The sequence below is a fragment of the Protopterus annectens genome, chromosome 3.part0 (assembly GCF_019279795.1).
Source record: "Protopterus annectens isolate FY-2018-M chromosome 3.part0, PAN1.0, whole genome shotgun sequence".
Lineage (NCBI taxonomy): Eukaryota > Metazoa > Chordata > Ceratodontiformes > Protopteridae > Protopterus > Protopterus annectens.
Window position 1 is genome coordinate 1978330292 of NC_056731.1, and position 72089 is coordinate 1978402380.

Below are 72089 nucleotides of genomic sequence, written 5' to 3' on the forward strand. Positions count from 1 at the left end.
GGTAGATCACTACGGTAGGTGTGGGTATAGCTAGCCATAGGCATACTGTTACCACCTGTCCCACATTAGGAGGGACAGCCCCTCCCTGGGCAGGTGTGTCCTGACATAAAACATTACAAAGGGCAACTGTCCGAGATTGTAGGACATTATTATGTCCCATATATTATGTAATAGTTGCATGAAATAGTTATGCCTGTATGTAAGAAATGTAAATGTTACATGCAATATGATAAGTAGCCAAAGTCCCACAACAATAGGTATGTATTGAGGATAAAAGTATATGCTATCTTGTGTACTGACCCTGGCTATGTGTCAGCCTGTAAACACCGCTGTGTGTCCCGCAAGTGTCCAACAATGGCCATATGAAAAGGTGGCAACCCATGGCAAAGAGGTTCTGTCATCAACACAACGGCAATGACTGCAAATATCTGGGACAGAAATACATAGGACAGCTGTCATTTAGAAATATCCCTTTACATATCACTGCAATTCCAGAGGTATTGAAGCATCAACCTCACCTGCATACAATATAGAAACCAATTAACAATGGCCCAATGTAAAATCCCATAACATAAGTCTACTAACTGATAGCTCTTTAATTAGGGAAGGAGCCCACACACACATATATATGGAATACGTATAAATGCAAGCCCTGCAAACCTGTATATGCTATGTACACCCACCGACATTCCCCACACTAGAAACTATAGCAATACAGACTGTAATTACAGCACAAACATCCAGTCAGTCAATTACATCTGCAGAACCATTAACATACCTTGTGAGAAACACAATTAAAGGCGCCATGCAAAATTGTAGCCATTGTATAATGGAACAAATGGCGATGTTACAGGTTTTGTTTGCAATAGTCTGTTATCAGAAGGTTGGGATGACAGGTACACCCACATGTTGAACCACATACTCTAGCCATCACACGCAATCCACGGGGGACATGAATCCAAACTATACTTGTCTCTACACATAGCAGTTGCAATTACACACAACAAAACATAATACAGGCCGTCTCCCCGAAGGTAGGGCAAATGGGCAATGCCCAAGTGGAGAATTCAATTATACCCCACTGTTGCTGCGTAATTGGCAAATGGAGTAGCTGCACAGCGGATGTGCAAGTAATTAGTCACTCAGGAACACCAATTGGAAGCAGGAAACCACATGTTACAGCTATCGACGTATATAAGGATGACTTGCCAGACATTTAAACCGTATGCTCATACCATAGAACTACTTAAACAGTGTAAGAGAGACGAAAGTCCAGAACGATAACAAGGTATGTAGAACACTCGATATGTACGTTTATGTATAGCATGTTTTGTATTAATTATGTTAGTGTATGTATAGCCTGGTTTGCATTAATTAAAAGTGTCCACAATGCATAAAGTGGGAAAAGGTATTTATGTAGTGATGTCTTGCTGAGCATACTAACGCTTGTAGAAATTGTGCGTCCAGCAGTGGGCCACAAGGTAAACATCACAGACATCACAAGGGATGCTACTTGAGGGCTTTAAACAGAACAATTCCATACCACCCGCCGTCAGTGGTAGGGTATGTCCAACAAGTACGTGCCATAGCAGAGGATAGTATATGTTGATATACTGTCACAGTAGGCATGTGTATGGGCATATAATGACAATGACATGTCTAAGGTGGTCCTGCTGTGCAAGTATGCTTTGCATTATGGGATACTATGTAAAATATGTGTAATGTAATAGTATTTTAGGTAGATATGTCAGATATGCTACACAGCATAACAGGCATATCATGCATACCAAAGGTATCATCTATTGGCATGTACAATAACAGGATACATATGGCTTGTAGTCACGGGACATTGTAATAGCATGATAGCTAATCTAAATGGAAGGGCTACCAAGTAACCATGCACAAAGGACATGTAATAGCTTCACAGGTTCATTGTGGGGTACTATCAGTCTGGCAAGTCTATGTGTAAGCACAACTATAGTGTTCACACCAGTGGCACCTCTCTAGGGTAGTGTCCTGTGAACAGCAAAGCCATGTGTTACCTGCACCTCTGCACAGTACAGCCACTGCAGTGATCCCTGGTGTACATGTGTCTCCCATCCACCAAGTGAGGTATCACATGAACAGTGCTACTGAGTGTCCCTGCGTGATTACATAGGAATCATGTTCCAAAGCATGGTGAGGTCCGGTTTGGGAATGTAACCCTCAAGCACATCCCACTCATCATTGCGTGTGTGCACATATCCATGAGCATGTTGCTCACAGTGGCTTTTGCTTATGTCGCGTATGTGGAGTATATCCATTAATATTGTTGTGGACATGGGCCCTGTCTGTTCAGCAGAGGTCACCCCTGAGTATTTAGTATGCAAATGTGTACAGACATGGTGTCCATAGTTCAGCTGCATACTTTAACTGTCGGAGCTCAATAAACGTCATGGTGTGTTAATGTTGTGGTATGTAAAGCTGTAGCTGTTGTGTAAGGTACACCCTAAATGGGGTGGTGTACCCTTGAATGTGTGTAGAAGTCTTGAGTTCAGAGATACAATGGATGCCTATGTACCAGCTACACACCCAGTACAGATAAGTGTGGCCACGTAGAAGGATATCCATGCCACAGTGGCAATATGGTAATCACAGGAGTGGGTGCGACATATGTGTGTACTACGAACATGTACAATGTGACATGTATGTAGGAGACTACCACTTATGTGATAGTCAGTGGGTGAATGGTGTAATGCAAAGGTGATGTTCATGCACCTTGTGTCATGCAGCTTGAGGCCAATATATTCATATCAGGTATCCATCACAGTGACACCCATATGGATGGAGTTAGTATCAGCTGGTGGATCAATCATGGCGCTTCGTATGCAGTGGTTTGTAAAGCTATGCAGGGAAAGTCCCTCTGTGCTAGCCTGTACCTCAGGGAAGCATATACCAAACATGAGGGGCCCTATGTCTGAGGACTGTGGTATGCTAAGTGTAGCTGAAATGCAGTAGGTACTATGGTATGCTACCCTCATTGTGTGGGTCCTGTCCATGAGCCACATTGCATAACATCCTGAGACATAGGGTATGATGTGCAGGTGGATGTGTATATTGTCAATACCGGAATGGAGAACGGTGCTGAAAGGCAATGAGATGACAATATAGGCTGTGTGGACCCCCGTACCATACTCAACTACCCTGGTAACTGTATGAAAGGAGTCCACCAGGTGTAGGAGCCATGCTCTGGCCCTAACAAGTCCAACCCGGGTGGCATCAAAGGACCGGAGCCCAACAATGTCTCTGTGAATGACGTCCATGATGATGTACCCCATAGCCATGCAGAACAGTCCAGTCAGGTGTGTAGGGCAATAGTCCCACTCGTGCATTGTGGCACCACCTGTGTGGAGTGTGATAACTGTTGCTGTGTGCCATTCAGGGGCCACAATGTCTGATACAAGGCTATTACTGAATATGGTGGCCTAGTGGGGAGACATGTCATTCAAAGGTTTGTGGACATCACAGCCTGGGATTTTGGAAGGTGATATGGGCCCAGTGTCCCAGGACATATCGAGTGCAGGTCAGTACTGTGTAGGTGTGACCGCAGGGACACAGCAATGTTCCTGCATGGATTGTGGCCCTGTAGTGAGTGAGAGGGTGTAATGTTAGCATTGAATCCATTTGCCAGCATGTTGTCAACATCACCTGGTTCTGTAATGTTCCTGAGTGACTGTTGTATGTGAGAGCAGATGTGGGTATTGCCATTGACTACTGACATACCACCATGATGCCTTGTGGTACACCCCGGAATGTGTCGCAGTAATGTTTATGCAGCTAGTTTTGGAGTATGTTATGAGGGATCCCATGGCCCTATCGAGGCTGACCAGTGAGCTACCCCACCCATGGGATTGTACACCACTGTGCAACAGCCTCCACCTGTTGTTGTAAATTATGTCCATGGAACTTGACACCCAGAGTGGCATCTGTTATCTGGTGGGTGCCATCATGGCTCTGTGTGGAATAGCATGATCCATGCAGTCATGTACATGCTAATGAAGTGCACTGGGGTATGTTTCAGCATTTGTATGTGCATTGTCCATCTGCACGGGTGTCATGACGTTAACTACCACTGTCATAAGATGTCTGTAGTAGGTGTTGTAGTACTCATGTACTGTGTATGCCATGAAGGGTGTGGTGCCGGGATGTGGCTAACAAGGGTGATTAGCATATGTTCGGAATCCACCAATGAGGAGATAACCCCAGGTGTGGAACACCAGTCACATGTTGGTAGTGTTCATGTCAAGGATAATATTGGTCTTGGAGGTGGTGTGTATGGGTTGATCCAGCCGAGTGGACGTTATGACTCACGGACAGCATTGGCCTAATGTGTCGGTACATGAGTGACTATCCCAGTTAAGTGTGGGGTAGTGTCAGTCTCACAACAGTAGTAGCTGTCTGAGCCCTACTGTCCAGTACACCAACAAATGAGGTCTGGTAACCGTGGGGTATGTTGTTGAATCCGTAGCTTGTTACAATGTGTATAGTGGTTCTGGACACAGTTAGTTGCACGTGGAGCACCTCTGCTGCATTGTGCTAAGTAACTAGCCAGGATGTGTGTACAACATAGTGGAATATGGGAACACCTCAGCCGTGGGTGTGCCGGTCCAGGTACGTGCCTGAAAGGTATGGTCTGTCTATAACCTGTCATTGCAGGTGTGCTCTGCAGAGCCTAGAGGCAGGTCCCAGTCACTGCAGAGATATTGAAGTGGTGCATTATAAGATGTGCCTTGCCTGCGTGCATCACAGAGGAAGATGTCAAGCATTGCGTCACATGACCCCATGGTTTGCTAGCCAGTTCCCGTTCTGGTGGTGACTATTATTGGAAACTGTGCAAGACAGGCAATATAGAAGCAGCAAGAACCTTACATGTGATCTGTACTCCCAGGGCTGACAGGTGCGGGTCATCTGTGCCAAAGCATCGTGTTGTTTGACCAGGTCAGTCAAAGCGGACAGATACCAGATGCCTGTGGAATGACAGCAGAAGCATAGGCAACTGTTGATGTGACACAGTCAGCCATTGTACAGTGGTATCAGGTCCGGATGAATGCATAATGCTCCCCAGGGCTTGGCCCACACCTTCAGGTCTACAAGACTGGTGAGCTATTTCATGTTTCTGCACACGTAGTCTGTGAAATTACATCTCAGGGCAGTCACACTAACATGGAAAATGACAGTCACATCGTACCTGGTGAGGTGTGGCATGGGTGCATAGGTTATGTTGCAGAACCAGTTACCAGACACCAAGATGTAAGTGACTATCGCCTTGTGTAGCCTGCTGAGTGGAACAGCAGTGTGACCGCCTACAGAGTCACCTATGACTGGTGTGTTGTGTATGTAATAGCACCCTATTGGCTGTATGTGATGGGCACACATGAGTCTGTGGGCTATAAGTTGGTGTTGTTGTGTTTGGTGATGGGGGCTGCCTTTGGTGCCTACACAGAGTATGGAGAGGTACTGCACAAGTTGTCCTCATATCTGTGGCCTGTGGTGGAGATCAGGTGAGACTATGTGATGAGTGGGGTGTGTTGCGAATGTTACACATCTCCACATGACTGTCAGGTGCAGTCAGGGTCGGTGACAGTATTACCCCCAGCAGGGCTGCATATGTGCATCCCCCACAGGCTGCAGTGTCGTATGTTGGGAGGTGAGCATTGACTGTGTACATGAGACAATTGCTCTATTGCCACATGTATGACATATCCATCATATAGACAGGCAATAGCACTGGTACGTGACAGTTGGACATGCCTGTATATACAACCACGTCTCACAGGATATGTGCGTTACGTGTGCACAACAGCTGTTGTACCATAAGCAAGCTGGAAATTTTAGGACAGCCAGTGTACCTGTGGGAAATGGTGTGGAATGGGTGCTATATTAATCAGTAGCTCATGACATGCTCACAAGTTCTGAACAAGTGCTGAGCATGAACATACAATACAGATAGGGTGTTGAATAATAACAACCCACAAGTGGTGACAACAGTCATAATTGGTGGCACTGCACTATAACCCTGCTGAGTATGGTCTGCATGTCCATGAACCATTATCAATGTAGATGTTAGCAGTACAGATGTACAAGACAGTATGGATGCTTGATTACAAATACCTTTGTATGTCACAGGAGTGTTCTACCAGTGGCCCGTTGACAGACTCACAACTACAAAAGGTGCCAGAGTGACATGTGCATATCACACCAGTGCCAGCTACAGTAAAACAGGGTTAATGTGTTGTACTCCACCCTCATTGTAGCCCATACCACACAGACAAATGTCAGGCATCTGTGTATGTATGGATGTGAATGGCCATGACCTATGAGCAATGGCTGTCTCAGTGTTGTGAACAACATACAGAATGGGCTGTGTGGGTGAGGTGTGTGACATGTGTGCACATTCTGATGGATGATACCAGCATTGTCACCACTAGGTGAACATCCCTGTACCCATTAACTACCACCTAGACTGTGGTCAACATTATGGACACTGTGTAAGGGATGGTGCTGTGAAGTACACCTCCTTGACTTGGTGACGTCTCCAGGCCCCTTAGGTAGTCATACGAGGTACCCATGTCATTACAGGGTGCCATCCATGAGCACAGAGATCATTGGACAGGCATACACAGCACTTGGGTGACCAATAGTGGATCACATATCACCTTTAAGGGGTAATGGTCATGTGTGGATGGGTGATACCAGCCTTCACAATCCTCACCTCCACTATGCAGCATGCTGTTTACCTTGCATAAAGACATTTGCTACACTATGATGTTGGACATGCTACATGTCCATATCCTGATCTGAAAGACATACGTCATGGACAGCCACCATCCTACTACTAGGATCGCCACATGCTGGACAGATCCCTGTGCCATACATTTGACATACTCCCGCCACACCATGCAACCCTGTCCATCAAAGCTGCACATGTCATCTCTGTCATACATGGTGTGATGGCCGCATGGTAGATGTAATATCACCTGTCTGGATCAGTAATGTGGCACTGATGCACCTCGCGGTGGCATAATGGCTGTCGGATGCAGCTAGGAAACCTTGCCCGTACATGCTATAGTTGATAACCATCCCTGCGAATGACGTCTGACTATTGTCCCATGTCTATCACATGTGCAACACAGGCGATCCATGGCAGGATGTTGAACAGCTGTACAGTGCTGCGTAGATGTATATGGCAAAACACATGCATGTACAGGTTTCCATGTGTATGTGTGCATTGTCACTGCTCAAGTCCATTAAGGCTGTGTCTGTGTTGATATGTGACATATACACAGCATCAAGGTCAACAGCATTACCGTGGACACATCCAGGCATGTGCAGATAGGTAAGAACACCAGTGCAGGCAAACAGATATGCCCACATCAAGACAGCATTCACATGGGGTATGAACACTGTAATGAGGTGACACAAATATATGGTGATGATATCCAATGCATAACGGGTGTTACATGTGTGTGACACAAACATGTCAGTCATGTCAGTGTATAGATGATTTGCAAAGATAACCGTGCAGATGTACTAGATGTCATAGGAATGTATGTGCAGCAGTATCTCTGTACATCTCTGAAACTGTGACCTGTCACCATCATTATGTCTTACAGATAATGCCTCGTACACGCCTTCCAGCGTACAGCCGCCAGGAGGATGATGTCCTCATCCCGTACCTCCATGAGAACTATGAGTGGTTGTTAAGCCATGTGCCACAGCATGCCCAGCAGCGGGACGACCTGTGGCAGGATCTTTGCAGGAGGGTGAACAATGTGGGTGGCCATGACCGCACCTACCAGCAGGTGCGCAGACACTGCACGGACTTGATACGACATGCAACACAGCGTGCCACTGCAATCGCCAGGGAACAAGGTGGAACAGGTGGTGGGCCACCAACCCAGCCCTCACTCACACACACTGAGGAGCTACTGGCCAGTCTGGGGGCACCCTCAGAACAGCATCCACAAACACTAGCTGCCATTGTGGAGGTGTGTGTCTGCCAACCAATGAGCCTGGAGTTTCCTGGTAAGTCAGTACTGCACATATGGCTACTAAATCCCATTTACGTGCATGTGTCACTGTACATTATGTAATGTAACAACATATGCATGGTATGTGGACACACATGCTGCATACTACAGTATACTACCCTGTGTATGCACACATGTGCATACTATATGCTATTGTACAGGTGAATGGGTTAACATGCACAGTGCACACTGTGGCTGTCATACAGTCATGGATAATGTTCATACTGCTGTGTCATCCCTATACAGGTACCTCTGGCGTGCCGCTCAGACATGAGTCCGTTGCAGATGAGACTGTCATCAGTATCAGGCATGTTAAAGCATAGATCTATTCAGCATGTGGCCAGTTAACACTTGTACACCTGATGTTCGTTCCATTCATGATATTCAGGTCGCATCAACCATCATTCACACAGGCCACCCATGTGCAATATATACAAACGAAATTATACACCGACATGAAACCACAGTATTTGTCATTGCTACATGTGTGGTCAGCTGTGCGTACAATGGTAGAGGTGTTCTACAATGGAGGCTTATGTACTATACATTGGAACAACACGTGTGGTACACAAATAGTACCACACAGTGAGCTGTGATATGGGCAGCCCACAGGAGTCACCACTGTGTTATATGCCCCTACAATGGGTGCACACATTGTGATGTGCCATCTGACATGTCCCAGACACTTAGTGTATTGGCTGCAATAATGTCACACTATCCCATAACCCATACCCCATATACCACACATACAACCTGTTGTCTGCATAGCCCTGTGGATGGTGAAATATCTGACATCTATGGGTGTATGTCATATGGGACAACACAGACATGTGTGATAGACAGCCATCACACACATTTGTCCAACACATGTGCACACACGGCCATGGGGGATGGCCAGAGATAAGTAGCCACACAGTAGATGTGATGTGTATACACCCTGTTTCACATTGTCCACACATGGTCCAATTATAGCCTTAGTTGACCAATTATACAGTTGATGTGGTACACTGGACATCCTAAAAGCCTGTGCACAGCTAGTGGAGGTGTCACTGACGTCTACCATATAAGATGTGTTGAACATCACGCCTGTGTCATAGCATGCCAGTAGTCACCTCTACAGCTTCCACAGACTTGACAACACATCAGGCCACAGATACAGTACATTTCCCTTGCTGCTGTAGGACATCACCGTTAGCTGTGCACCTTGTGTGTGTGGTACATCAATGTCATGTGGGACATGGTGAATTGACAAGTCCGCTATGTGTGGACATGGTTGCCAGGCAGCTAAGACTCTGTAGTTTTTGAGCATGGGTGTCATCTGTAGGTCCTCCAGTGACCTGTCATATGGCACAACATGGTTTGGTGTGTATACACCTCAGCATCGTGGGTCACAATCCACAGTTATGTCATGGGTATGCATGCAGTTATGGCTATGCAATGTGTACATATTATGTACTGTATAGCAATATAGATGCATCATGATGCCATGCGATGGCACAGTGTCTGTACTTCACACTGTAAAGCAATGTAGATGGCTCACACTACCCTTCCATGCACATGCGCATTTGCTAAACATGCATTCTATCTGTAGGGCATGCAGACAACACTGCAATGTGATGCCCATTACAATGCTGTACATGTGTCAGGACACCATTGTGTCAGACATGTATGCATGTTAATGCACACATCAGCAGATTACATGTCAAGGTCACGTCAGCCTTGTGTACTGTTATCCTGTTCTGGTCCACATGGTGTATCATGGGGATGCATGCATACTACCATGATTGTGTGAACTGCATGGCTACTGATATGACACCTGCTTGCTGTAGTGTGCACCCCAGTGGGTATGCTTACTAATACTATTAATGTCTGAGCTGCATGCCGTCTGCTGTATCACAGGCATGCTGCATGTCGTCTGTCAAATCACATGCATGGTGTGTGTCTGTGTGTGTGTCTATGTGTGTGTCTGTGTGTGTGTGTGTGTGTGTGTGTGTGTGCATGTCTGTGTGTGTGTGTGTGTGTGTGTGTGTGTGTGTGTGTGTGTATATGTGTGTGTGTGTGTGTGTGTGTGTGTCTGTGTGTGTGCGTGTGTGTGTGTGTGTGTTTGTGTCTATTGTAATTTAGAGTCTTTCTTTACATTCACAGGTGATGTAGGTGCGTTACCCTCCTGCAGTCCATCTGATGTTAGTGTCTCCACAGATACTAGCAGTGATGAACATATGCATGAGGTACAGGCAGGGTAGTCAGGGGCTGAAGCTGTGCCAATGGTTGCCATCCCAGCTATGTCCCCCTCTTCCCTGCACACAGTTCTGCTGCCAACACATACCGCATCACCAGTGGCCATAGAGGAAGGACAGTCAGCATCTGTTAGCGTGGAACAGGAACGTGTGGTGGCTACAGAAGGTGTGTCTCCACACCATGGTGTCAGTGTAATGTCTGCAGATGTGCCGCACAGGCATGTGGCCTGTCCTGCTCGTAGGAGGACCTCTGGCAGACATGCACCTGCAGGACAGAGCGCAGCAGCTGGTATCACCGGACGCATGTTCCAGACTGTATTGCCAGTACAGGCACGTGCTGAATGGCAGAACAGAGAAGGGCAGAGGCTGCAGAGGGCTGCTATCCGTACCCTAAATGACAACATCCAGGCATTGGCAAATGCTCAACAGCAGATTGCTGATGTTCTGGACAGGCGATTGGGTGACATGGTCAGAATCCTTGACTGTGGCATGACAATCCGCAAGCGTGAGCTGTCTGTGCTGGAACATCTGGTAGGAGTGAGGCATAGGCCATGTGGACGTAGGCCAGCTACACAACCTAGTGCAGGTCAATGTGAGCGTGCCACCTCACATGCCCACTCCCATAGTGCCGGTAGCAGTAGCAGTGCAGCTGGTGCTGCGCTGTCCACACTAGGACACAGCAGGCCACATGGACGTGGCCCTGGACATTCCCAGTGGGGACACGGTTCCAGTGGACATGTGCCATCAGACAGTAGCCAATCTGTACCTCCGCCTGGTAGTGCCCGTGCAACCCCTGGCAGGCACAGGTCACGTGGCCGGACACAGTGAGATGTACAACCTGGTCTGTATAATCTGGAGCTGTCAATAATACCCCTGTGTAGGCCTCAGAAAAGGCAGAACTCTGTGCACACATACACGCACACAGCAAACACATTTGTAGGGCACCACAACACCCACATGCATACTGAGCAGACATGTCCAATCATATCACCGGCCCTTACCCACACACATTAAGTCACCCATTGTTGCAGCCTATGCCCCTGGCAAACATTATCACCCTGTGCATATGATGAAGCCTGAGCAGCATCCCTGTCATCCACACCATTGGTGCAGGGACATGCTCAAATGGTCTGATGCACAGGGTAAACAGAATAGTGAGAAGTTTATATTACATTAGTTGTGTACGACTAGTGAGGGAAGTGTATATTACATTAGTTGTGTAAGAATAGTGAGAGACGTGTATATTACATTAGTTGTGTACTGTTGACACGCACCAAACATACCATTTAGTACAGGTGTAGCATGCATTGTTATATGTTCACAGTATGTGTCTCAGTAACAACAGTAACAGCATGTTTGTAATGATGTCCTGGTTCCATCCTTATGGTCTACTTGCATGTGTCTACGGGTAGCAGTGTTTGCAGTCTCCCATGTGCAACTGTGGAGTACTCACAGGCATGTATGGCAATATCAGCATGCTATATGTAGCCTCACCCGGAGTGCTGGAAAGTCTAACATACCACAGATGTCCACACATATACTGATCCAGCAGCATGTGTGCAGTTTAATAGGCTACAGTGGCTAGAGACGTGACATCCATACCAGGTCACATTACAAGTATGTTGACATGGTGCAGGGGTTGTACACAGTGGTCTGGCCAATGATAATGTTAGAGGCCACTTGATATCATGAGGCCTCACTGTGTAGCAGTAATACCCTGTCACATTACAGGTACATGCCCACACTCATGGGGTCAACAACACTATAATGCACACCCCATAGTGTTGAGGTGAGGACACTTGCCTATGTGGTCATCACCCTCACACTACTGTGCACCCACACGATGCGGCATAGAGAAAGGACATGTACAGGTAGCCAGTACTGCTGAGACTGATGGCATCAACAGGGTAGTAGACTGCATCACCATGAGGGGTTAGGTATCCTGTGTGTTCTGTATGGTAGCATACACCCTCACTCCATGCACCAGACATCCATACATACATACACACACACACACACACACACACACACACACACACTGTGGAGACCACAAATGTCATACACATACGGATAGCTGATGTGTGTGATACACACACCACACCTGCCTATGTCATGCTTTCCACACTGCAGTATGTACAGATGTCTACAACAGTGTACAGGGGTGTGTAACAATTGGGATGTATTCCCCACCATATGTGGCATATATGGTCACACATGCAAACACACATGGCAGTACTGTGAATGATACACCTGCTATATGATGATACGTCTGACAGACATGCAGCAGTATTGGCCGCATTATGTGTACCAACGCTATGTCTGGCAATTGTGCTGCTATATGCACACGGGAGGATGTAAGTGTTACAGGTGTCAAGTAACGTACAGTCAGTAAAACCCGACCACTGTGTAGGTTTTATGTCTTCACCGTCAAGTAACAGTAACATAGCGTACTGTTTACACATGTAATGGTAGGATGGCGTGTGACACACCTGTGAGCTGTCCCCGGCGAACATCCATCTACACAAGTGGATCACCACTTTATGTACACAAATCCATCATACCTGATGTACATCCTACCATACTGCCAGTATGTCACCATATACAGGTGTCAATGATGGGGCTGCATTGCAACTGCATGTTGTAGTTAAGCACAGATGAGTTACTTACAGCTACTGCATGGCTGCATGCACACTACAGTTTGTTGGTCCTACATGCCTGTCATGTAGCCATGTTTGTATGCATTGCAATTGGTGGACATGTGTGTTGACATACATAACATATGGTCTGTTGTATGATATGATGGGTGTCATGGGTAACTAGTACAGAGGGAATGTGTCCTCGGTCAACATTGCTACCTCATGTACTGTTAGCATTCAACAGCCATGGACCCACCTTCCATTTGTGTGTGTATGATTGCTGTAGCCACTTGTCTGCATGGAGGACAGCACAAGCTATGCTATGTACATATGTGTTGTGTGTGTGGTCCATGCACATATCCACTGCAATTACATGTATGACATATCCAAACATGTGTGTTCGTTGGTGTACAGCGACAGTCATCTGTCACAGCTGTGTAAGACCCAGGGCCTCTGGTATGTGTAGAGCCGACCTGGTTATGTACAGTGGTATCATTGCAATGCATAACACATGATGGAACCCTGTCGGTACATGTGTAGTCTGTACAGTTGCTGTACATCTATGTACAGTCCACTGGTCATGAGTCACACGGTGTTGTGTTGATGTATGGCTGTGTATTGCTGGTCCAATGACATGGTGATGTTTGAGGGCTACATTGTAGACTGCGGTGTGTACCTCTGTGATCTGCACCTCAGACATCTGTGATGGTTCCCGAGTGTGTACTGGTCGATACATGTGAGTGGCCTTCATGTACGTGGGCAGTAATACCATACTGTGCCCTTCCGTGTTTAGTATCCGTGTGCATGCAAGATGGCCCTTTGCAACTGCTAAGTGTGTGAGCATGCCCAGTACACCGTTGTGTAATTGGACACACAGTACATTCCAAACTGCACCCTTATGTGTTTAGAATCCGTGTGCATGCAAGACAGCCCTTTGCAACTGCTAAGAGTGTGAGCATTCCCAGTACGCCGTTGTGTAGTTGGACACACAGTACATTCCAAACCGCGCCCTTACGTGTTTAGAATCCATGTGCATGCAAGACGGCCCTTTGCAACTGCTAAGTGTGTGAGCATGCCCAGTATGCCGTTGTGTAGATGGACACACAGTACATTCCAAACGGACATGTGATACTAAGCGTGTTGGCATGGCCAGTGACACCTTGTGTCGGTGATGTGCCTCTGTGCATGGGCATGGCCATTGACATCCTGTATAGCGATGGTGGACATCCAGGCAACAGATGTCCATTTTCAACGTCATGATGGATGCCTACATTCAACACATTGGTTGACTGTCTTGCATGGTGTACTGTCTGTGGCGCGCCCCGTATCTATGTAGTGTTGTTGGAGTGCTCCGTAGATATTTCATTGCCCCGATCACACCACTGCCGTGTGTTTGTCTACATCTACCTTGGGACAGTAATATGCTTTCAGACTGCTCACTCTCTATACATTCCCTATCGGCGTCCTTGCCTTTGCGGATGATGTCACCCACCTAGAAGTATGCCTCTGGGAGTGCTGTGTTCAGTAACCTTGGTAGCGTGTTCTGTAAATGCGTAATGCTGTAGTGTGATAAGGTAGTTAGGTGTATGTTCGACTCCCAGCCCTGCAAATTGTGTGCCTGTGTGTGTGTGTGTGTGTGTGTGTGTGTGTGTGTGTGTGTGTGTGTTTCCAGCTGCCTGGGGACACAGTAATGCTTTTAGATGCCTCACACCACATACATTCCCTATTGGCGTCTTTGCCTTTGCGGATGATGTCACCCACTTAGAAGTATGCCTCTGGGAGTGCTGTGTTCAGTAATCTCGGTAGCACGTTCTGTAAATGCATATTGCTGTAGTGTGGTAAAGGTAGTTAGGTGTATGTTCAACTCCCAGCCCTGCCAAGTGTGTGTGTGTGTCTGTGTTTCCATCTGCCCGGGGACACAGTAATGCTTTTAGATGCCTCACACCACATACATTCCCTATCGGTGTCTTTGCCTTTGCGGATGATGTCACCCACCTAGAAGTATGCCTCTGGGAGTGCTGTGTTCAGTAATCTCGGTAGCGCGTTCTGTAAATGCGTAATGCTGTAGTGTGATAAGGTAGTTAGGTGTATGTTTGACTCCCAGCCCTGCCAAGTGTGTGTGTGTGTGTGTGTGTGTGTGTGTGTGTGTGTGTGTGTGTGTGTGTTTCCAGCTGCCTGGGGACACAGTAATGCTTTTAGATGCCTCACACCACATACATTCCCTATCGGCGTCTTTGCCTTTGCGGATGATGTCACCCACCTAGAAGTATGCCTCTGGGAGTGCTGTGTTGAGTAATCTTGGTAGCGTGTTTTGTAAATGCGTATTGCTTTAGTGTGATAAGGTATTTAGGTGTATGTTCGACTCCCAGCCCTGCCATGTGTGTGCCTCTGTGTGTGTGTGTGTGTGTGTGTGTGTGTGTGTGTGTGTGTGTTTCCAGCTGCCTGGGGACACAGTAATGCTTTTAGATGCCTCACACCACATACATTCCCTATCGGCGTCTTTGCCTTTGCGGACGATGTCACCCACCTAGAAGTATGCGTCTGAGAGCACTGTAGTCAGTAATCTCGGTAGCGCATTCTATAAATGCGTAATGTTGTAGTGTGATAAGGTAGTTAGGTCTGTGTTCTAATCCCAAGCCTGCCACGTGTGTGTATGTGTGTGTGTGTGTGTGTGTGTGTGAGTTTCCCGCTGCATTACAACAGTATATTGCTTTTACACTATTCACTCTCCATAGAATCCGTACGGCGTCTTTGTCTTTGATGCTGATGCCAGCAAGCTAGACGTATGCCTGTGTGAATGCTGTGATCTAGTAATCACGGTAGCGTGCTCTGTAAATGTGTAATGCTGTAGTGTGATAAGGTAGTTAGGTCTGTGTTCTGATCCCAACCCTGCCAAGTGTGTGTGTGTGTGTGTGTGTGTGTGTGTGTGTGTGTGTGTATATATATATATATATATATATATATGTAATGTATATAGATATTAGCACTATTGAATGTGCTGCATTATCTGTACGTGATCACCTTTGATGTATGTAAATCTGCTATGGATCTGTGATAGTGCACATACTGTGTGTTGTAGTGATCCTGGGTTATAGTTGTGTAGTGACCAGTTATTTTGTTGCTGGGTATTACAAGGGACATTGAAAGCAATGATCGCACAGCACCTTTAAACGGTCGTGTGCACATCTCAGCAACAGTCAGCAGTGGTTATTACTTTGGAGGATGAGTATGGCTCATATACCTGTGTATTAACTGACAATACTATGCAAATCAGGTTAACATTACTGACTCCCGTTTATCCACAGGTTGTGATACAGATCCCAAGAATGTATGTGTGTACATTGACAGGTGCAGGACTGCAATATTGTTGAATGCATGGAGGGGTGTCCATGGCCAGTAATGGAGATCTGTACAGCCTGGCAGGTACGGTCTGTGACTGTCCCACAACCTCCTGTATATGGCTGACACATGCTGAAACTGTATACATGCAGACACACACACATAAAACAAACAGCTAGGGCTAACACATACACACACACATTGCATCAACACTGGGCCATGCAAACACTGCTGTCCCTTACACACACACATACCTACAAGTTGATTGGATGGCTCAATGACAGGCTCTGGAAAAGAAACACCATACCCTGTGCATATGCTGACACCTGTGCCACCACCTGTAATGTGTAACATCGATGCAGGAACAGACTAACATGATGCTGATGCACAGGGTGGCTTTATAGCACTGTATTAATGTTAAAATGTTCTTAACACAAAGTGTGATATCCTTCTAGGTGTATGTAACCAGGCATGATGCATTGCCGCTATGACCATCAATGTAGTATAGTTTACAGCACTGTTAATTCTGAAGATTTATTAACCATCCATGTGCCATTTGACTGACGTGTGTAGTATTGGCAGCATATGTTTCAGAGTGTGCAGTACGTGTGTGATGTGTGTAGTACAGATTTATACATGCTTACAAATGCGTACACTGGCTTACACGACATTACACAGGCTTCAACATTCTTACACTAGCTTACTTGTTCTTCAATGCGCGCACACGGGCTGACACGCGTGCACACATGCTTACTCGGTCTTACAGGCACGCACAGGCGCCAACACACTGTAAGCAGGTTTGCAAGAAACTTCAGTGATATCCATGGTGTACACCGTCAGTTTCCTGACTTTACCTAGGATAAATCATAACACGCCTCTTCCACTGATGAGTAACTGACAGCAAACATGTGACACACTGCTCCGATAAGATTGCAGTGTTTTATACATACACACTCATGATGTCACCTATCTTCTACTCTGATAGTCCCCTTAACCTACTCTTACACTGTAGTGGCTTGGCCCATATGGCATGACAAATTGTGATTCACTATCCTCAGCCTCAATTGCATAAGATTGCCTACTAATGCTTGGTTACATCTCTGACAGAGCGCTTCCACACATAGCAACCAGTACTCAGTAGCCATGTTGTCTTCAGCTTGCCATTCACCTGCATGGCGAACTAACATTTAACTAAAATTACAATTTGTATGTATATTTTAAATAATTTTCTTGTTTTGACAGTGCAGCGCGTTTTTGTGCCACTGCACTACGCTTAAACACTGGAGATCGGGGGAGGACAAATAGAGTTTTATTAATTTCCAGTGGTAAGAAATGCCACTGGCCTTATATTTGGCCATTGGCATGCTTCTTCAACTAAATTCATCCTTTATTTGCAGCTGACATTGCTCCGTTTAGCTACTTGCAGAATGTAACTTGGTTAACATCCGGGTACATTTCTGCACATAACTATACTCTTGCACAGACAGCTTACTGTTTCATGTATCGCAAATTTACATCATTTTTATAGCTTTCACCTACAAATGGGGTAATTTGGATATCCTAACATTGTCCGTGCAACGTTCGTTTTAGGGGCTGTGTTACATGCCCCTACAGGATATTGCTGAATAGCTTGGCAGACATCTTGCCTTGCTCTACTCTTACTCTACTCGTACACGCCGGCCAAGGCTCCATGAATTCTGGCCTAAGCTTTGCTGTGTGCTAATATGTCTATTTGTGGAGTATGCATGGCTGTAGGTATGTTTTGACCTGCTACGTCTGACATTTCTACAGAGCAGCACCCACTTTCATCATTTGTAAAGGTGACAGCCCTATAGGTACTATATATACGGCTGTGACATTTGACAAGTCAACACATACCTGCGATCAATACTAAACTGACTACTTCAGCGCTTTTCATACCTACAGATTTTTCTTGTAGTAGTATAGTCGATAATACTGTTACCTATAACATGTATCTGTTTCTGATACAAGATATATCATTTTATTACACCACTACACACAAGAAGAAATCACAGGTCAGATGCCATTACATTCCTTTTGCAGGACACACCCACCCAGAGTGTTGTGTTCCTCACAAAAGCCAACAGGTGCTAATCAAAACATATTATGCTATCATCTACCTTATGTGTTCACCGGTATTTGCGCTTTCCGTCAGTGGCATAACTCACATGCGAGTGTGGGAGACTGAACACTGTATCGGGGACACTGCATAACACCCTGAGGGACACTATTAACCTTCCACATTGACTATCACAGGGCATAAGTATTCATTCACATTTATCGAGGTACATGCTTTTGACTTATACATGTTTTGTCATTTGTCATCATGTCTTCCTTCACACCTGTCCACCTAATCTCACTAGTTCTGTACATTTATTTAGGACAGGGTTACCTTCATACCTCTCAACTGTACACATTTTCGGTAATGTCCTGAACTTAGACTTATGATTTTGTTCCTTTTTTCATAATATTGTGCCTTTCTGGTAAATTAGTGGCAGGTCATTAAGGACTGTGAGGTTAGATAATAATGACAGACATTAGTATTTTATAATTAATAACCCTCAAAACATTCATACTAATTCTATCAATGTTCTAACTTTGTAAGAGGAATATTAAAAATAGTCCCTGTTTGTACTTATTTTAATATGCCTTTGTCCAGATGTCTTGTTCTGAAAGGTTGAGAGGTATGGTTACCATCTTAATCATACGCATGTACGTCCATGATAATCGCTTACATGACACTGATATTAGTCCCTACGTCTTCCCCCAATGGTTTACACAATATCCAGTAGATGGGTTCTTCATTTCTGGAAGATATAGGCATGTGCTATACCCACATAGGAATATTAATCACTCCCATGGGGCAGACCTAATAAATCTGTGCCAACCAACACCTAGGCACCTAGGCCCATTATTGCATACCCATGATCTCTCCTTTGAAAACCACATTGCCAAAGTGGTTAGAAAGACCTTCTACATAGCCCACCTCATCATGAAGGGTTTCACATCTAGATCAAGAGAGGTAATCGTGCCCCTTTATTCATCCCTCATCAGGCCCATCATAGAATACAATGCCCCTTTTGGGATGTACCTTACCCGACACCTGCAGCAATTAGAAAGACCCCAAAAGTATCTCACCAAGAGTATCAAGGGTCTCAAACAGATGCCATATGCTGCTCGGTTAAAAAAACTCCAGCTCTACTCAGTTGCATACCGCCTACTTCAAGGCGATCTATGCCTGACATACAAAGCTATGTCAAATCCAGAATTAATGGACATGCTCCACCTCAGTAAATCTAAATCCCTTAGAGCCACACGCTTGAGGGACTTGAACCTCAGCACAGAAATAAATAGAACTTGCTGGAGGGACAGGTTCATAACCCAGAGGCTCCCTTCGCTCTGGAATAGAATTCCAGTTCATGTGAGGCAGAGCACCTCACTGAATCTCTTCAAGAAGAATCTCGATAAGTGGATGGGGGATCGTAGGTTTGTCCCAGGGATTACTCCTGTGTCACTATTAGACAGAGGCACAGTAAACTAAACATTAAAAAGGGCACAGTATACTCAAATCAAGGGGTGACGTAAGCCATACAGAATCGGGCTAGGCTTATAATTGCCCCATGGCAGATAGCCTAGTATGAACCTATGAACCTATGAACCTATGAACCTATACCTGACACCCCTCCACAGTAGTCATAAGACATATTTAATGTGAGCAATAATAAAGTATGTAGACACTTCTAAGCACTATCCACTCTCCGCGTGTCGGGACATATGTCATACATTCTGTCAACCCATGTGTTATCACCCTTGCACAAGCTACTGTTGCATGTACAGCTATATTGTAGCTGCAGATGTGACTTTCTTGGCTTCAGTCATTACAGGACGGTGCCTGTAGTGGATCAATTTCTGGGGTCCTGCAAAGGACACCTATATCCATGTTTAAAGAGTAGAACTTGCAGATCTGGCACACTGGTACTTTCTGGGCAATGGTTTGGAAAGCAGCAGTGCATTTACCTTTCTTGCATGTCTGTATGTCTATCCATAATAGCTATGACATAACCTATTTATGTACATGTGTTATATCTACAAGGACATATGTTTATATGTTTATGTATATATCAATTAATGTATTGTGTGTGTGTGTGTGTATATATATATATATATATATATATATATATATATATATATATATATATATATATATATATATATGTCTATACATTCTTTATTTCATATATTTATTTAGTTTAAGTCTGTGGATATATATCTATACACAAATATATATATCCATATATAGATATATAAATAATGTGTAGAAAACAGCATTCATTTGCTATGCTGTGAGCGGATTACACATGTGCAGGCGCACTTGCATATCCTTATTGTGGGTTACATATGTTTACTAAGTCTTTGTGCTTACGTGGGCTTTATTAATTGTGATGGTACCAGTAAAATATCTGTAATCCGGTTAACGGACATATGCGAAACACACGTTCACCTTTACATATTTAAATGTCTTTACAGCACAGATGCATTCATTACACTTTAAAATTATATGTGCTGTAGTCATAGTTGAACCGGGACTGCATTCACGTTGGCCGGATGCTGTCACCACTATACTATTGGTGTTCTGACTCATTTATATGCATACCCATAGTACATAGCTACATTAATATACGCCTCATCGCTTCACTTACAACACAGGCATCCATTCTCCTGCTGGGAAAAAAGCGGTACTACATATTACACATTCCCTATTCCTTACTGCTCTGGACCCAAGCTGCATATTTAATCACTCCAAGGATATGCAGAACTCCAAGGCTTATAGTCCTGGCACATACAAGTCTTTGATTGTCAGAGTATTCATGTAATGATCTGGGTTTAGGCTTGTCCGCCTGGTGAATGGAACTGCCCTGACCAAGTTCAAATGTCAGACAAAGCACATGGACAGAATTTGTCCATTTTATAAATATTTACCTGTGTTTACAGACACAGGTGTTTTGGCACCTGTCAGCACTTTTTATGTTGGCAATACATAATATGGGTGGGGGTAGTTACAATACATAATCCACGGTGAGGGCGTTCCCATTCACATTTGACTATTTCCTGTATGGATTCATATGAGGATTATTATTTTGGACATGAATTAACTACAGGTATGCAGTAGTACAGCAAACAAATGTGAAGGTTTGTTAATGTAAATATGTACGGACCTCTACAATACACTGTTGTTTTCTGGAAAATCAGTAGCTAATCATTAAAGACTGAAGTCAGAACATAATGACAGACAGTTGAGTTTCAGACTTCATACTCTTCAGGAAATTAATGCCAATGTACAAACTGTTATTCTATCAACTTGCTAAGTTTCTAAGAGCAATCTTTACAAATTGTCCCTACTTTTGGGCCTTTGTCCCACTTTTATTCACAGCTTTGTCCAGATATCTTGCTCTCAGAGGTTGACAGGTATGGTCAGTCACACTTACACACACATTACTTGTCCCTCACACAGTAGATCAGGGTTATCCTGTTTATGCCAGTGCCTTCATCACCCTTATACCATTTGCCACTATGCGAATGTGTGCAATATATTCTCCCACTTATTCGTGTCGGGACATGTGCGTCACGGGCAGGTGTTTGATCCTGGGTAGTAGATTATGCATGACCACTTAAGTCTGGACATTGACGTGCACCTCTAATGCACATTCCAACTTCTGTTCAGATATCTACAGGACTGGACTTCGTGTCTTCAGTTCTAATGTTTACACAGGTTACGTATCCTATGAGGGATATCCAAAAATTGGACCGATCCACAACAAGCGAAATAACGAACATCTTTTTGGAGTTACGAAAATGTGCTGAGGGCTTTACATGCAAGGGATACATAGTGCGCAATCCTGCAACCACCTAGGGTGACACTACTTACTACATATGCATAGTGGTCACTATGTGTAGCTGTGGCTGCACCAAACCAGTAGGCCAAGTACGGCTGGATTTGGTGGACGTTCAGGTACGGGAGCAGGTTGTGTGATGTGGAGGGGATGCTGGGTAGTCCATTATGCATCCAGGTGTGTTGCATTTTTTATGGCCAGTTCCATCAGGACCAATCTGTGGGTATGTGCCGGTGACATATCTATACATTTGTATTGCACATTTCAATATTCATATGTTTGTGGGATTGTGTTCTACAGTATGGCCTGTCTGCTTGCATTGCAGCTGTTTATACATGTGTTTGTGTTTCTTTCAGCTTCACCTGCTGCTCCCTCATACACCTCTGGTTCACCTATTCTGCAAACGACGCAGTATCGCCTTGGAGGATTGTACCATTACTCATCCACCCCACACGCACAGATTCCTCACACCCAATACATCACTGTTTTGGTTGTTGACCCATGACATGGCCAGAGTAACACATTGAATACCCTACATGTGTCAGGTACCTGTATGGTTGTGTGGACTACCCTGCCATGTTTGCTTTCCACATGTTATACCTCACGCACATAGGTACACGCCCATACTTAACTTTCATTACATGGTTGGTGTACCCAGGTACTACCCGTTCGACTGTGACACATCCTGACAAGTTTGGCTTGTACCGCTGACTTCCGGATTTTGGCAGCCTGTTGTATTCATTGGTTGGATGCCACCTTTTCCTATGTCCAGGATGGGATATCTTCCGTACACATATCCCCGTACACATATGCCGTCCTTACTACCCGTTCGACTGTGACACATCCTGACAAGTTCGGCTTGTACAGCTGACTTCCGGATTTTGGCAGCCTGTTGTACTCATTGGTTGGATGCCACCTTTTCCTATGTCCAGGATGGGATATCTTCCATACACATATCCGACTGTAGTGGATAACAACTCCCCGCAGTCGACGGTAGGGTTGCCACCTTTTCAATTGGCCAAAGTGGGACATTTTTTGGTACAAACATCACATTTTACAGGCCGACACATACCCACAGTCAGTACACAGGATGGAACTTAAAATTCTTGCCTATATAAAAGCTTATTCTTGCAGCATTTTAGTTGCTTATTTTGTTTCTTATAACATTTATGTAATTTAGATACAGAAAAACTGTTTAATGCAACTATTACATAACATATAGGGAATAATTTTGTCCTATAATCTCAGGACATTTGCCATTTTTACAAGTTTTTGTCAGGACACAACTGCCCAAGGAGGGACTGTCACTCGCAAAGTGGCACAGGTGGTAATCCTAGTTGACGGTACGGATAATACTGTTCCTTTCAGCCTACTTGTGTCCTTATTGTTGTAGCTGTTTATATGCTCCTTCTGTTTCGTTTACATGCTTATTCTATTTCCTATCACATTTGGTATGTGACATACGGATATACCTTTTGTATGTGACTATTACATGCCTTGTGGGATATGATTCGGACATACGGTCGCTAGATATCTACATTTCTCGTGTATTTTGTTATGGACACATCTACCCAGCTGTATACCCTCCCTCACATTATGGGTCAGCTGATGACCCTCACCATTGGGCTGGTCGTACCTACTGGTGGCTCGCTAACATATGATGCGTTTCACTTCCACTTGGTATGGCTATCTACACTGCGTTGGACTACGGCCACATGGTCTTCCATGTCATTTGTTCGCGTGATAGGGACCTGTTATTCCCTACCGTGCATTTGTGTTTGCTTCATCACTTTGTGTTTGCAGGTACTTTCTTGCATGCTTTGCATACGTTTCAGTATCCACGGACACTGACAGATGTGATTACTATCTTGCAACTTGTTATATGCAAGAATTTTAGGTTGCACGTCGACAGCTGCCATTTCCACGCCTCCGTTCAGCACTTTGACACGCCCTATGCACTCGCGCTCCTTTCCTGTGCACGTGGCTGTGTCGGCAGCGCACCTTCATTAATATGCATTTGGCGCTACTGCGCCATCTTCATGCCGCACTGTCGGAGCAAGCCTACCGCCGTCCTTGCGCCGAGCTTCATGAATCCGGGGGTGTGTTAGTTACAGTTTAACTCATAACTTCCACAGATATTTTTTTTACCTAAGCCATGTTGATTTAGATCTTTGACCTCTTTTCTTGTGTTGAACTGATTACTAGTTGTGAACTTTGACCTCTTTTCTTGTGTTGAACTGATTACTAGCTATGACCTTTGTAATGATAAAAGGTGCCTTTGACTGACACTATGATGTATTGCTCTTTATTAGTCAAACATTAATCTCTGTCAGTGAGTAGTGCTTCATTTTAAGGCAAGAATCAGGTTTAACCTGATCACGTGTTATTATAACTTTTGTTTGATTAAGTAATAACTTCCTTGTAAAGGATAGCAGAGATTGATTTATTGAGCTGTAAATTATACATAAAAACTGTAAATATATAGGGTGAAAATAACACAGACATGTGACACATTGGAAGCATTGAATGGTATCTACCAACACAAACACGTGCAATGTATGCATAAGTTTTACGTTTATTTATAAAACCACATATCTGTCTTGATGGTGACATCATGTAAATATGCAAATATAATGGAATACACATGTTCCAGCCTACTGGCGTTTGAATGGTCAATGACCATTTACTTTAAATTTTTTTATTAATGGAGTCATGCCAGTAAGGTCAGACTATAATAGTTGTACACATGACCTGTTTCAATCTTTTTTGTGCATATCAATACATCATAAGTTGACATACTAGTCTCTGAACCACTTAATATATGAAATGCTTTATAGCAGATGTACTAGGTGAAGGTTCAAACCAAGCAGCAAAAATGTCCAACAGTAAATGCATATAGGGTCAAACTGGGGACACCCCGGCGAAACAAAGCACCATTTGATAAAACACTGTCCCCACCAAATACACACACATACATGAATATATACACATATATATATATTTATATATATATATATATATATATATATATATATATATATATATATATAAATAACATATATTTTATAAATATATAATATATTTTATATATATATATATATATATATATATATATATATATATATATATATATATTATAAACACTAAACTGAACTGACATGCAGAAGAACTAAGACTAAATAAACTAAGAAATGTCTAAGACCCTTTAAGAAAGGAAACTGTACCTGCAATATTTAAAAACTTTCATTCTATATTTAATAGTTCTATTAATAAAGAATGAAAGCACTTAAATATTGCAGGTCCAGTTTCCTTTCCCAAAGTGTCTTAGATTCTCAGTTTGTCTGTTTGTGTGTATATATTTATATATAGATAGATATAGATATATAGATATCTGTATATATGTAGCGTTGTATTTAGTAAGTAAATGGAAACGCGTCATTCGCTTGCACTGCTAACATACTAAGTGAGAGGATAAGATTAACTTCAGGCAGTCGAGGGGTTTACGTTTTGGAAGCAGGAGGAACATGTTCAGGAGCGGGAGGGTAACTAGTATTTGGCTGTGATTACAGAATTTAGGTTCATGGAGCAGGAGTGAAGTCTAAGAGTTAGGAAGTGATTGGGAAATTGAAATTTAGGGAGAGGGAGAGAGTTGAGGACACTGGGATATTTAGGCCTATGGAGTATCAGGGGTGATTTAGATTTAGGGAGTGACCAAGAAGTATAAGTTTAGATAACAGGAGGAAGGTCTAAGGGTTAGGGACAGGGTTCTGGGAGGGCTGTGTACTCTAGCAGTAATGGTTATGAGAGGGTTATGCAAGTTGGGGGGTATGAGTAGTTGGAGATAGAGCTGGTGTAATTTTGATTATTTGGTGGGTTTTCCCATTTTTCAATAGCCTGGAATTTACTGAATTGCTAACCAAAGGTCATGGCTCTCATGTTAATGATTTAGATTCTAAATATATAGGTATCTATCTCTTTCTCTCTCTTTGCCTCTCTCTCTCTCTCTCTCTCTCTCTAGCACTCGCTCTATAGCAAGAGAAAGAGAGGGAGAAGCTGGACATTTCAAATGTGAACTAACTCAGGCTATAATGGTGCATTGAGCAATTATCCTATGCCCGGTCCCATAAACAGGTGCTCCAGCAGTCCTCAGCTGACATATGTTAATGAAGACTGGGTGAGCCTTACTCCTGATTCCAAAAAGGGAATCAGGATTGAAATGCTGAAACCTCATGGAGTTGTACACTGATAAAGCCTGCAGATGTATAACCCTGAAGCAACAGAGAATCCCACTGAAATCAATAGGCAGTTTTGGTGTTGTAACAGCTTTGTCTAAGTGGGAATTGTTACTACAGGCAGTACATAGTAAGAAGCCTGAATGCCTACCATACCTAGTCCCAGATATAGGTGCAACTGTTCAAATGCTCTTGTGAAGCCATTAGGGAGAGTAACCAAAGACTTTAAAGTAATCTAATGAGGTGACATGCACATCTTCTTCTTCTAGATTTTCTCATTTAGGGGTCACCACAGCAGAACAATGGTCCGCAGAATGATTGACAGTGGAATTTTATGGTGTTGGGTTGCCAGTCTGGCACCCAACCTTCCACAGAAAGCACACACTACTGTTGAGTTGCTAGCCCAGCACCCAACCTTCCACAGAAGGCATAAACATGCACACTTAGGGCCAATTTAGAGTCCAATCCACCTACAGCATGTCTTTGGGATATGAGAGGAACCCAGTGCACCTGGAGAAAACCCATACAACCACAGGGAGGACATGCACACTCTGCACAGAAGGTGCCCCAGCTGAGAATCAAACCGAGGAAACCTCTTGCTATGAGGCAGTAAAGCTAACTGCTGCACCATAGTGGCCACCCTAAGGGGACATGCACATAGTCCTTGAATTTAATTGGAGCATCTTGCATAGTTATCAATTAAAACAAATGATCTGTGAACTAATACTTTCTTAATTCATCCTTGGATTACAGCCATGTCAGCATGTATCCTTCTGTTTTTATACTTACTCTGTCGCTTCAGTTACAAAGATGTTTCTACATTGCCAAGCATATCAAATCAACCCACCCTGCAAATCAGCAAACATCAAAGAAAATCATCATGGAGAAGGATAACATTTCAAAATTATGGGCTGTCAATAAAGGCATTTCTCCTTATAATGTTAATGAAGAGGTTTGACAATGGAATTACTGCCATTTTGTTCCTCGCTAGCTATCTGTCATCCCTTTTGATTTCTTAGTGCAGTGCTGAACGCTACATTCCACCATTTTTCAAATGTTGTATGTTGCACTTTCCTCTTTCCTTGTTTATTGATTCTAACATATTCAGAAGAGCATCTATACACTGCAGTAATTTTATCATACTTAAGTGCATCCTATCAAGAACATATTAGAAACTGCATGCTGACGTAATTCTTTTGAGCATAGTGCAGGTTATCTTGTCTCAAAAAGGGTATCATCTGCAGTTTATTATTTTGCTACGCACAGCACAACTTAGTACCAAGAGATTCCTTTATCTTAGTCATGCACAGGGTACCCTATCTGAGACTGCATGTTTTGCAAAAAAAAAAGTCCTCTTGGTTGACAAATAATGAGGATCATGCTGCTCTCATACCTCCCAATGTTTGAGTGCAAGAGTTTTGAACATAGCTAAAAACAAAAGGGGGGGTGGGGGGGCAAAACTTAAAAACAGAGACAGGTGTTAAATATTATACTTAGAAAATCAATAGAATATGTGTATTGCTATACCATCGGTGATAGTGGCATCAGTGTTAGTTTCTAACCAAACTGTTAGGCATCCTTCAATAAACCAGGAAGCCTTCCAGCAGGAAGTCTTATTTAGCTGAAAGGAATTGATTATTTCTGTCTTGTATGCAGATCATAACTTATTGCCAGTGACAGCTTCTGTCACAAAGATCTGTTTTATTTGATATACCCTTTTGGTAAGGGCTCAGCCTATACCTCAGTTAAAGTACATCTTTCATCTGTTGAAGTTATTGTATGTAGCTTGCCTTTGAATCTTCCAGTGACTTATGTTCCAGTGATCAAGAATTTTTTGAAGGGGCATTTAATTTTGGACCACAAAGGAGGCACTGGTGGCCTTAATGTACAACTACCTATATGCATTCTTCTACAAGGGCAGGATACTTATTTGGACCAACCCTTCTTTTTATCTAAAGTGAAGAGTCAGCTAAGGCTGACTGAAATCACATAGTTACCAGTATTTTTCCCAAAACCTGAAAACAAGGAGGGGCAGCTCATCCACTTAAAGGTTGTACACAGGCAATCGAGATATTATGTTGAATAAAATGAAGACTTTAGGCAGAAATGTGTCAGCTTAAAGAAACTGTGAGGCAGCTATTTGAATCTAAATCAGCATTTTTTTCAGGCATCACAAGCTAGCCATACAACCCTTGAGCAAAACAAAATTGGCAACAGCTCTGTTGCAGGGCATGTGGATCTACCCCCCCCCCCTTAAAGATTGTACACAGGCAATCGAGATATTATGTTGAATAAAATGAAGACTTTAGGCAGAAATGTGTCAGCTTAAAGAAACTGTGAGGCAGCTATTTGAATCTCAATCAGCATTTTTTCAGGCATCACAAGCTAGCCATACAACCCTTGAGCAAAACAAAATTGGCAACAGCTCTGTTGCAGGGCATGTGGATCTACACCCCCCCCCTTGAGCTCTGTGGCCAGAGGGCTGATTTGATTCCTACTGTTTCAGTACTCTTCTTAAGCAGTATGAATGATACTGCCTTCATTTTTGTCATGGTGATCATAATATTGTCAGATGAAAATGCTCACAGTAGCAGTAGATGTCCATATACTAGAAACACTGCTGCAATGTATACTCTGCCTCCCACCTATCCCGAGAACCATTTCTGTTACCTAGGTCACAGAGGACATGGATTTGGAATGCTGGAACACTGTCTTATTTTCCTTCCCTGATGCCTCACCTGGTTGGGGAAGCATAGTTTAACCTTGCAAGATCAGGACCTTTTTCTTAGGATTGGCAAGCAGACTTGGTGCATTCCTTCCTCACACAAAAAAATAAATAAATAAATAAAATAGCATAGGATGCTTTCTGTTTTCTGATGAGTATTATATTGACATCCTCATGGGAGGAGGAGACAAATGCCACACTAGAGAAATCCAAAGCTCTAAAAGGCAGACCAGCTAAACAAATGTCCCTTTGCACCTAATTTCCAAGTGCTATGAATGATATTAAATATTTATATTTCAGGAACTACTGTTATTTTGAGTGTGCTCATAACTCTACTTGTTATGAAAAAGACTTTCTCAGTTGGTCAAGGATAACTTAATCCTGGGCTAGACGGGTGGTCATTCTGTCTGTAAATTGGATAAGTTTATCAGTTGTTAGCAGTGTGACACCAAATCTTTATTGTTACTCATTTGCAGGATAGTGCTTGCTTGTGAAAAGGAGGTGAAGTGGCAGCTGTAGGGGTTGAGCATACTTAAATGGACAGTGCTTGATATAACTGTGTGAGTCTGCATTGGCATACATCTATCCCTAAATGTCATAATGTCTAGAAAAAGATGCCAAATTCTGACAGAGAAGATACATGTCTCCTTAGGTCTGTTGCAGTATTCCAATACTTGTTGTTTTTTCTGTCCAGGGTAACCTGACATCTGTCTGGTGTACCAATGCCAAAAAGCCTTCTTGACACACTGTATATCTTGTGTTTGACAGCAGCCCACCATGAGAACATAAGCAGACATATGTGCATGAGATCCTCAGACTATCTTGCTACCATTCAATTCACAGAATGAGATCCTCAGACTATCTTGCTACCATTCAAAACACAGAATGAGATCCTCAGACTATCTTGCTACCATTCAAAACACAGAATGAGATCCTCAGACTATCTTGCTACCATTCAAAACACAGAATGAGATCCTCAGACTATCTTGCTACCATTCAAAACACAGAATGAGGTCCTCAGGCTATCTTGCTACCATTCAAAACACAGAATGAGATCCTCAGACTAACTTGCTACCATTCAAAACACAGAATGAGATCCTCAGACTATCTTGCTACTATTCAAAACACAGAATGAGATCCTCAGGCTATCTTGCTACCATTCAAAACACAGAATGAGATCCTCAGACTATCTTGCTACCATTCAAAACACAGAATGAGATCCTCAGACTATCTTGCTACCATTCAAAACACAGAAGCTTCACTAACGTCAGTCTGAGTTCCATGTTGCTTTTGCCACTACCACTGTCAAGACTTGGTTAGACAAGTACTCCACTGGGGAACCTTCTTTTTTTGCTAGAAATGTGTTCATGTCAACTAAGACAGGAAAGTGTGACTGTGTACGGTAAATCTCCTACAAAGACCTCCACTCTGTGCATGCATTGTTTAGGGGCTGAGTATGATTACCGTACTTGTAAGATTTGTTAGTAATTCATCTGTAAAACTCTTCGGACCAGGTTAGCTTCCCTGAATCCCAACATCTCAAGCACTTAGTTTGTAGCAAAATGACAGAACCCTTGGCTTTGGATGTCCCACTTGCACACAAGGAGTAGTACAAAAAACTAAACCCTGACAGTTTGGCTGCCCAGTCCAACTTTGACATCCCTGCTCCGATGTAACAGGATTCCACAGTCTGTCCAAGTGCTTCTGAGACACCTGTTACAGTGACCTCACTAGTAGCCAGTGTGGCAGCTCTTGCTCATACATCCAACAAGACTGAAACTCACATCACTATCGGAGAGAAGGGGGATCCCAGGGTGATTATTTCCAAGGAACTAGAGGCATACCTCAGATATTGGTTAGAGAAGAGGTCCCTGGCTGCATTATTGAGGTGAAACATTGTTCTCCACCATCTCACTTTGTGAAGGCAGACATCCCTGCAAAGAAGAAGAAACAAAAGATCAAACTTCCAGATACTGGCCAAGGCTCTTGCCACCCCCATAGTGCCTTTTTTAGGCAATGCTCAAAAGACAAATCAACCTCCATAAAAAACAAAAATGGAAAAAAAATTAAGGGTAATGCTGCTCAACGCCAGAAGTCTAAATCTCAAGATGCAGGCACTCGAAGCACTTCTCAGTATGGAGAACATCGATGTCTGTGCAGTAACTGAAACCTGGTTCAAGGCTCCTGAGAGCACTCCAGCTACCAGGCTATACCTCATATCATGCGTTTGCCTCAAGTTCCAGGCCGAACCACAAAGGAGGGAGTGTCCATTTTCATAAAGGACACCTATACCTCTCGATTGGTGGCTACCATGAAGCATCAGAAACCATACAAGTTTTACTCACCATAGGCAAAACTGCCATACAACTGGTCGCATGTTATAGAACACCCTCCCAATCCCAGGAATCCCATCAAGCATTCCTGAAAACACTGGAGGATATGAATGTCACACCAAACACCATCATATTGGGTGACTTCAACTACCCCAACATAGACTGGGCCCACTATTCTAGCCCTAACACCCTAGCCCAAAGATTCCTGGAATTCATTAACTCAAATGCTATGGAGCAACTGGTCACTTCTCCTACGAGGAGAGATAATATACTTGACCTGATTATCACAAACATGGGGTCCAAATGCTCCGACCGGATATAAACCCCTCACTAGTAAGATCTGATCATAAACTGATCACGTTGGATGTACATATCCCACCCCACCCCCAGAACAAAAGACTACAGTGAAAAACTTTTCAAAAGCTGACTTTGCGCTCCTTAAGTCAGATATGATATCCTTTAAGCCTACTGGGTTAATGGAAACCACATCCCAAAATGCTGAATCCTTCACAAAAGCCTTCTATGGACATCTCCAAGAATGCATGGATCAAGCAATCCCAACTAAAACCAAGACCCTCTCCACCAAGGAAAACGCCGGTTTGGTGGACCCCAGCTATAAACAAACTGTACAACAAAAGAAGGAAGCTACTGCAGGACAAAGCCAAATCCCACAAGGGAAAGGCTTCCCTGATCAGCACAAGTAAAAAACTACGTTCTCTCATAAAAACATCTAAAGCCAACTTTGAGAAAAAGATTGCCAAGGATACCAAAGACAATCACAAGGCCTTCTTCAATTATGTCAGAACCTTGGGAGGAAATTCTCAGATATGCTCTGAGTTAGTACACAACGACAAAAAATTCACTGACCCTACCGACATTGCCAATATTCTGGCAGATAGGTTCAGTGCAAATTTCTCCCCTCCCTCACCCCTAAAGATGAAGTAATTATCCCTGCTGAATGTAACCTACCTGTCATCACAGACATACAGGTGAAATCAGCACTCAACAAAGCAAAAAACACAGCATCTATGGGACCCGATGGTATCCCCGGTTGCGTGTTACGTGAACTTCAAGTTGAACTAAACCCGCACCTAAGAACGCTATTCAATCTTAGCCTCACTACAGGATATGTACCTGAACACTGGCGCACAGCAACAGTGGTCCCACTCCACAAAGGGGGAAATTCTACTGACCCTGGTAACTACCGCCCCATAAGTCTGACCAGCCTGGTCTGCAAGGTTATGGAAAGAATCATCATGGAACTCATAAATGGCGACATTGGGGATCTACAGACCCTTGATCCCACCCAGTTCGGTTTTGTAAAAGGCAGATCCTGCCTCTTAAACCTGGTTGACTTCTTCGAGACAGTCACTAGTGCCATCGATGAGGGCAAGGCTGTCCACACTGCCTACTTGGACTTGGCTAAAGCCTTTGACACGATACCACACTCTGGCATCATAGACAAGCTCAGCAGCCTAAATGTAAATCCATATGTCACAAGATGGGTAGCAAACTGGCTAAAAAACAGAACCCATAAGGTCAAAATTGCTGGTGCCATGTCAGACTCAAAACCAGTCACGAGTGGTGTCCCACAGGGCTCAGTCTTGGGACCACTCTTATTCGGCATTTACTTCTCAGATGTGAAAGCAAATATGGGAGGATTATGGCTGACAAAGTTTGCAGATGACTGCAAACTGGGTGCCATAGTTGATTCACCTGCTGACAGACACATCCTACAGAAAGGTCTCACTGAAATGGACAACTGGTGCCGGAATCATGGCCTCAAACTTAACGCCAAAAAATGTATAGTCATCCCCTTTGGGAAAAACAAAGTACCCACAAATTATCACATAGACAATAACCCACTGAATACGGAAGAAGTAATCAGAGTCCTGGGGACTCAAGTCAATAGTGACCTCTGCTTTGACAACCATGTTGCCAAAGTGGTCAGAAAGACATTCTACCTTGCCCATCTCATCATGAAGGGATTCTCATCCAGATCAAAGGAGGTCATTGTACCTCTATATTCCTCCCTTGTCAGGCCCATGATTGAATATAATGCTCCATTTGGGATGTATCTCACCCGACACATGCAACAACTGGAAAGACCCCAGAAGTACCTCACCAAGAGGATCATAGGTCTCAAACATGTGCCTTATCCAGCTAGATTAAAGAAACTCCAGCTCTATTCAGTAGCATACCACCTGCTCAGAGGTGATTTGTGCCTAACATATAGGGCCATGTCCAACCAAGAACTGATGGACATGCTCCATCTCAAAAAATCCAAATCCACCAGAACCACGAGCTAAAGATTTCAACCTCTGCACAAATATGAATAGGACATGCTGGAGGGATAGATTCATAACACAGAGGTTACCCATACTCTGGAACAAAATCCCAGTTCATGTGAGACAGAGCCCTTCATTGGCACTGTTCAAGAAAAATCTCGATGCATGGATGGGAGATCGCAAGTTTACCCCGGGAGTCACCTCAGTGTCACTACTAGACAGAGGTATAGTTTACTAAATAATGGGGTCCCACATGTGTCACTACTAGAGAGGTGCAACTATATAATACGGGGTGGCGGAAGCCACATCACTGTTGGCTAGGCTTATAAATGCCCCCAGGCAGATAGCCTAGTACACTACTATGAAACTATGAAACTATGAAACATGTTTCTCTTCCATGGACATCCCAAGAGAAGGAATGACTGGATTTTTCTCATATTTTCTTATAAATACTATCTCATACTTAAAGTCTCCTTCGTTTCTCTCTCCTCTTTCACTTGCCCCACTCCTTTCAAAAAGCAGCATGAATCCTCTTCAGAGTAGAAGAAGAATCAGATTCAGAGGAAGACCCATTGACTTATTCCTCCCAGATACATTTTGTGGAACAACTGGCCTCAAATGATGATAATTCTTTGTCACCAGATTTCTCACTCACCAGGATGATGCAACACTTTGAGTGGGACACTAAACAGGTTACAGGCATACAGAAATGTATTATGAATTAATGGAAGTGGGGGCCCTAAATCACCAGCTGCTCACCCTATCCTGGAAGCATTTTTGATGTATTTGCTTCGACATCTACTAACCTGGACTCACAGCCACCAGTAGCTAAGAAACCAGATGGGTTCTATAAGGTCCCACCATAAGAGCTTGTAACACAGATACCATTCTTGAAGAGGTCAGAACAATCATTAAAGCTGTTTTCTGTGTTAAGAACCTCAAGTCGGCCAGATCAGCTAGTTCAAATGGAGCAAGTGTTAGCCTCTCTAACACAAAATTAAATTCCCAAGGAAGTCCCACAGTTTACCTGGAGGCCTCATGTGCAAAACCTCTTTCAAGAACATTTTGACATGTGACTGCCTTAAAAGAGAAGGATCCAAGGGCAGATATGCTGAAATGGATAATAAATGAACCTTGATAGAGGAATAAGAAAGGCCATAAGACAGTAACTCACAGAAATACTGTAATACCAGAGAACAACTAGCCCTGAATGAGGGCTGGATATTTTGTTGGCACCAACTAGAAAACCTTTTCCATTTGCTAATATATGATTTTCTAGTAGCAGGTTTTCTTGCCTCCATTAGAAACTGCTTTACATCCTCAGAAAACAGATTCCTAAAAGGAATTAAGACCATATCATCCTTGCAGTCAATTGAAGATGATTGATGCTGAGGTATATCAAACACTTCTGTTCTTATGTGAGTAGATCCATTCTTGGAGGATACTTGTGGTAATTGCCCCTGGCCATTTCCAAAGAAGATAGAACTGTATTGCTTGGGCCAGAAGGGAGTCACCACAATGATCTTGAGGGATTCCTTCTCAGCCTTCAGAAGTACCCTGAATATTACTTAAAGAGTAGAAAGACATACAGGAACATGTCTTCCAGGCATTCTTGCATGGTGTCATGGAACATAATTTTTCAGTTGATTGTTCAGAGAGGAGGCAAAGAGGGCTACTTGAGGAACATCCCACAGATGAATTAAAACTTGAAAGACCCCTTGATTTAGTTACCATTCATGAGGTTCTGTCCTGATTCTGCTCAGCTTGTCTGCTAATAATTTTGATATGACAGAATCACAAGCTGTATCCCAAGCTAGCATGGATAGTCTGCAAAGGGGGTACAACCTGCTTCCCCCTTGCTTGCTGATGATGACTTTGGTATTGTTTGAAACCACTTGAAGAGGTCCTGGGGACCAAAGATGATTTAGAGAGTTGAGTCAGAAATCTGAGGACAAAACCCTGAATCCATTCTTGCATCTTCCTGTTCAGATTCAGAATCTTGAATCTCTTCAGGAAAATGAAGCATCCCTTCTTTTACCAGAAACTACTCTACAAGAAGGATCAGTAGCCTGAATTTAACTCTGAGCCAGCCCCAGTAAACTACTCCTTACCAAATAAATTTGAGGAGTAGATAAATGTTTGGTTTTCCATTTCTTTTTGACAGGAAACATGGGGCCACCTGTGTTACTAATGGCAGACACTACGTCCGCAGGAATGGGCACAGCATTTTCACATAACAGGGAAACCTTACCTGTTAACTCTCTCAGAACAAACAAGAGTGGCTCTCCCTTGCCCACTAAAGGGACTCCAACAGCTGAAAAGTATGTGTCCAATGCCTTGTCCATGATGCCTGTAAGTGCTATACCAGAGGGATTTGAGGTAAAATATGATTGGTTTGAGGTGCAACAAATGGCCACAGCAGAGCCACCTACCTGCAGCTGAGGCAAATTGCTTCCCTGTTGTGGAGGCAAAGGCTGATTACTAAACTTTTTCGTTTTGTGAATGGAAGAAGTAACAGCTGTGGGACCGAAGATATGTTCCATGATCAAGCCCAAAATGATGTGTCTTTCCTGGGGAGGGCAGCCAGCAAATGCTGGTAAAACTACCAGTCCACAGAAGTTACTTTTTTGACAAAAAAACACAGTAAAAAGCACTTTCAAACATTATGACAGCTCCACAATTAAGAATTAAATACAATTTCTCCATATACAATATGCTATCGGTTAGTTAACACTATTTTAAAACTGACAAAAATACATAAAATACACATAATACATTCTCTACAGAACATAGTACACATAATATATCACACCAGTGTCTCACCAGTCAAGCCCCTAAGGCATAACACAAAAACAAACATCGTAGTCATAGGTGAACTAATTGTGAGACGCACAGATGTCCCTCAAACCAGGCTGGATAAGGAAAACATCACGATCAGCTGTCTGTCAGGTGCCAGGATCCACAACATCACACAAGCACTCAAGTCTCTCAACAACAGGTACTGTTATGACTTGATCATAGTCCATGTTGGTGTGAACAACTTGAGATGTACCTCACTGGACTATATGAAGACAGACATGACTGAGCTCTCTGATTATGTATCTCAGGCAGGTATGTTCCTAGCCTTAAGCAGCATTTTCAATTTGCTTAGGATGATACCTCAGTACAAACAAAAATGATTTACATAGACAATTGGCTTAGTTTCTGGTGTCATTTAAATGGTATCCAGTATCTGTCAGCCTGGGATGACATGGTTGACAGATCTCACTGCTTTGCCAGAGATGGTCTTCATTTGTCACCCCTGGGATTTTGGTTACTAGCTAAGGCTCTTGCCACCCCCATTGTGCCTTTTTTAGACAATGTCACAAGAACAAAATTCCTGACATAAAAATACCCTCTAAAAACAAACTCAAGGTTATGCTGCTAAACATTAGGAGTCTAAATCAGAAACTGCACTCACTGGAAGCAGTCCTCAACTTGGAAGATGCTGACATTTCTGCATTCACCGAGACCTGGTTTAAGGCTACAGAGAGCACCCCAGCTATACCAGATTACATTTCCTTCTACATGTTCAGACCACAAACTGAAGGCATAAGAACTAAAGGAGGTGGTGTATCAATATTCATTAAAGATAAATACACCTCTAAATTGGTTAAACAGCATAATTCACTTAAATTACTTCAGGTACAATTGACTGTAGGTAATTCTCATCTTCAGGTCATTACCAGCTATAGGACTCCCTCCATGAATCAGGACATCCACTCAGCCTAGTTGGATCAACTTGATTCATTCATGAATCAACCAAACACCCCAGTTTTGAGTGACTTCCATTGACTGGGTAAATTATATGTATTCTATCTCACTTTCCCAAGGTTCCTGGATTTTGTTAACTCCAGTGCCTTGGACCATCTGGTTGACACACCCACAAGGGGCTCAAACATCCTGGATCTGGTGGTCACCCCAGTGTGTGACCATCTCTGGTGAGATCTAACCACAAATTAGTCTCACTAGAAGTAACTATATCACAAGATTCCCCTCTTGGCAACAGCTAGACTAAACATGTTTCCAAGGACAATTACAACTTTTTACATGACAGCATAAATAGCTTCATAGCCCCTCCACCACTGCTGGAACAGACACCTATGCTGAGTTATACACCAATGTTTTATACGAGCACCTGTACAATTGCACTGACTCTGCCATACCTCATAGAACCAAAATAAGATCTTCAAGGAAAAAGAAACCTGCCTGGTGGACAACTGCCATTAATAGGCTGTACATTAGGAGCAAGAAATTGCTGTCTAAGAGTAGGAAAGATTGGTCTCAAAGCTGGAAACACTTCTCCTCAACTTAAATAAGCAAATTAAGTCCTCCAAAGCTAACTATGAATCCAAATTAGCTTTCCTAACTAAGGATAACCACAAGACTTTTTTAGTTACATCCATAACCATAAAGGTAAGGCCCAGATTTGTGCTGAAGTCATAGTTAATGGTATTACATATACAGAACCTGTAGATATAGCAAACCTGCTGGCTGACAGGTTCAGTGAGAACTTCACTCCCCTGTTCCTGCCACATATATATCTCAAAGCATCCCTAACACCTGTCCCCAACCTAGTATCTCTGAGAAGCAAGTTTTAAATGCCCTCTAAAAGGCCCAAAACCCAGCCTGTATGTGACCAGACAACATATCGGGTTGTGTTTTACATGGGTTAAAGCAGGAATTAGCATCATCATTGGGCATGCCTTTCAATCATAGCCTAAGCACTGGCTAAATGGAAAACAGCTACTGTCATCCCTTTGCACAAAGGGGGTGCATCCACAGACCCCGGGAACTGTAGACCCATTAGCCTGACCAATGTTATCTGCTGTGCCTTGGAACAAATCATCATGGACTTTATTAACATATAGGAAATCTCCAATTGCTCAACCCCACCCAGTTTCTCTTGGTCAAGGGAAGATCATGACTGTTAACCTTGGTGGACTTCTTCGAGACAGTCACCAAAGCCATAGATAAGGGCAAATCTGTGCATATGGCCTACCTAGACTTAGCCAAGGCCTTTGACACAATCTACCACTAAGGCATCATTGATAACCTCATCCAGCTGGGTATCAACTCATATATTGTGAGGTGGGTTACAAAATGGCTCATTGATAGAACTCGTATGGTTAAAATAGGGGACTCCATCTCCTCCAGCTGACCTGTAACCAGGTAACACAGGGACTGGTTCTGGGATCCCTACTGTTTGGAAGCTACTTCTCTGAAGTTCAGACTAAAACTAAAGCACTGTGACTGACAAAGTTTGCTGAAGACTGCAAGAAGGTCTTACGCAGGCTAATGACTGGAGCCAAAGTCATAGTTTTAAACTTAATGCAAAAAATGCATTATCATCCCTTTTACTAAGGGTAATGCTCCTGAAAACTGTCACATTAATAGCAATACCCTAAGCACACAGTCAGTGGTGAGTGAGCTAGGCACACAGGTTGACAGCAACCTTAACTTCGATCACCATATCTCCACATTGGTAAGATGGGCTTTTTATATTACTCATTTCATAAGTAAGGGCACTGCCTCCAGAAAAAAAAGCTATAACCAAACCTGTACTCTTCCCACATCAGGCCAATAATAGGGTACCATGCTTCTTTTGGTATGTTCCTTTACAAACACCTGCAGCAGTTGGAGAGACCACAGAGGCTCCTTACAAAGAAAATTCAAGGTCTTCAAGATCTGTCTTATGCGGACTGACTGAAATCATTGTAACTTTACTCTGTATCATACAGGCTGCTCAGGGGCAAACTGTGTTTTGCATAAAGAGCAATCTCTAACCCAGGTTTAATGGAAATGCTGCACATTCAAGTCAAATGGCAAATGGGTCACTCACTCAAAGGAACTTAACCTGGTATGTGACATCAACAGAACTTGCTTCTTGTCTCACAGAGGTTGCCCCAACTTTGGAACAAGCTTTCTATTCATGTTAAACAAAGCCCCTAGTTGGCCCTACTTAAGCGATTTAGATGACTGGATGGGTAACCAGAAATTCACCCTGGGGGTTCCACCTGTGTCCCTCTTGGACAGGGGCAATAGGTGCTGATTTTAGTGTCTGCTTAAACCAGACACCTTTGGGAACATAGGTTGAACTTGATTAGGCTTGTAAAGGTCCTGGGGTCATTAGCCTAGTAACATCCTATCATTTTATATATATATATATATATATATATATATATATATATATATATATATATATATATATATATATATATATATATATATATATATATATATATATATATACACGCATACACACACACACACACACACACACACACACAGACACACACACACACATATATCTAAATATGTGATACTTTCCTTCAAGGAAATCTGCTTTAGCAAATCAATGAGTACAAATGCATCTTTGTTACTTTACCTCTTTATCCAAACTTTTTTGGACAATAGATCTTGCAAGTGTGCAAGATAATAGAGTGCCAGTGGTAGGAAATGATGCAGATGTTTACTTAAAGTGATAACCTAGGAATATTTAAATAAAAACAAGCACTTTCCTCACACATAACTTAAAATTGCAATAGTGTCCCACCAAGGCAGATTCACATTTCCTGCCCAGAGTGAGTAATCTAGACACATCAAGGTAAATACCATTTAAACTGGCAGTTAATACGATTATGGCTATGAACTATTAATAAGCTGAATACTGCAGTTGCAGGTTTGATTCCCCTTAGCTTCCATCTGCAAGTCATTACATCACAGTGCACTTGAGCTGCAATATTAAAAAAAGAACATCTCTATGAAAAATGGTAAATCATTTAATAAATAAAATGAAAAAAAAATACATGCCCAGTTGAATGTTAAAGAAGCATCCATTTAACAAACAAATAAAATGAAAATAAATATGTATCTAGTTGAATATTAAAGAGGCAGACATTTTGCAAATAAATAAAATGGAAACATATTTCTCCAGATGAATGTTAAAGAGGCATCCTTTTAACAAACAAATAAAATGAAAAACATGCATGTCCAGTTGAATGTGAAAGAAGCATCCATTTAATAAGCAAATAAACACAAACACAAGTATGCATGTCCAAGTTGAATGTTAAGGAGGAATCCATTTAACAAACAAATAAATTAAAAAAAATGCATTTCCAGTTAAAAAAGTATCCATTTAATGAATAAATAAAATAAAAAAAATGTACATCCAACTGAATGTTAAAGGGCATCCATTTTGTAAATAGATAAAACTGAAAAAAAATGCCTGTCCAGTTGAATGTTAAAGAGACATCCATTTAAGAAACAAATAAAATGAAAAAAAAAATGCATGTCCAGCTGAATATTAAAGAGGCATCCATTAAACAAACAAATAAAATAAAACAATGCATGTTCAGCATACCTCTCAATTTCATAGGGCAAGAAATCTGGACAAAGAATAAAATTATGTGGGGGACAACGGCACAAAAATAGGGACATGTTTTATATATCACTTTTAAAAGCTTAGGAAGTTACTAGTTTAACAGAATTTGTGTTAGGTGCCTTTTCTGGAGGAGATGAAGTCTGAAACTCAAATGTATGTCATGACTTATTGACATTAATACTGTGTGATTTGCCAAAAAAAAAAACACACATGTTATCAATAACAGACCAAAATATGAGGCAATAATCTGGACATTCTGCAAAAATCTGCATAGCTGAGAGGTATCAATTGGCCAGTTGAATGTTAAAGAGGCATTCACTATTAAAAAGATAAAAACGTGAATTAATGTTTAGAAGATTACTACTAGGCTGAGAAATGGAATGAAGTATCAAAAAGACTTTACTAAAACGTTGAATAGAATAATATACTCCAGCTAAAATAAAAAAGTGACATCATCATGAGGCAATGTCTTTAAAAATAAGCAGTATTAGCTGTCCAAAGTAAAAACTTCATAGGAAACATATACTCATACAGTTAGCAGTGAATGATAAATAGGAAATTTCTAACTACTATTATAGAAATATACTGACTGCGGTGTTGGTGCTGCGGTAGCGTTGTCGATTTTCAGTTAGAGCGTCTTCTGTGTGGCAACATGCGTGAATGGGCATTCCTTCATTGAAGGTTGTGCGTTAGGCCCGGTAAACCAGCACGTAGAAATCTACTGCCAATCATTAGCGGACCGGAGTTCCGCTGTGGCGACCCGCTAACCGGGAAAAGCAGAAAAACACAAATTACAGAAATATACTGAGTGTCCAAGGCCCTTTAATTTCCTTCTGTTACCTTATGGAGGCTGGAGACAGTCACATATCAGGAATGAGAAATATGTTATATTTAGCAAACTGACTATCCAGTAAATCATCAGATTTCATTATCATTCATATTTATCAATGTTGATCAGGATAATGAACTGATGCACAATGTCCCATTTCACCCACAAACTGAAATACAACATGAGGAGGATTAATGACAAAACAGCAATGATCAAAGCTGAACAATATAGGGCAGTGACAGCACAGTGCTGTGAATAAAAGAAAGGCTTAAAATAGTTCCATCTTGCAGTACTTAAAGACGACATTACTGTATGCAAAGTGCATAAACTGAGGCTGATATCAGAAAGCCCAGGTTTATAACATTTACGGTGATATTGCTACATAATAGGTTCAGAATAAAATAAGCAATAAAAAATTATAGAGGAAGGGTAATTTAGAATAGAACTGTGCTGCAGTTGGCCATACATCTTGAGGTATAAATTATCAGTGAGTGGGAAGCAGAATTAACATTTAGTACATATGTTCTGTTAAATGATTATCACGGTCCAGATTCCGTAAAGCTCATGGAATCTCGCACATTATGCCGATATCAGAGCAAAACTTGTGGATAACATTGTAGTATATTAATGCATAACTAGGAACTCAGAATATTCAGCGCACAGTAGAGCATTGCAGAATCAATGATGCACTATAAAATGCATAAGTAACCTATAATTAATAAGAAATTGTGGTCCAATCACATGACCACAATTTAAGAATCCTGATAGTTGTATAGAAATATATATATATATATATATATATATATATATATATATATATATATATATATATATATATATACATATATATATATAGATATATATATATATATATATATAGATATATATATATATAAAACAATCTATACAGTAAGATTAAGGACAGCTACAGAATGTAACTGACTCCATTATGATAACAAAAAATAAAAATGCCAACTATCCCAATGTAAGTTGCATGGCATTCGTAACATTCGTAACCTAAATTTGCAGGGGTAAACACAAGTGTCTCAGACGACTAGTGATATTTCTGTATGTCTTCAGCTAACGTAAAATACGTGTTTCAAAGCTACAAGGCTATTTGTAATATATATATGTATATTTATATGTGTGTGTCTGTGTATGTGTGTGTTTGTGTGTGTGTGTGTGTGTGTGTGTGTGTGTGTGTGTGTGTGTGTGTGTGTGTGTATATATATATATATATATATATATGTTTGTGTGTGTGTGTGTGTGTGTGTGTAGCTACACAACTCTTTACAGTAAATTCAGAGACAAATACAAATATCTACACAATAACTGTGTCACTAAAATATAAATGCTTGGACCTAACGGATTCCACAAATTTTCTAATTAAAAAATTAAAGGTGAAGAGTAATCACGGCCACATCACAATAGCTGACATTTATTAACAATGGGTTCATGACTTGTGTGGGAAACACAAATAACACACCCCCAAGAAAAGTGGGAAATGGAAAAGAAGATGTGGGGTGAGGGTGAAGAAGAGAGTCACACAAGAGGGATGTTGGAACTGGAAAATCTGAGGGAAAGCCAGAGGGGCATGGGCAATTTCTTTTTGGTGGAAATAGGCCCCATATTTCTTAAGAATACAAGGAAAGGTAACCATAGGAAAAGAGGAGGAGAAGGTCATCACAGCAGGTATACCCATAGAACAAATAGCACAATATATGACAAAGGTTGGAAAAAAAGTAATTAAAGGTAAATTACACAGACAACACATTGAAAAACACAGGCAATGAAGAGATGATAAACAGTGTGGGGATGCATGTCAGCTATGCTGAAATACAAAAAAGCATATCTACCTATGTACTAGCACATGTTGACATGTCGAAAATTGTGTGGCAGTCATACCTGGGTGTGTATGACCAATGGTTGATGTGTGTTCCAGGATAATAAATTATGATCATAGCACACACACTGGATACATTTATACATATCCATGTAGTCCATCAGCAGTGCAGGTGTAAGCCAAACAACATCACAAATAAGCAAATGCAGGTATAATAATGGTAGATAACTCCAAAAGAGGACAGAACCAAACCTATGGCCATGCATGTGAAAGGCAAACAACCAAGCTCAGTGCCAAACAGACGTACTGCAAAAGAGCAAGAAATGCTAATACATGTACAAAACAAACACATGTATAATGCTGTGTGTATATGTTACACACATACACCATGCCAAAGCCAACACACAGGTGTAGATGTGTATGTATGTTTTTCACTGGGATAAATGGAATGCACAACAAATCAATGTCAATGCACATACATACAGCAGTGACATGTAATAATATGTTAAAAACGTAACACTACAGAATAATGAATATCGCAGGTTGTGCAGATAGAGGGGAAACAACTACACATATCCTGCATTGTACAATGTCCATACCTGTGACACATGTTCACTGTGTCAAATTAATACATGGCATTGGCCAGTGGTTTTAACAAAGACAAACATACCTGCAAAAATAACAGTGAAATATGAAGGTGGGAGGGAGGTGGACAACCTGGGCTCACAAGGACAAGTTAAGTGAACACAATGCAAATGCATATATACATTGCACAGGGTGCTGAAGATACCACGCAGACAGATATTTAACCAAATGGAAAATGTATGTCAAATGCCCAGATGAACTGCTGATGTCTACAAAACTGAACATGTATAAAACATACATGCACAGTAATGTCAGTCATGTCTCATCAACTTGCATAGGTAATCGAGCTAAAAATTAAAAGCATATGCACATATACTGTCATGTAAATGTCAAATTAAGAAAAGCAGGTGTATGTCAATTACCCTGGTCATTATGGAGCAGGAGATACTTCTCTGAGCATCTTTGCAGCACATCAGCAGTAAATCACAGAATGCTCACATGTCAAAGGTACATTTTTGTGTCAGTATATATATATATATATATATATATATATATATATATATATATATATATATATATATATATATATATGCAACTGTGTGCACACATGCATACATTTAATGTGTACAACTATTTATGGAAGGTGTACACAGATGTCATTTCATAATGTATGTGCCAATGTTACATTCAACAAACATGATGTAATGGATTGTGAAAGAATGTATTATCTGTAACATTGTGTGCAGATTAATGTTACATTGTTATTTGATGTAGTCAGAAAAGGAGAACTGCTCATAGACAGGATATACCTGTATATGATCCCACATGGCATCCATATTGCCAGACCGTGACACAACACCACATCATGAGACTGGGACATCATGACAATTGTCATCCAAAAAAAATGTGAAAAGACATACCTGTATATTGCACCTACCTGATATGGCAAAACAGAAATCTAAGTCATATGACACTAGGAGTATGCACAACATATTTTGTCTCTCAGTCATCTCAGTAACCCACATGTTTATAGGCTACCTCTTTCAGCACTATCTGCAGGTTAACTGCTACAATGCATAGACAGTTGAATGCATGGGGAAAGTGTGTGTCATGCACACATTGAAACTAAAGTAAATGTGACACGACAATAACACATAAATATGACAGATACATTGTATGCATATACAAAAGTGCATATACACTCCAATCAGTGAAATGGCAATCACTATGTTGGTAGCATAACACAAGTGGAGCACACAGACATACTTATGGACTGGAGGGACCAGGCCGATGGGGTTCAGACTCCTGAATGATCTCATGAACTATTGTCCTGAATGAAATCTCCCATAGCCCATGCCATATCCTCAAACAATGACCTCATCATGCCCCTCATCTGTATTCAGAACAAATAGGTTATGATCTCCTGGATCTCCTCCCTAATTGTCTCTATCCCAGCCATGTCAACGTCCCATCCGGGGTGCATGCAGGACGGCTTGGGCAGTGATGGGTCCAGGTTCCACATCATCATCTCATCATCATTGTGCCTGGAAGTCTCTGGCAGTGGCCTCACATGTGCTCATCATCATCTTCAGATCAGAAAATGTCCATGGGCACATGTTCTGCAAAGATTAATTGCAAAACACGAAAAGAAAAAAAATGTCTGTCACCCAGAACAGTCCCATTAATATTACAGCACAATGCAATATATTTATGATGACAATTTACACAGAGGCTGACACATGTCTATAATGGACAGAGTTGCCTATGGCCTTATGACAGTATTCTTTTCTGAACAATTTTATATGCTTAAACACACTCAAATGGATTATTAGCTTTGTAAAAAGGTATGAATGCTCAACTCAACAGATTATACTGTCTGTATTCAATGATTTATATAAGCAGCTGCAAACTGTCACTGTTAAAATGAGGAGAAAGTGATCTTACAATACTGTGGACAATAGACAAGCCATATGGCAAACATCTGAGACAGCAGCAGCAAGATATTTGGCTGAACATACACCAATATAATGAGTACAACATTAAGTACAATGTGATATGGTCAGTCAACACAACTGTTGCCATATAAAGATCTAATATATCTGTTATTAATAGTATTGTATATGCACAACTGTATGGATTATCTACCAAAATAATTAGCAATCAGTAGCCTGAAAAAGCAAAACATTGTGAATGTGCTTGCTGATACTGAACTGCTCAATCAATTGGGTATCTGTTCAAGTGTCAGGCAACCTAGGCTATAACCGTGTTTCTACAAAAAATACCCAAGGAGTTAAAAACAGATGCAATGCCAATGCTGACCTGCATGGTGTGCTGAATATGAGCTGCTGCAAATTAAATGGTTATCTGCTCAATTGCTCATGTGTTAGTTAAACTAAGTTATAACGGTATTTCTAAAAAAAAAAAACACCCAAGGGGTTGAACACAGATGCAATACCAATCTTTACCTGCAGGGTGTGATGAATATGAACTTCTGCAATCAAATGGGTATCTGCTCAAGTGTCACTCAACCTAGGATATAATTTGGTTTCTACAAAAGCAACCAAGATGTCTGAAACAAATGCATACCTCTCAAGTGTACCTCATTACGAGGAATGTACCTCATTTGGGGTCTTAAAAAGTTAATGTTCCTCGAAATTCCTCAAAGTTCCACATTGAAAGACTCTGTCACACATTCAGTGTTAGGAACTTTTTTTAAGTGAAATCCATTGTAAATAAAAAATAATCATATTAATTCATTAAAAGATCTTCTTTATAAGTAAAACCAGCATATTTTAACCATCCTATGACCTTCCTAATTGAAGTTGTTAGTAAGCCATTAGTATGTGTTCCACATTTTACCCATTTCTTCCACATTATGAAAGCTAGTGTTCCTCATTTTGGACATGGAAGGTTGAGAGCTATGACAAAGTTGAATTAAAGGGCATGCCCCCACAATCTGTAGATAGCAGTAGAAACACAAACACCCACTCAATGTCTGAAACAAATGCAATACCAAAAGTTAAACCGAAGGCATTCCCCACAATTCGAAGACAGCAGTTGAAACACAAACACCCACTAAAGATGTCTGAAACAAATGCAATAACAAAGTTGAATGAATCTCACAATCTGCAGACAGCAACACAGCCACTCACTATTTAAATAGATAGGCTACACACAACAGATTAATCATCAAAAAACACAGCAAGGCATAAGTCATCCAGCACAAACACTAACCAAAGTATTGAAAATTGCATGTTAAAAAAAAGAATTTCACCTGTACAGGTTATGCTATACCAACCCGACCATTATTTAGGTTGTAGAGTGCATTTAAAAAAAATGTGTGCTGAAAAAATGACTTCATGATACATAAAGTATCAAAATTGTTAAGATTCTGTTAACAGTTGTAAGCACAGCAATTGTGTGATGATTTCACTTACCTTACAAATGAATGATGGGTATTCCTGCATTCTAATTAATGTACATGTTATTGTGAAAAATGCAGGCCTGTAAACAGGGGAAGGTGCCTTTCATTTCACAAAATAGAAAAAATAATCAACGTACCTCTCTCCTTCCACTGATCCTCAAGCCTGTGCATCTGCTCGATGCACATGGCTCTGATTTGACTGCGATCTTCATCACCTGAAATAAAAACCAGAACGTATGAAAAATATACTCCTCATATAACACTGACATGCATTTCTCAATACAGATACAGTTTGTAAACATTTATTTATGAAGAAAATTAGATACTCACAATACACTGTTGACACTTTTACATTCAGGTGTTAACATCTTCAACATTCAGGTGTTAACATCTTCAAACACAGACTGGAAGACATGAGATTCAATGTTGCAAACACAATCTACATCCAACCTTGAACCTTGAGAACTACATGCCTACCTAACACATCTTAACTGACAAGGCATGTTTTGCAGAAAGTAAAAATAGTTTATATTATGACATCATCTTGATGGGGGCTAATCTACTAATAATGATCTTGGCTTAAGATTGCAAAGTATGAAAATATGCTGCTCATGTAGCTAAAGAGTTAGAAAAATCCATTCCTGTCATCACTATGTTCAGATACATTATTGATAATGCAGAGCATACATTTCACAGACAGTGTAAAGTGTCATGTAGCGTACAGCTTCTGTGAACAGAACCATACTTGTTGCTGTATATTACGGACACAGAAAAGTATGTGCGAGAACCATTATTCCTTGTTAAATTGCACATCACTAAAAAAAATACATGCATCTTCTCTGCCCATCCCAAACCCTCACTATTTCATGAGAAAACACAGCTTCATAGCATTTTTACAAAGTATACAATATTAACTAAAAATTGCTCAGACGTATAATAGAATTTAGCATGATGTACTACCCCTCAGTTAAATAGCCAATGTTAATAAAATGTTAAGGATTACAGATATATTAGTAGGAATTTAATGAATGTTGTGTCTTTCGGCTTTTCCCGGTTAGGAGTCGCCACAGCGGAACTCCGGTCCGCTAATGATTGGCAGTAGACTTTTACATGCCGAGTTGCCGGCCCTGATGCACAACCTTCAACGAAGGTATGCCCATTCACGCATGTCTCCACACAGAAGACGCTCTAGCTGAGAATCGAACAGGACAACATCTTACTGTGAGACGACAATGCTACCGCAGCACCACCACCGAGTTATTTCCAACTACACTCAAAATCTACGTTAATGTCAATAAGTGTAATATGCTTCTATAAATACATTATATTTTATTTATTTATTTATTTATTAATTACAGTTTGGTGACCAGGGAAGTCTACTGGTCCAAGAACAGCTCGTTTTCAGTGGAGACCCAGGGAGAAAAGCTCCATATGTGATGCAATACAGTGTATTCTCATTTATAGTCTGCACTTTTGATTTAATATCAGTGTAATCTGTACAACTGTTTTCTCCCACCCACCTTCCCAGTTCTTGTTGTGGTCTTTTTGTCTTGATGGCTTTGAGTTGCCCACCTCTGGTATAAAGTCGATACTGGACACTCCTCCCCAGTCACATTACATCAGCTCATTCTACTGTTAATAGTGAGAATTTAGCAAAGGCCCACCCATTTACCTTCTGAATATTGAATTATCTCATTATCGTCTGCCTCTTCACTTTCTACTACAAAAAAAAAAAAAAACTGTTTCCTGCCTTTCCTGGCAATAGTGTAGCCCAGATACACATTTGCTGTATCCCGGACTTTTTGTAAGCTTCTGTGCGGTGCTCTTCAAAATGTTCCCTTAGATCTGTTAGTTCTCTGTCCTCCTGCACTTTTATTAGCTTATTAGTCTAGCACTTTAAACTATTACTGGTGCCAAAAAGTCTGCTCTTCAAACTTTCCGTTAGAACTAGCTGGTTTCTCAGCAGTAGCACTAAAATCTGAATTCCTGTGACCAGCACTTGCTCTAAAACCTGCTGGGAAGCACTAGGAAGCCTTAAACTAATACAAGTACTCGACTCTCCTTGTTAATAAGGAGAAATTAATCGTAGGCACTAAACAGCCTATAATTGCAAAGTACCTTGCCAAGGTAAGGGAAAACAGCTCTTGTACTTTACAAAAGAAACACTGAACCAGCCATGTCCAAGGGTCAGCTTCTGGTGATTTCTCCTGTCCACCTGGTGAATCTGGGCATACTGGGGAAATGCAGCAATTGCCTCATGTACACAGACAACCCTCTACTCCTACCACCCAACACTACAACCTGTGAGAGATGCACTTACATAGCCAAACTGGAAGCAAAGCTCTCTCCACCCAAGATTGTGCTAGACAGTCAAGAGGAGAAGGTTAACACCTTGCCTACATCTCAAGCAACAAATAGTCTTTCAAAACTCCTGCTACCAACATCCACACATAGTAACACTAAACCCACTTATGCAGAGGCCCTTAACATTAACCTGCCCAAGCAACAAGGACCTCTGAAGCTGAAATGCAAACAAACACCAATCACAACCAAAGTGTCACATAGCTCCCAACACCAGTGTGCCACGCAACAACAGCCCCTAAGGCAAGACAACGTACCCAAAACTTTAGTCATAGGTGACTCTATAGGCACACTGATGTCCCACTCACCAGGCTGAACAAGGAGAAAATTACAGTCAATTGCCTGTCGGGTGCCAGGATCCGCCACATCACGCATGCACTCAAGTCACTCCACAAGTACAAATATGACTCTGTCATTGTCCATGTTGGAGTGAATGACTTGAGATGTACCTCCCTGGACTACATGAAAAGAGACATGGAAGAACTGTCAGATCATGTGGCCCAGGCAGGTTTGACCCTAGTCCTGAGTAGCACCCTGCCTTCACCCAGAATGATACCACAGTATAAGGACAAAATGATTGACTTCAACAATTGGCTAAGTCTCTGGTGTCATTCAAAGGGGATCCAGTATCTGTCTTCCTGGGACGACATGATCGACAATCCACGATGCTTTGCCAGAGATGGTCTGCACCTTTCGCCCCTGGGATTCAGGTTACTGGCTAAGGCTCTGGCCACCCCAAGAGTGTCTTTTTTAAGCAAGGCTCAAAGGACAAAACCACCACTGGAAGAGATATAAGCATGCAACATCTGAAGGTAATGCTACTCAATGCTAGAAGTCTAAACCTCAAAATGCACTCTCTCGAGACACTCCTAAAAATGGAGAACATCGATATCTGTGCAGTAACTGAGACCTGGTTCAAGGCTCCAGAGAGCAACCCTGCAATACCAGGTTACAACCCTTACCACATTTTTCAGCCACCAAACCAGGACCGAAACACTAAAGGCAGAGGAGTGTCCATATTCATAAAGGATATTCACACCTCCTGGCTAGTTGCCCAACACAATGCATCTGAAATTCTACAGGTGCAACTAACACTAGGTAAGACTGCAATCCAAATTATAGCTTGCTACAGATCCCCCACCATGCCCCAAGATTCTCACTATACCTTTCTAAACATACTAGAAAATATTAAGATACAACCAAACACCCTAATACTGGGTGATTTCAACTACTCTGTCATTAATTGGGAAAACTACTTGGGTACCAACAACTTTACCCAACGGTTCTTGGAATTCATAAATTCCAATGTCGTGGATAAACTAGTCCATGTCCCACCAGGGAGCTCAAATATCCTAGACCTGGTCATTATCAACATGGGAGATCGATGCACCACACCAGTGGTCACCCCCTTGTGGGTCAGGTCTGACCATAAGCTAATCACCCTTGATGTCCACATCCTACCCCCACCCCCCCAGTAGGGAAACCTCCATAAAAAACTTCTCCACATCCAACTTCATGCTACTCAAATCAGAAGTGACAAACTTCATGACACCCATGCAGATGGGAACTGAAAGTTCGACAGCTGAATCCTACACTAAGGCACTGTACGAGCACATCCACTTGTGCATGAATCTTACCATTCCAAATAGAACCAAGACACTCTCCCCCCAAAAAAAGAAGCCAATCTATAAACAAACTATACAACAGAAGAAAGAAACACTTGCAGAAAAGAGGAAAATCCCAGGATGCAAAATACTTCCTTACCAGCCTCCGTAAGAAGCTGAGATCCATCATAAAATCCTCCAAAGCTAGTTATAAAAATAAAATTGCCAAAGATTCCAAGGACCACCACAAGGTATTCTATAGTTATGTCAAGAATCTAAATGGCAATGCTCCGATTTGCTCTGAGCTACAACAGTATGGCATTGAATATACTGATCCCAAGGATATTGCCAATATTCTGGCAGATTGATTCAGTGCCAGCTTCGACCCCCTCTTAGCCCCTAAAGGGCCCATCTCAATACCAAAAGATTGCCAAATTCCAGTAATCAGGGCTACACAGGTAAAGAAACACACTCTATAAAGCTAAGAATACATACAGCATCCATGGGACCAGACAATATCCCAGGCTGTGTAATACATGAACTACAAAATGAACCGGCACCTCACCTAAGTGTCATGTTTAATCATAGCCTCACCTCAGGCTTCATGCCCAATGAGTGGTGCACAGCTACAGTTATCCCACTCCACAAGGGGGGATCCACCTTGGATCCAGGGAACTATAGTCCCATCAGTCTGACGATCCTGATCTGGAAAGCCATGGAACGCATTATCATGGAACATATAAACAAAGACATTGGCAACCTTCAAACACTGGACCCTACACAGTTTGGTCTGGTAAAGGGCCAATCTTGTCTCCTCAACCTGCGTGACTTTTTTGAATCAGTCTCCAGAGATGTGGACGAGGGCAAGGCAGTCCACACAGCCTATCTGGAACTTACCAAAGCCTTCGACACCATCCCCCACTCTGGAATCATAGATAAACTTCCTAAGCTAGACATTAATTCCTACATCACTCGATGGGTTGCCAACTAGCTTACTGACAGAGCCCACACTGTAAAAGTAGCTGACTCAAAATCCAGCCCCAGACAAGTGACAAGTGGAGTACCTCAGGGTTCAGTTGTGGGGCCGCTCTTGTTTGGCATCTACTTCTCTGAAGTACAGGTCAGCACTAAGGGACTCTGGCTAACAAAGCTCGCAGATGACTGCAAACTGGGAGCCATTAATGAATCCCCAAATGATGTTGATATTCTACAAAAAGGTCTTACAGAAACAGATGCTTGGTGCCAGAGCCATGGGCTCAAGCTCAATGCCAAGAAATGTATAGTTATCCCCTTTGGGAAAAACCATGTACCCATGAATTACTACATAAGTGGCAGTACACTAAACAATGAAAGTATGATAAGGGACTTAGGGACACAGGTTGACAGTGGTCTCACCTTCGATAACCACATCACCACAACAGTCAGGAAATCCTTCTGTGGCACACCTCATTACTAAGGGCTTTTCATCCAGAAAAAAGGAGGTCATTGTCCCACTGTACTCATCCCTCATTAGACCCATTATAGAATACAACACCCCATTTGGTATGTACCTCACAAGACATCTGCAACAACTGGAAAGGCCACAGAAATACTTCACTAAAAGAATCACAAGCCTAAAGCAGATGCCCTATGCTGACCATCTAAAAAAACTCCAGCTATGCTCTGTCAAATATCGCCTACTCAGAGGCGATCTCTGATTAACATACATAGCCATGTCAAACCCAGAGCTGATGGACATGCTAAACTTAAAGAAATCCCAATACCTCAGAGCCACATGCTCCAGGGATCTAAACCTGGTCATCCTAATAAACAAAACATGCTGGAGGGATAGGTTCCTGAGCCAGAGACTCCCCATACTCTGGAATAGACTGCCCATACATGTCAATCTGAGCACCTCTTTGGCCTTCTTCAAAAGGAACCTTGACGATTGGGTGGGAGATAGTAAATTCACCCCAGGGATCACACCAGTTGCCCTTCTAGACAGGGGACCAGGGAAGTAAATATTCTGGGAAGAAATAGCCAGGGAATTGTTATGACTAGGCTTGTATAGGCCCTAGGGCTGATAGCCTAGTACCAACCTATGAACCTATATGAATTTTTAAAGAATTACATAGACAATATAATCATGAATATCAAGCAATGTATATACAATATTGATAACATAGTGCAAAGTAGTAAAGTATGAAGTACAAAGTATGAAAGTAATTATGTTTGAATACAGAGTGGCTTGAGTGGCAGTGGAGCAAAACAAAATCCAAGTTCAGGCTGTAGCACTTTTTTAACTTAACTTACAGAAGTAGATGGAAGTAGAAGAAGATATAGCAGAAGCTAAGTATGTCTAGTAGAAGTTTTGGAGAGGAGCTAGAGGTTTAGTTGAGTGTAAGGTTGCAAGGTGGAGACAAGATGGGGCTGCTGAAATGAATGGTAGTGGGAGGAACTCAAGTAGGAAATGAACAGGAACATATCCAATTTGATGACGTAGGAGTGTAATAGGGATTTGAAGCTTGTGTGGTTAGGGGTATTACAAAGGGGAGGAGGGAGATATTTGTATATTAAAGCAAGATAACATTTTCAGATGTGTGTGTGTCCCCCCTTCCTAGATTTGAACACACAGCACACCAAAACGTATATATGCTGGTCTGTTTCTTTATGAGATGAGCAAACAGTCAATGTGTGCTACTTTTAAACAAACAGGTACTGCTCTGTAAACACTACTTTTCAACAGCTTATGGATTATGGTCATGTTCATAGTAATTCAAATATTATATCATTGACTTGGCACCATGCACAAAATAAACATTAACATAAAGTATAGCAATACTGTTCTTTCAAGAATGCTAAGGGTGAAGTTAACCAAGGTAACAGGTACAAGTACACGCTTCCCCTATTGGGTTTAGGACCCACAACATTCTGAAATTTCGACATGCTGGCCAGTTGTTTTACAGGCCAAGCTAACAGTCAATATGTTATACTTAAAAAAGTACTGTTTTTCAAACGCTGTTATTAGACAGCTGATGTTTATTAGAACATTACAGATTATGCCCATATTCATAGAAATTAGAAGATTATATCAGTGAGTCATTATCATGCTGTAAATGAAAGCTATGGATATATTAAACAAGATAACAGATCTGATGTTGTCACTTTTCATTCATTCCTCAACAGCTGGTCCAGATCTGACCCTCGTATCTGACTTGGCTATTATTTAAGCTTGTGGCCACTAGCAAACTCTTCAGCATCTCCCATACCCATAATGCACTATCCCCTAACATATCTCAGATCTTGTTTGCTGGTTTACATAATCCAAAAAATATAATAATAATTATTGTTAGAAGTAGTAGAAGTACTATTAATAATAATAAAAAGAATACAAATGGACAACATAAATGGAATGTTATGGTGAGTAAATAATTTCTTTTTTCAGATATATGTGTCCTCTTTCCAAAATTAAACACAATGCACACCAAAAGGTAGACATGCTGGCCTGTTTTGTCACTAGATGAGGTAACAGTGAGCATATTATTTTTGGACATGCACTGCTTTCCAAAAACTGTTGTCCAACAATGGTATTTAAGAATGCATGTAAAGTATAAATAAGGGGAAAGGAAAGGAAACTTACTAATTATGGTAAGGAGAAATGTGCAAAAAGTGTAGGAAAGGGAGGTATGAATATGATAAGAAGCAAAAAATGTAAGTTATTAGCAACACAATAACAAGTAACAAGAAAAAAAATTAACTTATCTCCCAAAAAACAACTAACAGGCTCAAGAGCTCACAGCGACCACAGCCAAATATGAAAGCGGCAAACGAGATCTGAGGTATATTAGGAGGCAGTGCATTATGAGTAAGGGAAGAGTTCGAGAGTTTCCTTGTTGCCACAAGCTAAATTAATGGCTGAGTCAGATCCAAAGTTCAGATATGAACCCAACTGTTGAGGAAGAATGAAAATGGACAGCACAGATGGAAAGTTATGTTAAGTACATAACTACTTTATTCAGATATATGTGTCCCCTTTCCACAACTGAACACACTCCACACCAGTATCTTTCAGATGGCCAACCATCCTCAGGGTAACAATTTCTCTGCCCAGGAAAATTACATCATAATTGATACTCTCTGCCAACATGACTCCTAGGCTGTTGTTCAGTTGATACTGTTTGGAGAAATTAAATCTGGATGGATCTCGCCAACATGATCAGTGCAGTTGAAGGCCGCAACTGATACTGTGAGGCCTGTAGATGATGCTTCTCAGACATAATCCTTCATGCAGCCAACAGAGGCATACATTATGAGAGATCGAGGGATGCCGCTGATGGTGGATCACCACTGACCCCCAGTGGCCACAATATTTCTGACCTCACTGCATACAGCAAGAGGGGAATGACACATCCCTGGTAATAGAATTGAAGCTAGAGTTCCAGGACAGATGTGTATGCATTTATTTCCATTACAGGGATGTGTTTTGAGACAATTATTGCATATTGCCGTAGCATGCACATTTGTGTATTGCTGTTTTTTTTTATTTACAGTAGCAGAGCTGAGCCATGAACACACTTCCACACAGGGTGAGGATGATGAATAGAAGTCTAATTACATACATTGGTACAACTAAGTTACAGATAGGGCAGTTCAAACTACATTTATAATGCTGTTTCCATCTACTTCAGGCCTACACCAGAGAATAGCAGGTGAATGTCTCTATACGTTACTATGAAAACTACCTTGTTAGTGCCTTAACCTCATTTCATGACACTGCTGTTTACTGTCATATTGTTGTTTTCCTACCATCATACACTACAGGGACATCCAGTGGAGGGGCAAGTCATGCATTTTCAAGTGCAGATAGACCAGGTGTGTTACAACAAAATTGCCATAGCCTTCAACAACGTGCAGCACACATGATAATGTAAATGTTTGTCAATATTTGTCAATACAGGCCCATCTTGTGTAGAGTTGCAACATCCACCATGTAAATATTTGCAACCAATATTTCTCTGTTGTATATGCGATGCTGTCAGGATTCTTTTTGTTAAATGCATGGCTGTGCTGTCTTTCTCTTTACTTTCCCACTGCAGGATCAACCCACAACCTCTCCACAGCAGGAATATGTCACTGGTATGCTTTTAAGTATGTTTCATGCCAGCCCTTGCTGTTAATCCTATATTTGACCTCCATTAATAGTATGTCCTTTTTACCATTCCTAGGTCAGTCTGCATCAACATCCTCAAGTGCAAATACCAGTGGCATGTGCATGTCACACATTCTGTATGTTTTAACTGTGTTCACCTGGTTAATGGTGTAAATTATATGATCAGTAATGTTGTTTTTTCCCTTCAATAGTTGAAGCTCATCCTTGTTCAACACCGCCATCCTCACAAGAGTGTTTGCCAGGTATTTTTTTTTTATGCATCACATATGTCATGTATGTTGGCCATGTAAACAGATAACATAATTACTTTATGTAGAGTCTGTGAAATATATATATATATACAGTAGACTGCAAGTAAAGTCATTATTATTTGTAACATTGCACTGAGATATATATGCCTTATGTCTTTGATGATAGCCATAATGTTATGTAGGCACATTTTCCTGACCTGTATCTTTGTATCTTGTAGGACACTGACTGTCTGTATCATCCACCAGCCCATCCAGAGATCATGATGTTGTTCATGATGTGTCTCAGTATGGTATTATGGCCCTTGTCACAGAGGACATTGATTCTGATGAAGTCCTGTGTTACAGTCAGATGAAAACCCTTTATCTTTTTTTTATTTTGTGCAATAAAAGTTGTTGCTTTAAAGGTGTAAGTTCTGCAGGTCTACTGGATTGGTTTTGTGTTGTATTGGTTCTTGGTTTGCATTTTGGACAGAGGACATTAAGTTGTCTGGAGATTCCATTCATAAGATTGGCAATGATGTTGCAGCAGATATAGCCTCAGATGTGGAGGTCCACTTGTTTAGCCATTCAGAGGATGCTGCCACAGTGGATGCTGAAGAGAGTGAGGTCATTAATTAACATGCCACAGTTGAGAGCATTGCTGCTGGCAGTTCAAAATAATAACCAGGAACTGGGTATTGCAATAGACATAGGCGAGCAAATAATGTGCATGGCCAGGTGTCAGAGAGTACCCACCTCCTGCTGCAGGCAAATGTACGGTCACAGCAATGGCATCACTCAGATGTCTGTACACTTGCCCATGCCACAGATCGCGTGACACACCAGCTATGTGTGACACATGAAGGACAAGAGTGCAGACATGGTGAGATTATGGCTGCATTAGCCACTCAGAATGAGAGTCTGCTGGCTGTGGCATGGTTGTTGAAAATCTTGGCCTTTACAGTACTGCAGCAGTGTTGTATTACCATCAGGATTCTGTGTTCCTTGACTGTGAGAGGCAGGTCACCTGTCTGCAGAACCACCATTTGCCATCAAGAATCACTGTCTGTGGTCTAAATTGCACAAAGTTCAACTGCTGGCCCATCTGCTGGGATCCCACGAGTCACAAGGTCTTTGACTTACAGTTTTATTCCTTCATCTCAACATGGTGCTGTATCTCCATAGTTATGCTCCTTTATCTCAACATGGTGCTGTATCTGCATAGTTATACTCCTTCATCTCAACATGGTGCTGTATCTACACCCATCTCCTTTGTAGAGCAACCAGGGCACATTGTGTCTGTACATGGTCGGGGCAGAAAGTACCATGGTGTGACCATCAAGGAGGTCATCTGAGACTGCATTAAAGTGTTTCCAACAGTGTAGTACACATAGCTGGCTCATATTATTGCAATACCACTGTACTGTGATATGTTTTCTGAAATTAAAATTTCTACATTATTTCCTGCGTGATTTCTTTTTTCTTGTTGTTATACTGTAGAAATATATATGTGCAGCACTAATGTTTCTCCCTTATTGTTTGCTATACAGTGATACAACAATCTGAGTGTGTATGCATACCTGACTCAGTTGTGCCCTAAACTGACGATCTATGCTGTGACACATTTACATGTGTTCATGTTGGCATATGTTATGATTATGTTATGTGTAATGCTCAGTGTGTACATATAGGTTCATAGGTTCATAGATTAGTACTAGCCTAACTGCCCTTGTGGGCCATTTTAAGCCCAGCCAATTACCCCAAGTGAGAATCAAACCCTGTACCTTGTGTTTGTAAGGTAAACACCTTAACCATTATGCCAACTTCCCACCCCATATAGTGGGTACTTACCATTAGATGCAATCTATGTTGCTGTGGTGGGGCAACACCTGAACATCAATGTTCAGTCTGTGTACTCCTGTACATATGGCTTGTTATGACAGATATCTGGGTTAGATACTGCCATGTTGCCTGAGCCTGCACTTGTGGTCACACCTGATGTTGCCTATGTCTGTGTCTTCTAACTCACGTGTCCTCCTGCTCCTCCTCCAATACCTGTAGGATGTCTTCTTCAAACATTTGTGGGTATTGAGGTAGTTCACCCCCACCTGCAGCTGGAAGACCCCCATGTGTTCTGATTAGTATGTTGTGCACCATGGTGAATACTGTCATAATCTTTGCTGCCTTCTTAGGTGTAAATTGCAATGGACCTTTGGATGTGTCATGACATCTTAACCTAGCTTTCGACACACCAAATATAGACTCTATGGTGTTTCTGGTTTTTGAACATGCTCTGTTGTAGGCTTCCTGTGCAGGGTTTGATGGTTCATAGGACAGGGTCATTAACCATGGCTCAAGTGTATAACCACAGTCACCTGTTGTGGGGAATAAAAACACTTTTGGTCATAATGGATATTTGTTGGGAGGATGTCCTTAACTTGCATCTTAGCTGTATTTCTGTACTTACCCAGTAGTAGTCCCTCACATTGTTCAACGTGCTGGAATGCAGCTCTCAGTCCACTTTTCATCCAAATGGCAGCATCATTGACACTTCCAGGGTTTGTTGCTGTGATGTTTGTTATGCTGCCATTTGCTGAACACACAACTTGGCAGTTGATGGATGGCCATCCCTTTCATTTTATGTATCAGTCTTCTCCTGGATGTACTAGTGTCTTGATAAGCATGTATGTACAATCTATTGCACCCAGTACATGTGGGAAGTTTGTTGTGTTATAGAACTGGTGCATTACAGTTTTCTGCTCCATGGGGGTAGATGGAACATTTATGCGGTCATCCATCTTGCTGCACATTGCTTCCAGGAATTTTGTCGGTATATAGGTTCATAGGTTTATACTAGGCTATCTGCCCTAAGGCATTTATAAGCCTAGCCCAAATTATTGTGGCTTACGCCACCCCTTATATGAAAAAATACTGTGCCCATTAGTTTGTTGTGCCTCTGTCCAGCAGTGACCCAGAGATGATTCCCGGGGTAAACCTACGATCTCCCATCCACAGGTCTAGATTTCTCTTGAACAGAGTCAGCGAGGTGCTCTGCCTCACATGGACCGGGATTTTATTCCACAGCATAGGAGTCTCTGAGTGATAAATCTATCCCTCCAGCATGTCCTATTTATATCCGTGCTAAGGTTTAAGTCGCTTGCTCTAGTGGTTTTGGTGGATTTGGATTTTTGAGGTGGAGCATGTCCATTAATTCCGGGTTGGACATGGCCTTGTATGTCAGGCACATGTCACCTCTGAGCAGACGGTATGCGACTGAATAGAGCTGGAGTTTCTTCAATCTGGCAGCATATGACAGATTTTGGAGTCCCTTTATCCTTTTGGTGAGGAACTTTGGGGTCTCTCCAATTGCTGCAGATGTCGGGTGAGATACATCCCAAATGGGGCATTGTACTTGATCATTGGTCTGATAAGTGAAGAGTACAGGGGAACAATGACCTCACTAGATCTGGATGTGAATCCCTTCATGATCAGGTGGGCAATGTAGAAGGTCTTTCTAACCACTTTAGCAATGTGAGTGTCAAAAGAAAGGCCACTGTCAACCTGGGTCCCCAGGTCCCTGATAACCTCTTCTGTGCTTAGTGGATTGCCACCTATATGGTAGCTTGGGGTTACCTTGTTTTTCCCGAAGGGTATGACTATACATTTTTGGCGTTTAACTTCAGGCCATGGCTCTGGCACCAGCTATCTGTTTCCATGAGTCCCTTCTGAAGGATATCAGTGTCCGATGCACTTTCCACTATGGCGCCCAGTTTGCAGTCATCTGCAAACTTTGTCAGCCAAAGTCCTCCCATGTTGGCCTGTACTTCTGAGAAGTAGATGCCAAACAATAGGGGCCAAGGACCGAGCCCTGTGGGACACCACTTGTGACCGGCTTGGAGTCTGACACAGCGCCAGCAACTCTAACCCTGTGGGTTCTGTCCTTAAGCCAGTTTGCAACCCATCTTGTGACATATGGGTTTACATTTAAGCTGGTAAGTTTTTCTACAATACCCGAGTGGGGTATTGTGTCGAAAGCCTTTGCAAGGTCAAGGTAGGCTGTATGGACTGCCTTTCCCTCATCAATGGCCTTGGTGACTATTTCAAGAAGTCGACCAAGTTCAAAAGGCATGATCTTCCCTTGACAAAGCCAAACTGGGTCGGGTCCAATGTCTGCAAGTCCCTATATCTTTGTTTATGAGCTCCATTATGATCCTCTCCATAGCTTTGCAGACTAGACTTGTTAAGCTTATGGGGCGGTAATTACCGGGGTCCGTGAGGCGCCACCTTTGTGGAGTGGGACCACAGTTGCCGCACGCCACTCCTTGGGCACGTATCCTGTGGTAAGGCTGAGATTAAACAGCTGCCTTATGTGCGGGTTTAATTCCTCATTTAGCTCGTGTAGCACACAGCCGGGGACACCATCCGGTCCCATTGATGCTGTGTTTTAGCTTTAGAGAGAGCAGCTTTCACCTGCGCATTTGAGATGTCCGGGAGGCTACACTCGGCTGGGATAGTTATCTCTCCTTTAGGGGAGAGGGGTGAAGTTTGCACTGAACCTGTCTGCCAGTATGTTGGCAATGTCTGTGGGTTCAGTGATTTTTGTATCATTTTGGACTAATTCTGAGCATATCTGTGAGTTTCCACCCAGGTTCCTAACATAGCTGAAAAAGGCCTTATGATTGTCCTTTGAATCCATGGCAATTTTTCTCTCAAAATTGGCCTTAGTTGATTTTATGAGTGCTCGTATTTTTTACTAATAATGATCAGGGTGACTTCCCTTTTATGGATTTTGTTCTATCATGTAATAGCTTTCTCCTCTTATTGTAAAGTTTGTTAATGGCTGGGGTCCACCAGACTGGACGTTTGCCCTTTGTGGAAAGAGTCTTGGTTTTATTTGGGATTGCCTGATCCATGCAGTCCTGGAGGTGTTCATAGAAGGCATTTGTAAGGGCTTCCGCAGCTTGGGTTGTGGTTTCCTCTGACTCAGGGGCCTTGAAGGATACCACACCAGTCTTGAGTAGTGTGAAGTTTGCTTTAGAGAAGTTCTTCACTATGGTCTTTTTTGTTTGGGGTGGGGCGGGATGTGGATTTCCAGTGAGATTAGTTTATGATCAGATCTCACCAATGAGGGATATACTTCGTGTGGAGCATTTTGTCCCCATGTTTGTGACAATGAGATCTAGTATATTTTCTCCTCTCGTGGGAACAGTGACTAGCTGTTCCATGGCATTTGAATTTATGAACTCCAGGAACCGTTGGGCTAGAAAGTTAGGGCTTGAGTAATGTTCCCAGTCTATATTCGGGTAGTTGAAGTCACCCAATATGATGGTGTTTGGAGATACATTTATACCCTCCAGTGTCTTCAGGAAGGCTGTGTGGGGTTCCTGAGTTTGAGAGGGTGGCCTGTAGCATGCTACAATTTGTAGAGCAGTTTTGCCTATTGTTAGTTGCACCTGGATGGTTTCCGAAGCTTCATGCGTTGCCACCAACCTGGAGGTGTGAGTATCCTTTATGAATATGGATACACCCCCTCCTTTTGTGGAGTGGTCTGTTATACCCCCACAGCATCTCCTATGTGTCTATGGAATGTCTCAGATGCAAGTACAACCAGGCTGAGACACACCTTGGTTTCAAGGGGGGTGGTGTTTCCTGACAGGGTCTGTGCAGACTTGTGTGGGGCACACACATGTTGCAGAAAGCCTGCACCAGTTGCCTGTCTAGACAGTATCTGTCAGTTATTTGCTGGTCTGACAACTGGGTTACTTGCAGCCTTGCTCCTACTCTAGCTGGCTGCCTTCTAGGATCCACAGCCAGAACTTCATTTATGGCTTGCACCACTCCAGCCTGTTACAATATACCAACAGCAGGTTGGATTTATATATATTTGTTTTTCCAGTTTTGCTATGGATTTTGTTGTAATCCATAGTACTCACTTGAATTCCTTGGCTTCTGAAAGTATGCACAGAGGAATTTCAAAACAGAGTCAGAGTGGCTGCTTGTTGCATCTGAGTTGTGTTGTGTGTACACAATTTTTGTAATCAGACTGACTTGCATGGAATCCCTAATTATTCTACTCTGAATACTTATGTACTTGGTTTACCTTTAGCATGACATCTGGAACTGCGTCTGCATTAGGTGCACTGAAGCCCTACTTTAGCCTGCTGTGCTGTCTGCAAATAGCTTTCACAAACTTTAAGGAATCCAGTCCCATGTCCATGTTCCAATGTCTTTGTTTTTTTTCTGTTAGCGGACCAACACAGCATTTCATTATTTTTTATTTTTTATGATCATTATACTTTAATACATTTTGTAAGAATATTTAGTAATAAAGACCAGCATTCTAATTATTAAGAGAGAGCCTTAATTAAAACATATATCAAATCTGTAATATGTATGTAGTGTGAGAAAAAATATAATTTATCCTCTGCAGTCACTGGCTATCTAGGAAATATTTTAAACAGTATATAGACAAATGAAAAAAAAAAAAGAAAACAAAGAAAACAGGTGGAATTCAGAAAAGTTTTTTTTTCACTAGTGGTAATTATTACCATGACCCACTTTCCCTTTTTGGTATCCGTTTCCAATTCAGAGACTACCGGATGTCACTGATTTTCAGCTGTCTGAAACATCAGCATGAAGGGCATTACTGCTGTCCATGTTAATTGTAATGAGGCAGTCTGGGAGAATGACTGATGTTAATTAACCATGTTCTCTTCCTTGAAAACATCTATGGATACAGATGTACACAGCTGAGTGAGTCTCTGCATAAATTGCCAAACTCAGTTGGAAAATTTAAAAAGTCAAACAATAGTGTCACCCACTGACTTCAGCGGAAGAAGTAGTGGTGCAAATAAGTCCAGTGAAAATAAGAGGAGACATGGTAATGTGTGTGTGTGTGTGTGTGTGTGTGTGTGTGTGTGTGTGTGTGTGTCTCCAAGGATGCATGTGGGTGAATGAATGAGTATATCTTGTGAGTCTCATTGAATATGGTTGGTGTTTGATATTGAGAGGATATGTGTGTGTGTGTGTGTGTGTGTGTGTGTGTGTGTGTGTGTGTGTGTGTGTGTGTGTGTGTGTGTGTGTGTGTGTGTGTGTGTGTGTGTGTGTGTGTGTGTGTGTGTGTGTGTACATGTGTGAGTGCAATCTGATGAACCCAGTAATATTGTTGTGTCTGTGTATGTGTATATCTGTGGGTGTACCCGTGGGCCCGTGAATGTCTGAATGTGTGTGTGCATGCACGGTTCCAGGAATATCTGAGTTTGTGCATGTGTGTGCATGCACATTCAGACCCGTAAATGTCTGAGTGCATGTGTGTGTGTGTGTGTGTGTGTGTGTGTGTGTGTGTGTGTGTGTGTGTGTGTGTGTGTGCATGCACATGCAGACCCGTGAATGTTTGAGTGCATATGTGTGTGTGTGTGTGTGTGTGTGTGTGTGTGTGTGTGTGTGTGTGTGTGTGTGTGTGTGTGTGTGTGTGTGTGTGTGTGTGTGTGTGTGTGTGTGTGTGTGTGTGTATGTGTGTTTTGGGGGAGAGTGCCTGTCCCAATATGATGTATAAGCTATCATTGTACACTAGTGCCACAGAGAGTTGACAATGCTAGTGACAGAAAAAATGTGATTCAGAGATGTACAAATGAGATAATAATTAGGTCTTTCTCATAGCAGCTAAATTTGTCTTCAATCACATTTTGTATAAATTGTGTATTTGTGGATTGCTGTGGGCAACTTCCATGAGTGTAAGCAATTTTTCTGAGGCCCAATGAAACATTTTCTATGTAGCTAGTCCACATTTTAGATTTAAATGCATTTTCATATAATTTGTAATATGTTGAAATTATGTAGGCAATTGCTACATTTTGAACTTAAAACCTACATCGTAAACCTTGTCACTCAATATATGAGAAAAAATGAGTTCAAAAGCCAAATCCTTTCAAATATATTTAAATTATAAATATTTTAAGATTCTGCATTTTAATTCTTAATTCCCAAACAAGGCAAAAGTATTTTTAATTAGTACATCCTGCCCTTTAGAGCAAGAAGTGTTATTTATACACTAACCATTGATGCACCTGTTAACTGCAAGGGTTTAATAAGGTGACTAAATTGTTTGATCTAGAACATTAATTTCTGACCACAGTTCTTAGTTATATCACTTTATCACATTTATTACTTCAAAACATTTATGAAGGAGTGCTAAAATATTTGGACTATTAAGTAGATAAAAGAACCAGCACAGATGGAGAACAATGAATCTACGTCATGTGGATCTGAAATCTTAACAATACTAGGGAACAAAAGATTAGCATAGGAAACTAAGTACCTTATCTCTCTGCGCAAACATGATTAATACCTGGTGGCATATCAATGATGCTAATTTCATTTTTGTGTGAAATAAAATCTTGTGAAATGTTGATAATTTTTTGAGATATTACATTTTTATTGAATCAAATGCTACTGATTTTTTGAACCCTAAATGATTAAAGAAATCATTAATCAAAACAGAAGACATCATAGTTCTGTTAGTAGATTTGCATTTATATTCAATAAGGCTTTTATAAAAGTAGTTAATGCCTGGTTCAGGCAGCAGTTAACCTTTGAAAAGGAAGTATTTTGATTGTCATTCTATATACGTTTGTATCAGCCTGATCTGAATGACTACAGCATTAAAAAGACAACCTTCTCTAAAGAGCCAGAAGGATAAGCTATGCTACTGAAGATCTGTCAATAAGAGCTCTGAACAACCAGCTCTGATTTGTTGAAAGGCAGAGAACGTGTGTTTATCTCTCTTCTCACAAGGCAGTAAACATGTACCTTAAGCTGCATGTTTCTTATTCCTAAGCATGTTGCACTGTTTTACTCAGTACTCACATCTGGGTCTCAACCAAAATTTAAAGTGAACTGAAATACAAACTTTATACCTGAATTACTTAAGACCAATTACAAAAACAGCGCAACACAGCACAATGGAACCCAACAGAGACTAAAAAAAAAAATATATATATATATATATATATATATATATATATATATTTTTTTTTTTTTTATCTGACATTTGTTAACCGGGTTAGTCTGACAGAGTAAGAAGCCCTTTTTCAGCAGAGACCTGAGGAAAAAAAGCTCCAAACATAAAAACATAAACATATACAAATAGAAATACAGAGTTAAACTGTTAATGATAACAAGGAACTTGAGTGGTATAAAATATATAAATCACAAACAATTACAAAAACAGAAAGCAAATCTTAAAGCTAATAATGATAACAGGAATTTGTATGGGTTGCCAACAGCAAAAAGTGTAGCAAACAGCAACGATGAAATCCAAAATAGCAGGATACAGATTCCCCAACACTCGAGACTCGAATACCAATAAAAACAAGAAATTTATTCAAAGAGGGAGCAAAAAACACTAAAAGCTCTTATGCAGGGTTAAGCGCTTTCATCTGTCACATCGCAGATTTCATCAGAACCAATAAGCTCCTACAATCCATTCATTTTAAAGCCTTTTAGGCGCCAAAAAATCTCAATTTTAAAAACAATTAACTAATTGTAAACAATTATTAGAAACAATACTGACTACATAATAATGTCTACTTATATTCTACTTATAAAATAAATTGATGTGAAAATTCTTGTATACATTCATCTTTCACATTAAAAGTCTGACCATAAGAATAATGTTAGAATACACTGTTGTCCTAAAATATAGAGTTTAAATAATGCAGGAATAAATACTGTAGATCATTCTATATCTTGTGTATACACGTTATATATATATACATAAGAAAAAATGTATATAAAAATATATTAATATATATGAAAAATATATTAATATATATAAAAATCAATATTCAATATACAAAAGTGTACTGAAAATGTGCAAATGTGACTTATTCATTACAAGAGCTATTTAAAACATATACACACCTTCAGTGTACTACCTGAGTGGATTACTTAGTCTGTTAAATAACCTATGTTTGATTATATTAGTAAATACTAAACTCGTATATAAAATATAAACATATAAACATAGGAGAATTGGGTAACATACAAAAATATACAAAAATATACAAAAAATATATAAGAATGTCAAAAAGGCTAGCAAATACATATTAGAGTACCACCTGTAAGAACATCTTTTTTGTTCTACAGTGCTAATTCAATGCACAAAAGGGTTTTAGACTGATATAATCATTTATGCCGGGTGGTGTAGTTGCATCCGTACATATTTGCCATTTACTTTCTATCCAGGCCAGATATGTCTTCCAATTCCCACCTCTGTCACTAATCTCTACCTGGTCTATAATGGCAAAGATGAAACTATGATCCGTCCCCTTTTCTAAAATGTGTTTGCACAATGCATTTTTTGAATCACCCTTCTTTATCCTGTACATATGCTCATATATATGAGTCTTTAACTTCCTCTCAGTTTTGCCTATATAAAAGGCTGAGCATTTCGTACAGGTAGCTATGTAAACAATATGTTGTGTGTTGCAATTCCCATTTTTGCAAATTACCATAGTATTAATAATATTGTCTAGCCTAATTTTTTGTTTGGTGTTAATATATATACATTGTTTACAGGTGCCACAACTGGTGGTACCTTTCTTTCTCTTGTCACTTGTTCCTCTCCTTCCATACTCCATTATTCTCTTTAAATTACTTCCCGTTTTGCTGTTCCTACTATATGTCCTATAGCACCAGAAATGTTAATTAGTGGCCAGTGTATAATATAAGAATAAATATATATATATATATATATATCTATATATATATATATATATATATATATATATATATATATATATATATATATATATAGATAGATATATATATATATATATATATATATATATATATACTGATTTGGGTCCTCTTCAGATGAATGAACTCTCATTTGAATGAAACCCCCCATATAATGCTATAGCTATACTCTGTCGCATATCGTCTACTCAGAGGCGATCTTTGCTTAACATACAAGGTCATGTCAAACCCAGAGCTGTTGGACATGCTACACTTAAAGAAATCCAAATCTCTCAGAGCCACACACTCCAGGGATCTAAACCTTGTCATCACAGTAAACAAAACATGCTGGAGGGATAGGTTCCTGACCCAGAGACTCCCCAGACTCTGGAATAGATTGCCCATACATGTCAAGCAGAGTGCCTCTTTGGTCCTCTTCAAAAGGAACCTTGACGATTGGATGAGAGAAAGGAAATTCACCCCGGGGATCACGTCAGTCGCCCTGCTAGACAGGGGTCCAGGGAAGTAAATAGTGTGAGAAGAAATAGCCAGGGAATTGTTATGGCTAGGCTTGTATAGGCCCTAGGGCTGATAGCCTAGTACCAACCTATGAACCTATGAACCTATAACCCAGACAACGTTACCGAAAGGTCAAATTAACAAAACCTTAAAAGAACGAAATCCAAAAACCCGAAACAGTTACTGACCTGCAGTCTGTTGCAGCAGTAGCTACCTGGAAGGAAATATGCCCTTTTCTACAAGGTAATGCTATCTCGGAGTTAGCATAATTAAGTTATGGGGGTGGGGGGTAGAGCCCCCTACATGGGGATGGCAGGGTGGCTTGCCCCCCCCTACAGAAATGATGTAGTTGCATTTTTGTCATGTTGCTTTAACGTACTGTAGAATTATGGGAGGTGTAGTGGTATGGTGTTGTAGCCACATATGGTGTTTCTTTGTGTGTTTGTTCCAGATGGTGGTGGTTTTCCAGAAAGTGATTTTCAGGTTTTTGGATTTTGTTCTTTTAAAGTTTCATTAATTTGACCTCTTGGTAAAGTCATCTCGGTTATATGGGTTTTGTTCATTAAAGCATTCACTCATGAGAATTAGACCCACTGATTTACATTGTGTGAAAACAAACAGCAATGTGAAATGAAGTTGAATTTTATTGAGTCAGTAAGCTCTCACTCACAATAAAGTTTACATTAAAAATGGACACAACACATGAAGAACTGTCACTGTTAGAAAATGGACGTTATGATTTTCCCTTATACTGACTGCTACACCTCTAAGACTGAATATTAACTCCACAAGATATCCATCCATTAATTAACTTGTGTAACAAACTAACTACAAAGTTCAGCAATAACATGCATCACATAAGAACAAATGATACGATGCATCCACTCACAAACTCTTCTTATCCAAAGGCTACTATCTGAATGGATTGTAAGGCATTAAACATACTCAGTAGCATTCATTAAAACACACCAGCAGTATTATTCTCAAAGGAAACTGCTTTTAATAGCTCAAAACACACAAAAAATAATATTTTTTATACCAACCCTTGAACACTATGCATGTGAATGACATGTAATCATTTCAGACGTTGATGCATATTAGAGGAATAAGGTATTTCCAATAATATAGTATTCTCAGAGCACAGGAGAGTCTGTCTGTCTGCCTGTCTGCCTGTCTCTCTCTCTCTCTCTCTTGAAGACACAGACACACACACACACACACACACACACACACACACACACACACACACACACACAAGCATGCATGAAGACACATCCAAGAAAATAAGTGTACATACAAATACACACATGCGTATACACACACACACACACACACACACACACACACACACACACACACACACACACACACACACACACACACACACACACACACTCTCACACACAAGCATGCATGAAGACACATCCAAGAAAATAAGTGTACATACAAATACACACATGCGTATACACACACACACACACACACACACACACACACACACACACACACACACACACACACACACACACATGTACAAACATTAATAAACAGGGAGCTTATGGCACAATGTCACCCAAGCCATTTGAACATAGCTAGGCACATACACAGACATTCCCATACAAACACACACACACACACACACACACACACACACACACACACACACACACATGGCCTCATGTACAAACATATATGTATACGCAGGCAGAGGCATGCTTACATGGGCACATGTGCATACATTAACAGAAAGAAAGTTTATGGCACAAAAACATGCCATTGAGCCATTTCTACATAGCTAGGTACATGCACATATCCATAGGCACAAACACACAGATTAACATATGTATCAAAGCTATGATTTCCTTTAATCTGTAAAATAAAATTTAGTTTTCCCCCAATTAGCAAAAGCAGTCTTTTATAAAGAAGGCTGTTTTTACTAGATGAGCATAGTCATGGTTAGATTTGAAGAATCTGACTACCACCTAAGTCAAACGAAATCAGTGAAATACAAATACTACTACCGATAATAATAATAATAATAATAATAATAATAATAATAATAATAATAATAATAATAACAATAATATAAAAACCTACCTTGCAAACTTATGGCTCTGCCCTGTTGCCCTCCAGGATGGCCCACTTCCACATACCACTCTTGTCTACTAACACACCTTCTAACCCTTGCTTAAAGGATTTATGACCAGTTCTTGAAGGTAAAAGCTGAATGCTCTTTGCTCCTCACTGACAATTATGTGTATATATCAACTGTAATTTAAATTGAAATATTTCTGAATATTGATTATACTTTTTACATAACAACATGCCCTGCTAGGAATTATAACTATAGTTGTAATGTCTAACACTGTTTTATTGTCTTTATTATCATTATTATTATTATGATTATAAGTTCTATTTGATGTTATATCCATGGTAACAATGTCTAACACTGTTTTATTTATTTTTCTCTGTTATTGTGAATACTTTAAATTGTTAACATGTGGTAACATTACTATTATTTTACGACTTTGTGCGTATCTCCCCGGGTCTCCACTGAAAAAGGACACATGTCCAGTTGGACTATCCCAGTAAACAAATGTAAAATAAAAAAATAAAATAAATAATAATAATAATTAATATAATAATAATGTAAAAAATAAGTTGCAAGAGGAAGCTGACCTATAGGCATTTTCATAACTCATGCAAAGCACTTGTTAGACTATATCAGATCGCATAGTTTAAAAGTTATCAAAAGGAAACCTTTTTCAACAATAAAACCATAAAGATCCATTTCAATGTAATAATTAACAGATACTTTTTAGTAAGCCAAGTTAATATTAGTGGCATTATGTGATCATGTTTTATCTTTTGCATGTTTATATTTGCTTGATTACCTCTTATTACAGCACAAGTCTTTGTAAAACTATACTTTTTTTTGCTTTAAGGCATTATCCATAAATAAAGCAGTAAATACACTGAAACAGGATAAAATCACTTGCAGTGCATCAAGATATGGTATTTATAGTTTCATATGTACATCGGTACATACTAAGTGATCAGTCCACAGATCATTACAAACATAACCAATGACACAAGATACACAGGGGGAGACATTGAGGCTACCCAGTCAGTTATCTGGGTTTGCCATAAAGTTGGCAAGGGTGGTACTCTGCTAGACATGGAGCTGAAGCTTGTTCCAGAGATGGGGATAAACTGGGATATGAATCTATTATGCTACTGTATCATATTTATCTGTTGATGAAGGTTTGGTTCCTTTAACCACATATTTAGGGACCCATTTGTTCTGTGAAGGAATTGAAGGTCAAAGAGAGTTGAATCCTCCATGGCTGAAAAGGTTAGAAATGGATCTTCAATAGAAGACAGTCTATCAGAAACTGACTACAGAGAGATGACTGACAGTCTGTGCGGATAATTTGATTTATGAGGCCTCTAATCTTTTTAGTTAAGAACCTCTGAGTTTCCTCAAGTTGAGTGATATGTTTAGACAAATATATGCCAAAAGAAGCATTATATTAATTATAAATCTAATGAAAGATAAATAAAGAGGAATTAAGGCTTTTTAGGATCTAGAAGCCATACCTTTGGAAATGAGA